The sequence below is a fragment of the Ranitomeya imitator genome, chromosome 2 (genome assembly GCF_032444005.1).
Source record: "Ranitomeya imitator isolate aRanImi1 chromosome 2, aRanImi1.pri, whole genome shotgun sequence".
Classification (NCBI taxonomy): Eukaryota; Metazoa; Chordata; class Amphibia; order Anura; family Dendrobatidae; genus Ranitomeya; species Ranitomeya imitator.
The window spans coordinates 713,778,358-713,850,446 of NC_091283.1; positions in this window are offsets into that span (position 1 = coordinate 713,778,358).

Consider the following 72,089-nt stretch of genomic DNA (forward strand, 5'->3'; position numbering starts at 1 on the left):
ACTTGCAGTAATCACCGATCGACCAAACCACTGAACGACCAGCTCTATCCTTACCTACTGTATCCTCACCCATCCCTTGTAGATTGTGAGCCCTCGCGGTGGGGTCATCTCTCCTCCTGTACCAGTTGTTACTTGTATTGTTCAAGATTATTGTACCTGTTTTCATTATGTATATCCCTACTCACATGTAAAGCGCCATGGAATATATGGCGCTATAATAATAAATAATAATCATCATCATCTACATTGGCAGAAATAAACTCTTGAAATAGATCACTCTATAGTGACTATAGAATACATGAGTTTCACTTTTACATTGAAAAATGGAAATAACTTAACTTTTTGATGACATTCTAATTTTATGAGAAGCACTTGTGTGTCTAGCCGTAACAAGTTTTGTATACAACTGTACATTACCTGTCACACACAGAGTTAATTGATTTATTCAGGTGGATCCCACCTGAGTACTAAGCTCCCATAAAGGTACTGTTACACTAAATGACTTACCAACGATCACGACCAGCGATACGACCAGGCCGTTGTGTGGTCGCTGGGGAGCTGTCACACAGACAGCTCTCTCCAGCGACCAACGATCAGGGGAACGACTTCGGCATCGTTGAAACTGTCTTAAATGATGCCGAGGTCCCCAGGTAACCAGGTTAAACATCGGGTTACTAAGTGCAGGGCCGCACTTAGTAACCCGATATTTATCCTGGTTAATATTGTAAAAGTAAAAAAAAAAAACAGTACATACTTACATTCCGATGTCTGTCACGTCCCCCGCCGTCAGCTTCCCTGCACTGACTGTCAGCGCCAGCCGTAAAGCAGAGCACAGCGGTGACGTCACCGCTGTGCTCTGCTTTACGGCCGGCGCTCACAGTCAGTGCAGGGAAGCTGACAGCGGGGGACGTGACAGACATCGGAATGTGAGTATGTACTGTTTTTTTTTTTTACTTTTACAATGGTAACCAGGATAATTATCGGGTTACTAAGCGCGGCCCTGCACTTATTAACCCGATATTTACCCTGGTTACAAGTGAACACATCGCTGGATCAGCGTCACACATGCCGATCCAGCGATGACAGCGGGTGATCAGGGACCAAAAAAGGTCCTGATCATTCCCCAACGACTAACGATCTCCCAGCAGGGGCCTGATCGTTGGTCGCTGTCACACATAACGAGATCGTTAGCGGGATCGTTGCTATGTCACAAAAAGCGTGACGTTGCAACGATATCGTTAACGAAATCGTTATGTGTGAAGGTACCTTTAGTTAAATGGAATCTGTAACATCCTCAATTAACCTACAGATATGGATTGATCTGCAGATTAAGAACATTAAAAAGCTGTACAGATCCAATACTGAAAGCTTGGCTACCAGGAGAAAATTAACTTTATTCCTTCTGGGAGCCACCGGCAGAGTTGTTCTGACATGGTTACAGTTGCCACTTACTGGTGGCTGTAAGCATGCCTTGTTGCATTGCCTGATAGCCATCTCTGCAGTGTATTAGTGCAGAGACAACTGTCAGTCAATATGTCAGGGTCAGGACATGCTTACAGCAGCCAGTCACTATATAAAGGGCAGTGGCTGAAGACATGTTGGCACACCTTTATGACTGAAAGCTAGTGGCTCCCAGTAGTAGTAACCCCTTAACGACTGCTGATACGCCTTTCAACAACGGCAGTTATAGGTACTTATGCCTCAGTGCCGCTTTTTAATAGCACTGAGAAATAAGTGTATAGTGCCCCTCAGAGTCAGAATTTCTCTGGGGTCTCAGCTGCCGGGGGTAGCTGAGACCCAAGAGAACATGATTTGGGTTGATTTTTACCAATCCCAGTTGTGTGATCACCGTTATTAATGGTAATACGGCGACCACAAAAAAAGTCAGATTTTCCATTTAACTTCAGATTGCACATCACAGGAGAGAGAAATAGGGTCCCCCAATCCCCCCTGGCACTTCCGGAGTCCCTGCTTCGCCCCGTGAAGTCCCCTGGGCCGCCAATGTTTTCTTCTGGGAGAAAATGGCGGTGCATGCGCAGTGCGCCCATGGAGATCTGTCTGCCGGCACTCGGCAAAAATAGGAAATTTTTCCTATTGGTTCATTTTGATCACTGTGATAGACAACTCACACCATCCTTTGTTAAATAAAAATAATAAAATAAAAAAAGTATTTATTTCTATTTTTCCATTAGGGTTAGAGGCGGGCTAAAGCGAGTTGGGCTAAAGTGATTTTGGGTTAGGTTTGGGCTAAAGATAGGGTTAGGGTTGAGCTAAAGTTAGGGTTAGGGTTGAGCTAGGGTCAGGGTTGGAGCAAGGGTTAGGGATGGGCTAGGGTGAGGGTAGGGTAAGAGTTGGGCAAAGGTAAGGGTTGGGGCTAGGGTTGGGGTTGGGCTAAAGTTAGGGTTGGGTTAGGGTTAGGGTTGTGGTTATGGTAGGGATTATGGTTAGAGTTAGGATTAGTGTTAGGGGTGTGTTAAGGTTAAGTTTGTGGTTAGGGTTATGGTTAAGGTTGGGATTAGTGATGAGCGAATATACTCAGTACTCGAGATTTCCCAAGCATGCTTGGGTGTCCTCCAAGTAATTGTATGTACTCGTAGATTTAGTATTCAGTGCCGCAGCTGAATGATTTACATCTGTTAGCCATCATAAGTACATGTGGGGATTCCCTAGCAACCAGGCAACCCCAACATGTACTTATGATGACTAACAGATGTAAATCATTCAGCTGCGGTGCTGAAAACTAAATCTCCGAGTACTTACAAATACTCGGAGGACACCCGAACATGCTTGGGAAATCTCGAGTACCGAGTATATTTGCTCATCACTAGTTGGGATTAGGGTTAGGGGTGTGCTGGGGCTAGGGTTGTGATTAGGATTATGGTTAGGGTTGGGATTAGCATTAGGGGTGTGTTGGGGTTAGGGTTGCAGTTAGAATTGGAGGTTTCCACTGTTTAGGTACTTCACGGGGTCTCCAAACGAGACATATCGGCACTAGTGTTGAGCGATACCTTCGATATCCAAAAGTATCGGTATCGGATTGGATCAGCCAATATTAGTGTTGAGCATTCCGATACCACAAGTATCGGGTATCGGCCAATATTTGCGGTATCGGAATTCCGATATCGAGTTCCGATATTTTTGTGATATCGGGAATCGGTATCGGGATTAAGATTCATGTTTAAAATAAAGAATAAAAATAAAAAATATTGATATACTTACCCTCGGACGCGCCCTGGTTGTCACCGCTGCAACCGCCATGATTCCCTTCCTAAGAATGAGCGCGTTAATGACCTTCGATGACGTCGCGACTTGTGATTGGTGGCGGTAGCATCATGTGACCGCTCACGTGACCAATCACAAGCCGCGACGTCATCGAATGTCATTAACGCGCTCATTCCTAAGAATGAGCGCGTTAAGGACCTTCGATGATGTCGCGGCTTGTGATTGGTCGCGTGAGCGGTCACATGACGCTACCGCGACCAATCACAGGCCGCGACGTCATCGAAGGTTCTTAACGCGCTCATTCTTAGGAAGGGAATCATGGCGGTTGCAGCGGTGACAACCAGGGTGCGTCCGAGGGTAAGTATATCAATATTTTTTATTTTACACATGAATATGGATCCCAGGGCCTGAAGGAGAGTTTCCTCTCCTTCAGACCTTGGGAACCATAGAGGAATACCTTCCGATATTTGTGTCCCATTGACTTGTATTGGTATCGGATATCGATATCAGCGATATCCGATATTTTTCGGATATCGGCCGATACCATCCGATACCAGTACTTTCAAATATCGGACGGTATCGCTCAACACTAGCCAATATTCAAAAAATATCGGATATCGCCAATACTGATACCCGATACCAATGCAAGTCAATGGGACAAAAATATCGGAAATAAAATAAACCCTTTACTTTCCTTGTAGGTTAATTCTACATGAAGGAAAACAACTAAGAATAATGTAGGATGTATTGGGGGAGGTGGAGGAGACATTAAATGCATAGAGGTTTAGCCCAATCAGATAGAATAGCAGGAATTATTATTTTTTTAAGATGTTCGGAGTTATAAAGCTATTGACTATGTTACGATTTTTTATATTTAGTCAGATATTTATGTTTCACTACTTCCATGCTGTTCACCTTCTTTTTAACTTCTCCCACACTTTCTTCTTCATCATCCTCAGCAGCATCATCTTTTCCATCAACTTCTCCTTCACCTTATTCATCTTCTTCTTTTTCACCTTCTTAGTATTATTTATTTTTTACATTCTTCATATTCTTTTTATTCAACTATAATTCTTCTTCATAATCAACTTTTTCTTCATCTTCTTCTTCTTCATCATATTTTTTTGTGACAGCCAGGCCTTCCTGTAGTTGTTATCTATAAAAGTTTGAAGATTACATCTTCTGTTCTGCCTGTCACAAAAGATTTACAACAGGATTTGTCCGCGTTCAGTTTGGCCTGCAGCAGCAGGTTTTTTCCAGGGGCACCACGAGGAGGAACGGACTCACCCCCATACACTGCTTAGTCTTCTTCTGCTTATAATTTAGATAGTATATTTTGCTTTGATTTTTAGTATTATAATTAATGTTCTTCTGCTTTTTGTTCTGCAGCTTCTTGTTCTTCTGCTTCTCGGTCTTCAGGGTGGTTATCTTTAGGGTCTTGAACTTGGAAATGTAGCAGAAGGTACAAGAGCAAAAAATCCCCTGCCGAGAACCAACTGACGGTACTGGAACCCGGATGGCTAGCCGAAGGTACAAGAGCCAATGGAACTACCGAGGACCAGCTGACGGTACTGGAACCCGGTTACTAAGCAGGAGGTACCCTGCCAGAAAGCACTACCAAGGACCACCTGACCTTGGTGGAACTTGGATACCCAGAAGGAGGCACCTAAGCCAAAGGCTCTGCCCGGAACCAGCTGACGGTACTGGAACCAGGAAGGGGAGCAGAAGGTACAAGAGCAAAAGACACTGCCGAGAACCAGCTGACGGTACTGGAACCCGGATGGCTAGCCGAAGGTACAAGAGCCAATGGAACTATTGAGGACCAGCTGACATTACTGGAACCCGGTTACTAAGCAGGAGGTACCTGTACCAGAAAGCACTACCAAGGACCACCTGACGTTGGTGGAACTTGGATACCCAGAAGGAGGCACCTAAGCCAAAGGCTCTGCCTGGAACCAGCTGATGGTACTGGAACCAGGATGGGGAGCAGAAGGTACAAGAGCAAAAGACCCTGCCGAGAATCAGCTGACGGTACTGGAACCCGAATGGCTAGCCGAAGGTACAAGAGCCAATGGAACTGCCGAGGACCAGCTGACAGTACTGGAACCCGGTTACTAAGCAGGAGGTACCCATGCCAGAAAGCACTACCAAGGACCCCTGACATTGGTGAAACTCGGATACCCAGAAGGAGTCACCTAAACCAAAAGCTCTGCCTAGAACCAGCTGACGGTACTGGAACCAGGATGGGGAGCAGAAGGTACAAGAGCGAAAGACCCTGCTGAGAACCAGCTGATGGTACTGGAACCCAGATGGCTAGCCGAAGGTACAAAAGCCAATGGAACTACTGAGGACCGGCTGACGGTACTGGAACCCGGTTACTAAGCAGGAGGTACCCGTGCCAGAAAGCACTACCAAGGACCACCAGACATTGGTGGAACTTGGATACCCAGAAGGTGGCACCTAAGCCAAAGGCTCTGCCCGGAACCAGCTGATGGTACTGGAACCAGGATGGGGAGCAGAAGGTACAAGAGCAAGAGACACTGCCGAGAACCAGCTGACGGTACTGGAGCCCGGATGGCTAGCCGAAGGTACATGAGCCAATGGAACTACTGAGGACCAGCTGATGTTAATGGAACCCGGTTACTAAGCAGGAGGTACCCGTGCCAGAAAGCACTACCATGGACAACCTGACGTTGGTGGAACTCGGATACCCAGAAGGAGGCACCTAAGCCAAAGGCTCTGCCCAGAACCAGTTGAAGGTACTGGAACCAGGAAGGGGAGCAGAAGGTACAAGAGCAAAAGACACTGCCAAGAACCAGCTGATGGTACTGGAACCCGGATGGCTAGCTGAAGGTACAAGAGCCAATGGAACTACCGAGGACCAGCTGACCGTACTGGAACCCGGTTACTAAGCAGGAGGTACCCGTGCCAGAAAGCACTACCAAGGACCACCTGACATTTTTGAAACTCGGATACCCAGAAGGAGGCACCTCAACCAAAAGCTCTGCCTAGAACCAGCTGATGGTACTGGAACCAGGATGGGGAGCAGAAGGTACAAGAGCAAAAGACCCTGCCGAGAACCAGCTGACGGTATTGGAACCCTGATGGCTAGCCGAAGGTACAAGAGCCAATACAACTACCGAGGACCAGCTGACGGTACTGGAACCTGGATGGCTAGCCGAAGGTACAAGAGCCAATGGAACTACCGAGGACCAGCTGACGGTACTGGAACCCGGTTACTAAGCAGGAGGTACCCGTGCAAGAAAGCACTACCAAGGACCACCTGACGTTGGTGGAACTCGGATACCCAGAAGGAGGCACCTAATAAAAAGGCTCTGCCCAGAACCAGCTGACAGTACTGGAACCAGGATGGACAGGAGGGACTACCCGTGACAAAGACACTTCTGAGCAGCTTCTCTTGGAGCCCAGGGAATCCAGGAGAAGCAGAATATAGGCTGAGGCCTAATTGGAGCCAGTTGAAAAGGAACCTTTAACCCCCAAAGGTGTTTGCAACTAAAAGAGCCTCCTTGTGTGGCACTAATGCTGCACAAGGAAAAGGTGCCTCTTTTCATTATGCTCCTTGCACATGCTGAAGTTAACACTTATACAATGTGTCTTCTCATACCCTGAAACCGTCCCGAAGGCTGGATTTTCCTTCTTAATGAGAAGCAGCACAGCTGTCATTCACACCCCCTTTGCACTGTGCGCCGCCTCCTCAGCATTGTTTGAATCTGTCCCGGAGCCTGCACTGTTATGTTATCCCTTGGCCATGCGCAGTTAGCCCTGCCCTTCTTCAGACATCCTTTGTTGTCAGGCTGGCTGAACCTGTGCGACTACCCTGCCAGAGATCCCGCCCCACAGTGTGATTTATTCACACTACGGGCCTGGGATTCATGGGCATCCGCAGTGCATATCTGCGCCTCTCACTCATCTCCTTCCGCCTTCTTCTGACTGTGCCACGTCACTTCTAAAATGTGTCCCCTGATACCGTGAAACCGTCCCAGAGGTGGGACTTTCCTTCGTAATGACACGCAGCACAGCCGTCATTGCCACCCCCTTGGCGCAGGGTGCCGCTTCCTCAGCATTGTTTGAATCTGTCCCGGAACGTGCGCTGTTATGTTAAACCTTGGCCATGCGCAGTTAGCGCTGCCCATCTTCTGACAACATTTGGTGTCAGGTAGACTGTGCCTGTGCGGCCGCACAGCCCGAGATCCCACCTCGCAGTGTCTTCTGATATAATCACACTGCGGGCCTGGGATACATGGGCCTGCGCAGTGCATGATGGAGGAAGAGGCAACAACACGAGCTAAAGAGGTGGTAGGTGCCGCTGTAGGTTGGCCTAGGTCTTCAGTGTGTTTTTGTAACTCCACTGCGTGCTTGGTCCGCACATGTTTCCACATATTTGTGGTATTGAGGTTTCTGACACTTTTCCCTCTATTGACTTTCTGATGACACACCTTGCATTTGACTAAGCAAATGTCATCTGCAACTGTGTCAAAAAAAGGACCAGGCACTGAGAGTCTTAGGAGTGCCCATTTTGGCTTTTGGAAGAGCCATGCTCTGAATGGGTGCCAAAGAGGAGGCTACAGGCACCGCAGTCTTCCCCCTCCCTCTCCCTCTTTGGGCCATTCGGGGAATCTCTTCCTCAGACCTTCTCCCACCACCTTCCTGTACCTCATGCCATGATGGGTCAAGGACCTGATCATCTACACTACCCTCTTCCACCAACTGCTTCTCCTGGGTAGTCTTGGCAGCACAGTACACACCAGAAAGTGGCACCTGAGGCTCATCATCAGATGTGTACTGAGGTGTGCTGACCGGAGGCACTGGCCCACCCGCCTATTTCAGAATCAGAGAGACAAAACTGCTGGGCATCACTGCATACTAGCTCTTCTTTCATTTCTCCAATGCTGCTTGGCTGGCCCCCTCTTTCCAAGCCAAGAGATTCAGAGAACAGAAGTAGAGAAGGCTCCTGTCCTGGGCTCTCTGACTGCATGGGCAATTTGGCAGGTGGTGAAGAGATAGATGGGTGCTCTCCAGTGCTATGTGCCTGAGAGGATGTGGCACTAATTGAAGTCGATGCGTTAGCTGCCATCCATCCGACAACGGCTTCAATTTGTTCTTTCCGCAGCAGCGGGGTACGGAGATCTCCTACAAAGCTGCGCATGAAGGACTGTTCCCTGCTGAAACTGGGTGATGATGAGTCACCGGTGCCCGCAGCAGGCACAGAATCCCCATGTCCTCTCCCTTCTCCACGCCCATGCCCACATGCCTTACTCCCTGCCTTCTTCATCTTGGTAGACTGATAAAGATAGACAGAAAAGTACTAAGGGCTTAGTGTGCTATTCCTGAACAGCTCCTAACAGGTATAAGAAACACTAATTTTTTAAAGTGTGGACTAGACTTTTATATGAGCTAATGTGGCCTACACAACTGTAAAGTGGTGTGTTTGGTGAACTTTATTATTTACTTTTTTTTTTGCAGAACAGACTACAGAGTGAGCTGCACTCACACGCAGACCGTGCAGACAGCCGTGAACGGCGCTGCAAGGCCAAAACAAGCTCCTCTATGTAATCCTATATGGTGATTTTCCACAATCTAGTAGGATACAGAGGGAAAGCCACTAATAGGATAAATTTGAAAAAATGTGCAGCAGGCTGCACTAATTGAGAAACGGACAATGGAACGGTATGAGGCAGTGACGCACCCTGAGCTGACTACAACCAGATGTGGCAGAAGAACAGACTACAGAGCGAGCTGCACTCACACACAGACCGTGCAGACAGCCTTAAACGGCGTTGCAAGGCCAAAATAAGCTCCTCTATGTAATCCTATATAGTGTTTTTCCACAATCTATCAGGATACAGATGGAAGCCACTAAAAGGAAACATTTAAAAAAATGTGCAGAAGGCTGCACTAATTGCAAAAAAGGACAATGGATTGAACAGTATGAGGCAGTGCCGCACACTGAGCTGACTACAACCAGTGGTGGCTGTGGACAGACTACAGAGTGAGCTGCACTCACACACACAGAGATGTTGCAGACAGCTGTGAACAGCGCTGCAAGGTAAAAGCAAGGTTCTCACACAGCGGTTGCTAAATTAGCCTGGGTAAAGCACAATGAAGCAAATCGCTATCTCTAAACTGGCCCTCAGTCAGAACACAGCGTCCTGTCCCTAACTTAATTCACAGCAGAGTGAGCCCAAAATGGCGGCGGCGACTTTTATAGTGCATCATGACATCATTTCAGCAGCCAATCACAGCTATGCCAGCAGTTACATGCCTACCATGCAGAACAGGATGTGCCCACACTTCTAATCATTCCTCATTGGCTGAATTCGGGCTCTTAGAATTATGGGAACTTCTGATTCCGATATCCGATATACTGAAAGTATCGGAACTCGGTATTGGAATTCCGATACTGCAAATATCGACCGATACTCGATACTTGCGGTATCGGAATGTTCAACACTAGTCGCCACCATCCCAGCCAATTTTGCATTCACAAAGTCATATAGTGCTCTCTCCCTTCTGAGCTCTGCCATGCACCCAAACAGTGGCTTTTCCCCACATATGGGCTATTAGCGTACTCAGGAGAAATTGCACAACAAATTTTGAGATCCACTTTCTCTTCTTAACCTTGTGAAAATAGAAAAAATTGGTTCCATAATAAATTTTTTGTGAAAAAAGTAAAATGTTCATTTTTTTCCTTCCACATTGCTCTAGTTCTCGTGATGCACCTGAAAGGTTAATAAACTTATTGAATGTGGTTTTGCACTCCTTGAGGGGTGCAGTTTTAAGAATGCTGTAAATTTTGGATATTTTCTGTTGTATTGACCCCCCAAATTCACTTCAAATGTGAGGTGGACCCTAAAAAAATGGTTTTGTAAATTTTGTTGTAAAAATGGGATATCATTTGTCAAATTTTAACCCTTATAACGTCCTAAAAAAACAAGTTATGTTTCCAAAATTGTCCTGATGTAAAGTAGACATATGGGAAATGTTATTTATTATTATGTGTGGCACTACTCTCTGATTTCATTGTATAAAAATAAAAAAATTAAAAAATTTGAATATTTTCAAAATTTTTGCCAAATTTCAGTTTTTTTCATAAATAATTGAAGGTTATATCGAAGAAATTTTACCACTAACATGATGTACAATATGTCATGAAAAAACATTCTTAGAATCAGTGGGATCCATTGAAGCGTTCCATAGTTCTAACCTCATAAAGTGACAGTGGTCAGAATTGTAAAAATTGGCTTTGTCATTAAGTAACAAATTGGCTGTGTCACTAAGGGGGCAGTGGTAGTGGTAGTCAAGCTTTCAGTACAACAACCACACAGCTTTGAAATGCTGCCAACCTGCAGATTAACTGAATGTCTGCAGGTTACTAGTGTTTAGGGGCATGACAGGTTTCCTTTACCCCAGTCCAGAACCTCTCACCTGCCAAATCAGTTCTCATGCTTCGCATTGACGAGGGCCAACAGCCCGAAACACCGTGTCTGCGAATTGAGATACTGATTTGGCTTTTATCCTAAGTCATATTGCATGACTAGTTAAAGGGTTGATTGTGACCTGTAGGATCGCTACTTCCAACAGGTGGCGCTATAGAGTTTAAGTCCTCTTTTTCTCTGAAGAGGCAATTTGCATATTATAGGTTCCCTTTAAATACATTTCTTGTTTCCTAGTAATAATAATATTTTTAAAGGTTTTCAAGGACATTCACTCGTCTTTCATTTTATTGATATCAAAAGTGAGAATCTCAAGGATGTTAGTTTTGATGGAATTAAAATTGTTGTTTCAGTATGAATGGGTTATGAACTTAGCTTAGAAAATGTTGAATGTGGAATCATCAAGTCTGAACTTTTTGCCCTAAAAAAATTATGTTTCTTTAGTTTAAATTACATTTCCACTGTGATTTATTAACATACTGCATTTATTTCTAACATATTTTTACAATATTTTTAAAATCATATTCGTATTTAATATTTCTCTAAAGACTATCAGCCTTAAGCCGGCGTCACACTCAGCGTAGGGAAATACGGTCAGTATTTTACAGGCGTAATACGCAGAAATGATCCCAAAACAGTGTTCCGTATGTCATCCGTAGGCAGGGTGTGTCTGCGTATTTTACGCATGTTAACCTTCGTATGCAATCCGTATGGCATCCGTACTGCGTTTTTTCATGCAACCTTGCAAAATGGACATTTAACGGTTTTGAGAAAAAAACGTACCGAAAATAATTTAAATCATCAGCATAAACCCTTTTTAAGGCCTCTACAACAGGTGGAACCCTCCCATATGGCCATTTTGTTGCTGTGCTTGTGTAGGTGTTTTGGTGGCACTAGGGCAACATGTGTGACCTCCTGCAACTCACACCAACTCAGCGGGTGTTATTTAATTGGGTCTTGTCACATCGCTTCGGCGAGCCATACCCCGTGATAGTTGATCCGCGAAGGAGGAAAAGAAGAATGTGGGTGCATCCACTTTTGCAGCAACGCCTCACTAAAGGGCATTTTCACCGGCTATATTCATCTCTGCGGACAAATAACTAAAAAAGAATTATCATAAAACAATTCTCATTATAGATTTCTGTAAGTTGGTGGAGGTGATGGTGGAAGCTCAGGGTCCTGGTCAGGTGGCCTTTGTTGTGCCAATTGTCCCTCATCCTGTGTGAATGATGTCTATCCCTGCTCTAAATGATGCCCTTGCTCATTTTGGACAGTTGTGTATTGGCTATAATAAGGGCTATGGCCCTCATGAGGTTGAAAATAAGGCCTTGCATCATAACCCCCCCAATATGGCCATGTCGTCCAAACCCAGGTTGGGACCAGCCTCCAGCACTTGGTCTGGACAAGTGGCCATATTGGGAAGGTTGATGGTATGATGGTATATGGTAATGTGCTGGCCTTGGTGGGTTTTGGGTGGGAACGGGTAGAGGTGTAGGAACACGTGGAGGGGGTGCTTCAAATACTTGCTGAGCATGCACCTGTTGAGATGATGGAAGGCGAATGACGTTACGTGCTGACAGCTGCCACCTCTCAATGAACTCAAATAATTCATAGGGTTTATTTGGTGGGGTGCATGCATCAATAAGTATTTGAAAACACCCTCTCACATGTAGCCTCACCACACGGGGTATGGGACGGAGGTACCCAGCCAGGCTCCTCGAATAGGCCTCCTCACCATCATCTGTGCAGCCCTGACCAAATAAATAAGGACCCCATTGTCCACATTCCTGCGAGTTTCTAGCAGCTCTCTCCTTCTGCGGCCACGGCGGGAAAAGACAGCAGGCTATGGGGATGTCTCCAGTGGAACAGTTGGGCTGCTACTGTTTCCTGTATCATCCTGACTTCCTGGATGTGGTGCTGCTGTGGGTGGTGGTGCAGCTTCTTGTCCAGTTGTTGCCGGATCTTGAGGTGCAACTGAAGATGATGCAGGAGGGATGTCACTGGAAGGATGAGAAGATGGGCCAGCCACCTCTTCTCCTCCCCAACCGGATCTGTCAGGGCCTCCAAGTCTGAGCCGGACTCCCTCTCAGTGAGGTTTGACTGTGCTCTGTTTGTAAAGTATGAGAATAATTATTGATAAATTAAAATTTTACCTTTATTAACCCCTTCCCGACCTGTGACACAGCGTATGCGTCATGAAAGTCGGTGCCAATCCGACCTGTGACGCATATGCTGTGTCACAGAAAGATCGCGTCCCTGCAGGCCGGGTGAAAGGGTTAACTCCCATTTCACCCGATCTGCAGGGACAGGGGGAGTGGTAGTTTAGCCCAGGGGGGGTGGCTTCACCCCCTCGTGGCTACGATCGCTCTGATTGGCTGTTGAAAGTGAAACTGCCAATCAGAGCGATTTGTAATATTTCACCTAAAAAAATGGTGAAATATTACAATCCAGCCATGGCCGATGCTGCAATATCATCGGCCATGGCTGGAAATACTAATGTGCCCCCACCCCACCCCTCCGATCGCCCCCCCAGCCCCCCGATCGGTGGTCCGCTCCCCTCCGTCCTGTGCTCCGCTCCCCCGTCCTCCTGTCCGCTCCCCCGTGCTCCAATCACACCCCCCCGTGCTCCAATCAAACCCCCCCGCACTCCGATCCCCCCCCGTGCTCCGAACCACCCCCCCTGCACACCGATCCCCCCCCCCCTGCACACCGATCCACCCGCCCGCACACCGATCACTCTCCCCCATGCTCCGATCCCTCCCCCCCCGTGCTCCGACGCCCCCCCGTGCCCTGATCTCCCCCCCCTGTGCCCTGATCTCCCCCCCTTATACTTACCGATCCTGGCGAGGTCCGTCAGTCTTCTTCCCCGAGCGCCGCCATGTTCCAAAATGGCGGGCGCATGCGCAGTGCGCCCGCCGAATCTGCCGGCCGGCAGATTCGTTCCAATGTGAATTTTGATCACTGTGATATAATCTATCACAGTGGTCAAAATAAAAAAACAGTAAATGACCCCCCCCATTTGTCCCCCATAGATAGGGACAATAATAAAATAAAGAATTTTTTTTTTTTTTCACTAAGGTTGGAGTTAGAACTAGGGTTAGGGTTAGGGTTAGGGGTAGGGTTAGGGGTAGGGTTAGGGGTAGGGTTAGGGGTAGGGGTAGGGTTAGGGGTAGGGTTAGGGTTAGGGGTAGGGTTAGGGTTAGGGGTAGGGGTAGGGGTAGGGTTAGGGGTAGGGTTAGGGTTAGGGTTTCGGTATGTGCACACGTATTCTGGTCCTCTGCGGATTTTTCTGCAGCGGATTTGATAAATCCGCAGTGCTAAACCGCTGCGGATTTATGGCAGATTTACCGCGGTTTTTCTGCGCATTTCACTGCGGTTTTACAACTGCGATTTTCTATTGGAGCAGTTGTAAAACCGCTGTGGAATCCGCAGAAAGAAGTGACATGCTGCGGAATGTAAACCGCTGCGTTTCCGTGCAGTTTTTCCGCAGCATGTGTACAGCGATTTTTGTTTCCCATAGGTTTACATTGAAATGTAAACTCATGGGAAACTGCTGCGGATCCGCAGCGTTTTCCAAAGCGTGTGCACATACCTTTAGAATTAGGCTATGTGCACACGGTGCGGATTTGGCTGCGGATCCGCAGCGGATTGGCCGCTACGGATCCGCAGCAGTGTTCCATCAGGTTTACAGTACCATGTAAACCTATGGAAAACCAAATCCGCTGTGCCCATGGTGCGGAAAATACCGCACGGAAACGCTGCGTTGTATTTTCCGCAGCATGTCAATTCTTTGTGCGGATTCCGCAGCGTTTTACACCTATTCCTCAATAGGAATCCGCAGGTGAAATCCGCAGTAAATCCGCAGGTAAAACGCAGTGCCTTTTACCCGCGGATTTTTCAAAAATGGTGCGGAAAAATCTCACACGAATCCGCAACGTGGGTACATAGCCTTAGGGTTAGGGTTGGGTTGGAATTAGGGTTGTGGTTAGGGTTAGGGGTGTGTTGGGGTTAGGGTTGTGGTTAGGGGTGTGTTGCGGTTAGGGTTGTGGTTAGGGTTACGGCTACAGTTGGGATAAGGGTTAGGGGTGTGTTGGCGTAAGAATTGAGGGGTTTCCACTGTTTAGGCACATCAGGGGGTCTCCAAACGCAACATGGCGCCACCATTGATTCCAGCCAATCTTTTATTCAAAAAGTCAAATGGTGCTCCTTCCCTTCCGAGCCCCGACGTGTGCCCAAACAGTGGTTTACCCCCACATATGGGGTATCAGTGTACTCAGGACAAACTGGGCAACAATTACTGGGGTCCAATTTCTCCTGTTACCCTTGAGAAAATAAAAAATTGCTTGCTAAAACATCATTTTTGAGGAAAGTAAAATGATTTTTTATTTTCACGGCTCTGCGTTGTAAACGTCTGTGAAGCACTTGGGGGTTCAAAGTGCTCACCACATATCTAGATAAGTTCCTTGGGGGGTCTAGTTTCCAAAATGGGGTCACTTGTGGGGGGTTTCTACTGTTTAGGCACACCAGGGGCTCTGCAAACGCAACGTGACGCCCGCAGACCATTCCATCAAAGTCTGCATTTCAAAACGTCACTACTTGACTTCCGAGCCCCGACATGTGCCCAAACAGTGGTTTACCCCCACATATGGGGTATCAGCGTACTCAGGACAAACTGGGCAACAATTACTGGGGTCCAATTTCTCCTGTTACCCTTGAGAAAATAAAAAATTGCTTGCTAAAACATCATTTTTGAGGAAAGAAAAATGATTTTTTATTTTCACGGCTCTGCGTTGTAAACGTCTGTGAAGCACTTGGGGGTTCAAAGTGCTCACCACATATCTAGATAAGTTCCTTGGGGGGTCTAGTTTCCAAAATGGGGTCACTTGTGGGGGGTTTCTACTGTTTAGGCACACCAGGGGCTCTGCAAACGCAACGTGACGCCCGCAGACCATTCCATCAAAGTCTGCATTTCAAAAGTCACTACTTCCCTTCTGAGCCCCGACGTGTGCCCAAACAGTGGTTTACCCCCACATATGGGGTATCAGCGTACTCAGGAGAAACTGGACAACAACTTTTGGGGTCCAATTTCTCCTGTAACCCTTGGGAAAATAAAAAATTCTGGGCTAAAAAATTATTTTTGAGGAAAGAAAACGTATTTATTATTTTCACTGCTCTGTGTTATAAACTTATGTGAAGCACTTGGGGGTTCAAAGTGCTCACCTCACATCTAGATAAGTTCCTTTCGGGGTCTAGTTTCTAAAATGGGGTCACTTGTGGGGGGTTTCTACTGTTTAGCCACATCAGGGGCTCTGCAAACGCAACGTAACGCCCGCAGAGCATTCCATCAAAGTCTGCATTTCAAAATGTCACTACTTGACTTCCGAGCCCCGACATGTGCCCAAACTGTGGTTTACCCCCACATATGGGGTATCAGCGTACTCAGGAGAAACTGTACAACAACTTTTGGGGTCAAATTTCTCCTGTTACCCTTGGGAAAATAATAAATTGCAGGCTAAAAAATCATTTTAGAGAAAATAAAATTTTTATTTTATTTTCATGGCTCTGCGTTATAAACTTCTGTGAAGCACTTGGAAGTTCAAAGTCCTCACCACACATCTAGATTAGTTCCTTTGGGGGTCTAGTTTCCAAAATGGGGTCATATGTGGGGGATCTCCAATGTTTAGGCACACAGGGGCTCTCCAAACGTGACATGGTGTCCGCTAATGATTGGAGCTAATTTTCCATTTAAAAAGCCAATTGGCGTGCCTTCCCTTCCGAGCCCTGCCGTGCGCCCAAACAGTGGTTTACCCCCACATATGGGGTATCAGCGTACTCAGGACAAACTGGACAACAACATTTGCGGTCCAATTTCTCCTATTACCCTTGGCAAAATAGGAAATTCCAGGCTAAAAATCATTTTTGAGGAAAGAAAAATTATTTTTTATTTTCATGGCTCTGCATTATAAACTTCTGTGAAGCACCTGGGGGTTTAAAGTGCTCAATATGCATCTAGATAAGTTCCTTGGGGGGTCTAGTTTCCAAAATGGGGTCACTTGTGGGGGAGCTCCAATGCATAGGCACACAGGGGCTCTCTAAACGCGACATGGTGTCCGCTAACAATTGGAGCTAATTTTCCATTCAAAAAGTCAAATGGCGCGCCTTCCCTTCCGAGCCCTGCCGTGTGCCCAAACAGTGGTTTACCCCCACATATGAGGTATCGGCGTACTCGGGAGAAATTGCCCAACAAATTTTAGGATTCATTTTATCCTATTGCCCATGTGAAAATGAAAAACTGAGGCGAAAAGAATTTTTTTGTGAAAAAAAAAGTACTTTTTCATTTTTACAGATCAATTTGTGAAGCACCTGAGGGTTTAAAGTGCTCAATATGCATCTAGATAAGTTCCTTGGGGGGTCTAGTTTCCAAAATGGGGTTATTTGTGGGGGAGCTCCAATGTTTAGGCACACGGGGGCTCTCCAAACACGACATGGTGTCCGCTAACAATGGAGATAATTTTTCATTCAAAGAGTCAAATGGCGCTCCTTCCCTTCCGAACCTTACCATGTGCCCAAACAGTGGTTTACCTCCACATGTGAGGTATCGGTGTACTCATGAGAAATTGCCCAACAAATTTTAGGATCCATTTTATCCTGTTGCCCATGTGAAAATGAAAAAAATTGAGGCTAAAAGAATTTTTTTGTGAAAAAAAAGTACTTTTTCATTTTTACGGATCAATTTGTGAAGCCCCCGGGGGTTCAAAGTTCTCACTATGCATCTAGATAAGTTCCTTGGGGCGTCTAGTTTCCAAAATGGGGTCACGTGTGGGGGAGCTCCAATTTTTAGGCACACGGGGGCTCTCCAAACGTGACATGGTGTCCGCTAAAGAGTGGAGCCAATTTTTCATTCAAAAAGTCAAATGGCGCTCCTTCCCTTCCAAGCCCTGCCGTGCGCCCAAACAGTGGTTTACCCCCACATATGAGGTATCAGCGTACTCAGGACAAATTGGACAACAACTTTCGTGGTTCAGTTTCTCCTTGTACCATTGGGAAAATAAAAAAAATGTTGCTAAAAGATAATTTTTGTGACTAAAAAGTTAAATGTTCATTTTTTCCTTCCATGTTGCTTCTGCTGCTGTGAAGCACCTGAAGGGTTAAAAAACTTCTTGAATGTGGTTTTGAGCACCTTGAGGGGTGCATTTTTTAGAATGGTGTCACTTTTGGGTATTTTCATCCATATAGACCCCTCAAACTGACTTCAAATGTGAGGTGGTCCCTAAAAAAAATGGTTTTGTAAATTTCGTTGTAAAAATGAGAAATCGCTGGTCAAATTTTAACTCTTATAACTTCCTAGCAAAAAAAAATGTTGTTTCCAAAATTGTGCTGGTGTAAAGTAGACATGTGGGAAATGTTATTTATTAACTATTTTGTGTCACATAACTCTCTGGTTTAACAGAATAAAAATTCAAAATGTGAAAATTGCGAAATTTTCAAAATTTTCGCCAAATTTCCGTTTTTATCACAAATAAACGCAGAATTTATTGACCTAAATTTACCACTAACATGAAGCCCAATATGTCACGAAAAAACAATCTCAGAACCGCTAGGATCCGTTGAAGCGTTCCTGAGTTATTACCTCATAAAGGGACACTGGTCAGAATTGCAAAAAACGGCCAGGTCATTAAGGTCAAAATAGGCTGGGTCATGAAGGGGTTAAACATGTGTAATTTTGAATTTTGTTTTTACTTTCGGTCTCAGATCCATACTGGGATCTAAAAAGGAGAGTTGGTAATAATACCGTATATACTCGAGTATAAGCCGAGATTTTCAGCCCAAATTTTTGGGCTGAAAGTGCCCCCCTCGGCTTATACTCGAGTCACGGTAGTGGTGGGGTCGGCGGGTGAGGGGAAGAGGGCGCTGAGGTATACTTACATAGTCCCAGCGATCCTCGCGCTGTCCCTGCCTTCCTCCCCGTCTTCTGTGCTGCAGCGTCTTCCCCTCTTCAGCGGTCACGTGGGACCGCTCATTAGAGATATGAATAAGCGGCTCCACCTCCCATAGGGGCGGAGCCGCCTATTCATTTCTCTAATCAGCGGTGCCGGTGACCGCTGACAGGAAGATGCTGCAGCACAGAAGACGGGGAGGAAGGCAGGGACAGCGCGAGGATCGCTGGGACTAGGTAAGTATGTTATATTCACCTGTCCGCGTTCCAGCCGCCGGGCGTCGCTCCATCTTCCCGGCGCCTCCATCTTCCCGGCGTCTGCGCTCTGACTGTTCAGGCAGAGGGCGCGATGACGCATATAGTGTGCGCGGCGCCCTCTGCCTGATCAGTCAGAGCAGAGACGCCGGGAAGATGGAGGCGCCGGGACCGGACGCTGGGAGCTACAATCAAGGGAGGTGAGTATGTGTTTTTTTTTTTTTTATTACAGCAGCAGCGGCAGCACAGATTTATGTGCAGCATCTATGGGGGCAGTATGAACGGCACACAGCACTATATGGGGGCAGTATGAACAGCACACAGCACTATATGGGGGCAGTATGAACGGCACACAGCACTATATGGGGGCAGTATGAACGGCACACAGCACTATATGGGGGCAGTATGAACGGCACACAGCACTATATGGGGGCAGTATGAACGGCACACAGCACTATATGGGGGCAGTATGAACGGCACACAGCACTATATGGGGGCAGTATGAACGGCACAGAGCACTATATGGGGGCAGTATGAACGGCACACAGCACTATATGGGGGCAGTATGAACGGCACACAGCACTATATGGGGGCAGTATGAACGGCACACAGCACTATATGGGGGCAGTATGAACGGCACACAGCACTATATGGGGGCAGTATGAACGGCACACGGCGCTATATGGGGGCAGTATGAACGGCACACAGCACTATATGGGGGCAGTATGAACGGCACACAGCACTATATGGGGGCAGTATGAACGGCACACAGCACTATATGAGGCATCTGTGCAGCATCTATGGGGGCAGTATGAACGGCACACAGCACTATATGGGGGCAGTATGAACGGCACACAGCACTATATGGGGCATCTGTGCAGCATCTATGGGGGCAGTATGAACGGCACACAGCACTAAATGGGGCATCTGTGCAGCATCTATGGGGCAATATGAACGGTGCAGAGCACTATATGGCACAGCTATGGGGAAATAATGATCTATTTTTATTTTTGAAATTCACCGGTAAATGCTACATTTCCACCCTAGGCTTATACTCGAGTCAATAAGTTTTCCCAGTTTTTTGTGGCAAAATTAGGGGGGTCGGCTTATACTCGGGTCGGCTTATACTCGAGTATATACGGTAAATATTTTTCCTTTTTTTTAAGGCGCTGCTGTCCCACTTCTTGCCCGCTGCTACCTTTCTCGCCTATATTGGTCGCGTATGCTGCGCCATCGTCTCATAACATCTTCCACTGCAATGATAGGGAAAAAATAATGTATAAGGCCATTGTGCACAGTGGTACCATAATGTGTCAGTGATATATCAGATTTTAATGTAACCTAGTAACCTGCATTTCTTAAAAAATATCATCAACATAAAGATTGTAAACACAAACAGCACAATACAAAATAATGGAAAATACATAGAATTTCAGGCCATAAGGACAGGGTCCTCTCCCCTCTGTAGCAGTATGTCATTGTAAATTTTTATAATGTAAACGACATCTATAAAACTCTGTACGTAACCCCTTTCTCATGTCCAGCACCATGTAATTAATGGTGCTATGTAAATAAATGAGATTAATGTTAATGAACATATAATAAGGCCAAAATTCATGTAGGTAATGCAGTTTGCAATATTATTCATAGAGAAGAGTGAGTGTACTTACTTATCTGTTGTGGATTCTGTTTTTGGGCTCCCTCTGGTGGTTACAGATGGTACTGGGTGACTTGTGTTTTCTGCAGTCTCTGGTGTCCACCTGTTCTATCAGGATATGGGAGTTTCCTATTTAACCTGGCTTTCTTGTCATTTCCTCGCCGGCTATCAATGTAATCAGTGTGTCTTGTTACCTCTGCTTCCCGCTTCTGTAATCTTCAGGACAAGCTAAGTTTTTGATTTTCCTGTTCCACGTTTTGCTTAATTTTTGTCTTAGTCCAGCTTGCAGATATGTGATTCCTTTTTGCTGGTTGCTCTAGTGGGCTGATATTACTCCTCATGTTCCATGAGTTGGCACATGAGTTCAAGTAATTTCAGGATGGTTTTTTGTAGGGTTTTCGCTGACCGCGCAGTTCACTTTTGTATCCTCTGCTATCTAGCTTTAGCGGGCCTCATTTTGCTGAATCTGTTTTCATAACTACGTATGTGCTTTCCTCTCATTTCACCGTCATTACATGTGGGGGGCTGCTATTTCTGTGGGGTGTTTCTCTGGAGGCAAGAGAGGTCTGTGTTTCTTCTAATAGGGGAAGTTAGTCCTTCGGCTGGCGCGAGACGTCTAGGAATCATCGTAGGCATGTTCCCCGGCTACAGCTAGTTGTGTGTTTAGGTTCAGGATCGCGGTAAGCTCAGTTTCCATCACCCTAGAGCTTGTTTTGTTTTTTGTGCTTGTCCTTTTGTGATCCCCTCCAATTGGGATCATGACAGTATAGCCGGCCAAAAGTGGTAATCGTATTGGCTGAAGTAGGAGGAAAAGTAGTCTGAGGAAGTTTTTTTTTTTTTCTCCCCTCAGAGTTTGCTGCCTAGCCTTAATTGCAGCCTGGCTGCGTCTTACCTCCTCTTAATCCTTGAATGGCTCTGACCTCAGCTGTTTATCATGGACGTCCAGAGTTTGGCTTCCAGCCTGAATAATCTTGCTGCTAAGGTTCAAAATATACAAGATTTTGTTGTACATGCTCCTATGTCTGAACCTAGAATTCCTATCCCAGAGTTTTTTTCTTGAGATAGATCTAGTTTTCTGAATTTTAGGAACAATTGCAAGTTGTTTCTTTCTTTGAAATCTCGCTCCTCTGGAGACCCTGCTCAGCAAGTCAAAATTGCTATATCTTTCCTGCGGGGTGACCCTCAGAATTGGGCATTTGCATTGGCACCAGGGGATCCTGCGTTGCTCAATGTGGATGCGCTTTTTCTGGCATTGGGTTTGCTCTATGAGGAACCTAGAATAGAGATTCAGGCTGAAAAAGCTTTATTGGCTCTCTCTCAGGGGCAAGATGAAGCAGAAATATATTGTCAGAAATTTCGGAAATGGTCGGTGCTTACTCAGTGGAATGAGTGCGCCCTGGCTGCAAGATTCAGAGATGGCCTTTCTGAGGCCATTAAAGATGTTATGGTGGGGTTCCCTGCGCCTACAGGTCTGAATGAGTCTATGACTATGGCTATTCAGATTGATCGGCGTTTACGGGAGCGCAAACCTGTGCACCATTTGGCGGTGTCTTCTGAACAGGCACCTGAGACCATGCAATGTGATAGAATTCAGTCCAGAAGTGAACGGCAAAACTATAGGCGGAAAAATGGGTTGTGTTTTTATTGTGGTGATTCAGCTCATGTTATATCAGCATGCTCTAAACGCACAAAAAAGGTTGATAAGTCTGTTGCCATTAGTACTTTACAGTCTAAGTTCATTCTGTCTGTGACTCTGATTTGTTCATTATCAGCCATTTCCGTCGATGCCTATGTGGATTCAGGCGCTGCCCTGAGTCTTATGGATTGGTCATTTGCCAACCGCTGTGGGTTTAGTCTGGAGCCTCTGGAAGTCCCTATTCCTTTGAAAGGAATTGACTCTACACCTTTGGCTATGAGCAAACCTCAGTACTGGACAAAGTGACCATGCGTATGACTCCCGTTCATCAGGAGGTGATTCGCTTCCTGGTACTGTATAATTTACATGATGTCTTAGTGCTTGGTCTGCCATGGTTACAAACTCATAACCCAGTCTTGGACTGGAAAACGATGTCTGTGTTAAGCTGGGGATGTCAGGGGGTTCATGATGATGCACCTCCGATTTCTATCGCTTCATCTACTCCTTCTGAGGTTCCTGTATTTTTGTCTGATTATCGGGATGTTTTTGAGGAGCCTAAGCTCAATTCGCTTCCTCCTCACAGGGATTGCGATTGTGCTATAGATTTGATTCCTGGCAGTAAATTTCCTAAAGGACGTTTGTTCAATCTGTCAGTGCCAGAGCATACTGCTATGCGGGATTATGTTAAGGAGTCCTTGGAAAAGGGACATATCCGTCCATCTTCGTCCCCTTTGGGAGCAGGTTTTTTTTTCGTGGCCAAAAAAGATGGTTCCTTGAGGCCTTGTATAGATTACCGTCTTTTGAATAAGATTACAGTCAAATATCAGTATCCTTTGCCATTGTTGACTGATTTGTTCGCTCGCATTAAGGGGGCTAAATGGTTCACTAAGATTGATCTTCGGGGTGCGTATAATCTTGTGCGGATAAAGCAGGGTGATGAGTGGAAAACCGCATTTAATACGCCTGAGGGCCATTTTGAGAATTTGGTGATGCCTTTTGGACTTTCTAATGCTCCTTCTGTCTTCCAGTCCTTTATGCACGATATTTTCCGTGAATATCTGGATAAATTTATGATTGCGTATTTGGATGATGTTTTGTTTTTTTCTGATGACTGGGAGTCCCATGTTCAGCAGGTCAGGAAGGTGTTTCAGGTCCTGCGGGCCAATTCTTTGTTTGTAAAAGGGTCAAAGTGTCTCTTTGGAGTCCAGAAGATTTCTTTTTTGGGGTATATTTTTTCCCCTTCTACTATTGAGATGGATCCCGTCAAGGTTCAGGCTATTTGTGACTGGACGCAGCCTACATCTCTTAAGAGTCTACAGAAGTTCTTGGGCTTTGCTAATTTTTATCGTCGTTTCATAACCAATTTTTCTAGTGTTGTTAAGCCTTTGACGGATTTGACTAAGAAGGGTGCTGATGTTGCTGATTGGTCTCCTGCGGCTGTGGAGGCCTTTCAGGAACTTAAGCGCCGGTTTTCTTCTGCTCCTGTGTTGCGTCAGCCAGATGTTTCGCTTCCTTTTCAGGTTGAGGTTGATGCTTCCGAGATTGGAGCGGGGGCGGTTTTGTCACACAGAAGCTCCGATTGCTCAGTGATGAAGCCATGTGCGTTCTTTTCTAGAAAGTTTTCGCCCACTGAGCGGAATTATGATGTTGGTAATCGGGAGCTTTTGGCCATGAAGTGGGCATTTGAGGAGTGGCGTCATTGGCTTTAGGGTGCTAGACATCGTGTGGTGGTCTTGACTGATCACAAAAATCTGATTTACCTTGAGTCTGCCAAGCGTCTGAATCCTAGACAGGCTCGTTGGTCACTGTTTTTCTCCCGTTTCGATTTTGTGATTTCATACCTGCCAGGTTCAAAGAATGTGAAGGCGGATGCTCTTTCTAGGAGTTTTGTGCCTGACTCCCCTGGAAATTCTGAGCCCACTGGTATCCTTAGGGATGGGGTGATTTTGTCGGCTGTCTCCCCAGACTTGCGACGTGCTTTGCAGGAGTTTCAGGCGGATAAACCTGATCGTTGTCCGCCTGAAAGACTGTTTGTTCCGGATAATTGGACCAGTAGAGTCATCTCCGAGGTCCATTCTTCTGCGTTGGCAGGTCATCCTGGAATATTTGGTACTAGAGACTTGGTGGCCAGGTCTTTTTGGTGGCCTTCCTTGTCGAGGGATGTGCGTTCTTTTGTGCAGTCTTGTGAAGTTTGCGCTCGGGCTAAGCCTTGCTGTTCTCGGGCCAGTGGATTGTTGTCACCTTTGCCTATCCCGAAGAGGCCTTGGACGCACATTTCCATGGACTTTATTTCGGATCTCCCTGTCTCTCAAAAAATGTCCGTCATCTGGGTTGTGTGTGACTGCTTTTCTAAGATGGTTCATCTGGTACCCTTGCCTAAGTTACCTTCCTCCTCTGAGTTGGTCCCTCTGTTTTTTCAGAACGTGGTTCGTTTGCATGGGATTCCGGAGAACATCGTTTCTGACAGGGGATCCCAGTTTGTGTCTAGATTTTGGCGGACGTTCTGTGCTAAGATGGGCATTGATTTGTCCTTTTCGTCTGCATTCCATCCTCAGACGAATGGCCAGACGGAACGAACTAATCAGACCTTGGAAACTTATTTAAAGTGTTTTGTTTCTGCTGATCAAGATGACTGGGTTACCTTTTTGCCGCTTGCCGAATTTGCCCTTAATAATCGGGCTAGTTCTGCTACCTTGGTTTCTCCTTTCTTTTGTAATTCGGGGTTTCATCCTCATTTTTCCTCTGGTCAGGTGGAGCCTTCTGATTGTCCTGGAGTGGACATGGTGGTGGATAGGTTGCATCAGATTTGGAGTCATGTGTTGGACAATTTGAAGTTGTCCCAGGAGAGGGCTCAGCAGTTTGCTAATCGCCGTCGCCGCGTGGGTCCTCGACTTCGTGTTGGGGACTTGGTGTGGTTGTCTTCTCGTTTTGTTCCTATGAAGGTCTCTTCTCCTAAGTTCAAGCCTCGGTTCATCGGTCCCTATAGGATCTTGGAAATTCTTAACCCTGTGTCGTTTCGTTTGGATCTCCCGGCATCGTTTGCTATTCATAATGTGTTCCATCGGTCGTTGTTGCGGAAGTATGAGGTACCTGTTGTTCCTTCGCTTTAACCTCCTGCTCCGGTGCTGGTGGAGGGAGAATTGGAGTATGTTGTGGAGAAGATCTTGGATTCTCGTGTTTCCAGACGGAAACTCCAATATTTGGTCAAGTGGAAGGGTTATGGTCAGGAGGATAATTCTTGGGTGGTTGCCTCTGATGTTCATGCTGCTTGTTTGGTCCGTGCATTTCATAGGGCTCATCCTGGTCGCCCTGGTGGTTCTCGTGAGGGTTCGGTGACCCCTCCTCAAGGGGGGGGTACTGTTGTGGATTCTGTTTTTGGGCTCCCTCTGGTGGTTACAGATGGTACTGGGTGACTTGTGTTTTCTGCGGTCTCTGGTGTCCACCTGTTCTATCAGGATATGGGCGTTTCCTATTTAACCTGGCTTTCTTGTCATTTCCTCGCCGGCTATCAATGTAATCAGTGTGTCTTGTTACCTCTGCTTCCCGCTTCTGTAATCTTCAGGACAAGCTAAGTTTTTGATTTTCCTGTTCCACGTTTTGCTTAATTTTTGTCTTAGTCCAGCTTGCAGATATGTGATTCCTTTTTGCTGGTTGCTCTAGTGGGCTGATATTACTCCTCATGTTCCATGAGTTGGCACATGAGTTCAAGTAATTTCAGGATGGTTTTTTGTAGGGTTTTTCGCTGACCGCGCAGTTCACTTTTGTATCCTCTGCTATCTAGCTTTAGCGGGCCTCATTTTGCTGAATCTGTTTTCATAACTACGTATGTGCTTTCCTCTCATTTCACCGTCATTACATGTGGGGGGCTGCTATTTCTGTGGGGTGTTTCTCTGGAGGCAAGAGAGGTCTGTGTTTCTTCTAATAGGGGAAGTTAGTCCTTCGGCTGGCGCGAGACGTCTAGGAATCATCGTAGGCACGTTCCCCGGCTACAGCTAGTTGTGTGTTTAGGTTCAGGATCGCGGTCAGCTCAGTTTCCATCACCCTAAAGCTTGTTTTGTTTTTTGTGCTTGTCCTTTTGTGATCCCCTGCCATTGGGATCATGACACTTATCTGCCTCTGGACCTCATATGGCCGCTGCTCATATTCTGGGAAAAGGATCCCACATATGCTTCTCCATGCCGCCTCTTTTCTGGCCCGGTTGGAATAATGAACATCTCGCTGATCCTATATTTCTGGCCTCTCTTGCATCAGGACCAGCAGTATTTCGACATTAATAATATTGGCCATGATGCAGGAGACTCCGTGGAGGCGTGCGGCAGACTTCCGGGATGTCTGTCTAGCTTTTTCAGCTAATTAGCATGTCTAAGCTTCCTGATTGAGGGCTTGGCACATTTCCTGTCACCTGCTGAACTTTTGAGCATTTTGCGCTAGTCACACTGTTTGTCCGTGTGTAATCTGTATTTTTTGCGCACCATAGACTTTCATTGGCGGACATTTTACGCAATACGCTCACAAACACAGCAAGCTGCAATTTTCTACACCCGTAAAATACGGATGCGTAATATTATAAATAGGAGCTGCCCCATAGAGATTTATTGGTCCATGTGCAAGGCGTTGTTTTTGCGCCTCTCATACGTCCGTAAAACTCTCTAGTGTGATGCCGGCCTTAGTGTGATTATATAAAGAGAAAGAGACTGGATAAAAAAAATAATTTCAAAACTTTTTCCAACTTTGTCACTCATACTCTGCACAATCCATTAACCCCTTTCACATCACAGCTCTTTTTGTTTTTTGAGTTTCTGTTTTCTGCTTCCCATCTTCACAGAGCCATAACTTTTTTTATTTTTCTGACAATATGGCCATATGATGGCTTGGTTACAGCAAGATGACCTGTACTTTTGAATGACACCATTGGTTTTTCCATATCCTGCACTGGAAAACAGGAAAAAAATTCCAAGTGTGGTGAAATTGCAAAAAAGAGCAATTCACAACAGTTTATTTGGATTTTTTTTCACCATGTTCAACAAAAAAAGTGTCATTTTCTGAAACCCGTAGCATCTCCATTTTTCGTGATGAGGGGCATGGTTAGGGTTTATTTTTTGCACACCGAGCTGACGTTTTTAATAATACTATTTTGGTGTGGACACAATCTTTTGATTGCCCATTACTGCATTTTAATTCAATGCTGCAGCGACAAAAAAAACATAATTCAAGCATTTTGACTTTTTTTTGCCCTACGCCGTTTACAGATCAGGGATATTCATTTTTATGTATTGATAGATAGGGCGATTCTTAATGAAGTGATACCAAATATGTGCAATTTTTTTATTACTATTGTTTTATTTTGAATGAGGCGAATGGGGGGTGACTTAAACTTTTATATTTTTTTAATATTTTTAAAAAGATTTTTTTAATTTTTCACTTGCTTCAATAGTTTCCATGGGAGACTAGATGCTGCGATAACCCGATCGCCTCTGTAAGGGCTCTTTTCCATTTGCGATAAACACGTCCGTGTCTCGCATGTGAAAACCAAGCTCTGGCGCCGGCACTTGGGAGCGAAGCGTGCGGCTCCATGTATTGCTATGCGGCCGCACGCTCCGCTCTGGAGTGCCGGCGCCAAAGCTTGGTTTTCACATGCAAGACACGGACGTGTTTCTCGCAAGTGGAAACAAGCCCTAACACACAGGCGATGATCAGATCACTGGCTATGAGTGCTGACCGCTCGGCAGCACGCATAGTAATCTGGCAATGACAACCACAGAGGTCTCCTGCCCCCTTCCCATTACTGTATACATGGCCTCATTATCCCATCCTGATATGCATGGCCCCCTCATCCCCATCATGGTATGCATGGCCCCCTCATCACCATCCTGGTATGCATGACCCCCTCATCCTCATCCTGGAATGTATGTATTAGTATACATGGCCCACCATCAAAAAATATTAAAAAAAAAACATTCAACTCCGGTGGGCCAGTTCGACCCTGCTGCCACCATAAAGTATCACTCTATTGTGCACTCCACTCTATTGTGTAGATTTACTCAACATAACTGTATGTGACTCCTTGCTGCCCTACAGTTCATTGACCCAGCAAGTGTCAGTTCATGTATCATTAATGACTACAGGAAAGTGTCAAGATAGCACATATTAGGTGATTTAGGGGGAATGCTAGGAAGAACAAACTGTGTGTGCAGCAATTTATCCTTGTTAAGATTGTATAGGAATGTTTAGAAGGTGATCTGAAGGTGGAGCGGGTGAGCACAGAGGGTGAGGGTGTGTGAGCTGTGGGACAGGTACAACTCTACTGCTTAGAAAATGTAGTCTAGAGGCATAAAATAAAAGCTATCTGGAGAATCAGGATGTACCCAATAACAAATCATAAGGATAAGGGCAGAAGCCTGAAGGCAGGGTAAAAAAATTGAAAATAAATGTAACAATGGTGTTAGGCACTCATTACAGGGATTTTTTGTGCCCAGAAAACCCCTTTAAGAAAATCAGTCCACAGCATTTCAGTCTATCATCACGTGGACTGCTATGAAAAATCATTTGTACTGTTGACATTAGGGTTGAGCGACCTTGACTTTTTTAGAGTCGAGTCGAGTTTCGCAAAACCCGACTATCTCAAAAGTCGGGTCGAGTGAAATCGGCCGATTATGTCGTAAAGTCGGGATCGACCGAAACACGAAACCCAATGCAAGTCAATGGGGCAGCATAGTCGGCAGTGAGTGGAGGCCAGGAAAACACCTAGAGTGCCCATTTTAATGGCAAAAACATCCATTCTTCTTAATGAAGCGTGTCAATCTTAATTTCCCTTACAATAATAGTTAGGCATTGGAAATTGGGGGTCATTTGGCTAAAGTTGTGGGGGGTAGGGCTGGTTCAAGTATTTTGTGGGCCCAGGAAATCTGGACCACGTCACGGCAGTGGAGCAGGGCGAGGTAAGTATTTAAACTTTGCAAGTGCTGTGATCCTGAGCAAGCGGGGGGGGGCCCACTCGTTGGAATTGGCACTGGCACAGGGCCCCTCAAAGTACGGCGGTGTGTTTGCACGGCGGGGGCGCCTCCCACCGGCAGCGACACTTTTGCGTACTATGAGGGGCCCTGTGCCAGTGACGTCACCAACGAGTATGCCCCCCCACCTGATGATGGAACTTGCACTTTCTTCTTCACCTTCCTCTTTGTCCCCTTGTAAGGTGGTATACTATGTGGGAAGGGGAACCTGAATTTCAGCAGGGTCAGATTCTGGCTGTGTAGCGTGCAAGGGGAATGTAGTGGTCTGGGGCAATGTACCAGCAGACTCATCTATCACTGGCTGGGCAATGGGCAGGATGAGGAGGAAACGCAGATATAGGCCCAAAGAATAAAGTGGGCTAAATGCAGTTCAAAATTGGTAACAGGACTAACCAGGGGGCATTGCTTTGTTCAGTGGAGGACAACTGTAATGAGAGGCTGACACAGAGAGTAGGCCCAAATCAGTAAGTAGTCTAAATGCAGTTCAAAATTGGCAACAGTAGTAAACAGGCGGCACTGGTTTGTTCAGTGGAGGAGAACAGCAAGGAGCGGCAGACACCAATAGTAGGCCCCAACCCAACTAGTAGGCCAAATGCAGTCTAACATTAACAACAACTTAACGAGAGCCTGAAAATGGAAGTTCAGGACAGGAAACCAGGAGAACAGCAAGGAGCGGCAGACACTGTTAGTAGGTCCCAACCCAACTAGTAGGCCAAATGCAGTTGTTCCATTTAACAACTATTTAACAAGAGCCTGAAGATAGAAGCTCAGGAAAGGCAACCAGGAGAACACCTTGGAGCGGCAGACACTGTTAGTAGGCCCCAACCAAACTAGTAGGCCCACTGCAGTTTTAAAATTCCGATAGGCTGAAAACGAGATAATTGCAGGTCATTTTTTGTAAAGAGGACAGATGTATTGAGTGGCGCAGCCAGACACTACAAGTAGGCATTACACCACAAAGTTGGCTCGACGCAGGTTTAAAAAAGGTTACATGGGTACACAGTCTGCATTGGTGTGCTCAGTGGAGGACAATTGGAAGGAGGGACCGCAGAAAGACTTAGTAGGCCTAAAATAACAAAATAGGCTCTATGCAGCTTCGATTATGTGGCAACCTGGAGAACACCTTGGAGCAGCAGACACCGTCTCTACGACCCAGACCCATCTTGTAGGCCTAATGCAGTGTTGTTTCAACAACTACTTAACGAGAGCATGAAGATTGAAGCTATGGAGAGGCAACCTGGAGAACACCTTGGAGCGGCAGACACCATCTCTACGACCCAGACCCAACTTGTAGGCCTAATGCAGTGTTGTTTCAACAACTACTTAACGAGAGCATGAAGATTAAAGCTATGGAGAAGCAACCTGGAGAACACCTTGGAGCGGCAGACACCGTCTCTACGACCCAGAAACAACTTGTAGGCCTAATGCAGTGTTGTTTCAACTACTACTTAACGAGAGCATGAAGATTGACGCTATGGAGAGGCAACCTGGAGAACACCTTGGAGCGGCAGACACCGTTAGTAGGCCCTACCGAAGTAGTAGCCCCAATGCAGTTTTCAAATTCCTATAGGCTGAAAACCAGACAATTAACGCTCAGCTTTTTTCAGAGGAGGACAGCTGTATTGAGTGGCGCAGACAGACACAGGTAGTAGGCCTTAAACCAAAAATTTAGCTCAATGCAGTTTAAAAAAGGTTACAGGGTTACACAGGCAGCATTGGTGTGGTCAGTGGAGGACAATTTGAATTAGGGACTGCAGACAGACTTAGTAGGCTGTGCCCTGTGGACCATGCATCCACCACATTAACCCAGTGTGCCGTAATGGACACGTAACCTTCTGTGGACATGCCTACTGGTCCATGCGTCTGTTGTCAGGTGCACCTTTCTACTCTTAGATTGCCTGAGTGCATGGACAATGCGGACTTTTTCATGCTGGTGGAGGACTGTGATGGCTTTTCTCGCAAAGGAAGTGTCAACTGGGTAGCCCGAACCGTGGTACAGCGTAGTTCATCTGGGCTTTATAAATATAAAATAAAGAAAAAAGTAGGCTCTATGCACCTTCAGCTAGGTTCCAGGGGTACACGGCCAGCATTGGTATGATCAGTGGAGGACAATTTCAATTATGGACCACAGACAGACTTAGTACGCCTACAATTAAAAAAAGGATGCTCTATGCAATATAAAATAGGTTCCAGGGGTACACGGCCAGCATTGGTCTGGTCAGTGGAGGACTATTGGAAGGAGGGACCGCAGATAGGCTTAGTAGGCTGTAGGCACTTTAAAATAGGTTCCAGGGGTACACGGCCAGCATTGGTCTGGTCAGTGGAGGACTATTGGAAGGAGGGACCGCAGACAGGCTTTGTAGGCCTAACATAAGAAAAGTAGGCTGTAGGCACTTTAAAATAGGTTCCATGGGTACACGATCAGCAGTGGTGTGGTCAGTGAAGGACAATTTCAATTATGGACCGCAGACAGACTTAGTACACCTACAATTAAAAAAGGATGCTCTATGCAATTTAAAATAGGTTCCAGGGGTACACGGCCAGCATTGGTCTGGTCAGTAGAGGACTATTGGAAGGAGAGACCGCAGACAGGCTTAGTAGGCCTAACATAAGAAAAGTAGGCTGTAGGCACTTTAAAATAGGTTCCAGGGGTACACGGCCAGCATTGGTCTGGTCAGTGGAGGACTATTGGAAGGAGGGACCGCAGACAGGCTTAGTAGGCCTAACATAAGAAAAGTAGGCTGTAGGCACTTTAAAATAGGTTCCAAGGGGTACACGGCCAGCATTGGTCTGGTCAGTGGAGGACTATTGGAAGGAGGGACCGCAGACAGGCTTAGTAGGCCTAACATAAGAAAAGTAGGCTGTAGGCACTTTAAAATAGGTTCCAGGGGTACACGGCCAACATTGGTCTGGTCAGTGGAGGACTATTGGAAGGAGGGACCGCAGACAGGCTTAGTAGGCCTAACATAAGAAAAGTAGGCTGTAGGTACTTTAAAATAGGTTCCAGGGGTACACGGTCAGCATTGGTCTGGTCAGTGGAGGACTATTGGAAGGAGGGACCGCAGACAGGCTTAGTAGGCCTAACATAAGAAAAGTAGGCTGTAGGCACTTTAAAATAGGTTCCAGGGGTACACGGCCAGCATTGGTCTGGTCAGTGGAGGACTATTGGAAGGAGGGACCGCAGACAGGCTTAGTAGGCCTAACATAAGAAAAGTAGGCTGTATGCACTTTAAAATAGGTTCCAGGGGTACACGGCCAGCATTGGTCTGGTCAGTGGAGGACTATTGGAAGGAGGGACCGCAGACAGGCTTAGTAGGCCTAACATAAGAAAAGTAGGCTGTAGGCACTTTAAAATACGTTCCAGGGGTACACGGCCAGCATTGGTCTGGTCAGTGGAGGACTATTGGAAGGAGGGAACGCAGACAGGCTTAGTAGGCCTAACATAAGAAAAATAGGCTGTAGGCACTTTAAAATAGGTTCCAGGGGTACACGGCCAGCATTGGTCTGGTCAGTGGAGGACTATTGGAAGGAGAGACCGCAGACAGGCTTAGTAGGCCTAACATAAGAAAAGTAGGCTGTAGGCACTTTAAAATAGGTTCCAGGGGTACATGGCCAGCATTGGTCTGGTCAGTGGAGGACTATTGGAAGGAGGGACCGCAGACAGGCTTAGTAGGCCTAACATAAGAAAAGTAGGCTGTAGGCACTTTAAAATAGGTTCCATGGGTACACGGCCAGCATTGGTCTGGTCAGTGGAGGACTATTGGAAGGAGGGACCGAAGACAGGCTTAGTAGGCCTAACATAAGAAAAGTAGGCTGTAGGCACTTTAAAATAGGTTCCAGGGGTACACGGCCAGCATTGGTCTGGTCAGTGGAGGACTATTGGAAGGAGGGACCGCAGACAGGCTTAGTAGGCCTAACATAAGAAAAGTAGGCTGTAGGCACTTTAAAATAGGTTCCAGGGGTACACGGCCAACATTGGTCTGGTCAGCGGAGGACTATTGGAAGGAGGGACCGCAGACAGGCTTAGTAGGCCTAACATAAGAAAAGTAGGCTGTAGGCACTTTAAAATAGGTTCCAGGGGTACAAGGCCAGCATTGGTCTGGTCAGTGGAGGACTATTGGAAGGAGGGACCGCAGACAGGCTTAGTAGGCCTAACATAAGAAAAGTAGGCTGTAGGCACTTTAAAATAGGTTCCAGGGGTACACGGTCAGCATTGGTCTGGTCAGTGGAGGACTATTGGAAGGAGGGACCGCAGACAGGCTTAGTAGGCCTAACATAAGAAAAGTAGGCTGTAGGCACTTTAAAATAGGTTCCAAGGGGTACACGGCCAGCATTGGTCTGGTCAGTGGAGGACTATTGGAAGGAGGGACCGCAGACAGGCTTAGTAGGCCTAACATAAGAAAAGTAGGCTGTAGGCACTTTAAAATAGGTTCCAGGGGTACACGGCCAACATTGGTCTGGTCAGTGGAGGACTATTGGAAGGAGGGACCGCAGACAGGCTTAGTAGGCCTAACATAAGAAAAGTAGGCTGTAGGTACTTTAAAATAGGTTCCAGGGGTACACGGTCAGCATTGGTCTGGTCAGTGGAGGACTATTGGAAGGAGGGACCGCAGACAGGCTTAGTAGGCCTAACATAAGAAAAGTAGGCTGTAGGCACTTTAAAATAGGTTCCAGGGGTACACGGCCAGCATTGGTCTGGTCAGTGGAGGACTATTGGAAGGAGGGACCGCAGACAGGCTTAGTAGGCCTAACATAAGAAAAGTAGGCTGTATGCACTTTAAAATAGGTTCCAGGGGTACACGGCCAGCATTGGTCTGGTCAGTGGAGGACTATTGGAAGGAGGGACCGCAGACAGGCTTAGTAGGCCTAACATAAGAAAAGTAGGCTGTAGGCACTTTAAAATACGTTCCAGGGGTACACGGCCAGCATTGGTCTGGTCAGTGGAGGACTATTGGAAGGAGGGAACGCAGACAGGCTTAGTAGGCCTAACATAAGAAAAATAGGCTGTAGGCACTTTAAAATAGGTTCCAGGGGTACACGGCCAGCATTGGTCTGGTCAGTGGAGGACTATTGGAAGGAGAGACCGCAGACAGGCTTAGTAGGCCTAACATAAGAAAAGTAGGCTGTAGGCACTTTAAAATAGGTTCCAGGGGTACATGGCCAGCATTGGTCTGGTCAGTGGAGGACTATTGGAAGGAGGGACCGCAGACAGGCTTAGTAGGCCTAACATAAGAAAAGTAGGCTGTAGGCACTTTAAAATAGGTTCCATGGGTACACGGCCAGCATTGGTCTGGTCAGTGGAGGACTATTGGAAGGAGGGACCGAAGACAGGCTTAGTAGGCCTAACATAAGAAAAGTAGGCTGTAGGCACTTTAAAATAGGTTCCAGGGGTACACGGCCAGCATTGGTCTGGTCAGTGGAGGACTATTGGAAGGAGGGACCGCAGACAGGCTTAGTAGGCCTAACATAAGAAAAGTAGGCTGTAGGCACTTTAAAATAGGTTCCAGGGGTACACGGCCAACATTGGTCTGGTCAGCGGAGGACTATTGGAAGGAGGGACCGCAGACAGGCTTAGTAGGCCTAACATAAGAAAAGTAGGCTGTAGGCACTTTAAAATAGGTTCCAGGGGTACAAGGCCAGCATTGGTCTGGTCAGTGGAGGACTATTGGAAGGAGGGACCGCAGACAGGCTTAGTAGGCCTAACATAAGAAAAGTAGGCTGTAGGCACTTTAAAATAGGTTCCAGGGGTACACGGCCAGCATTGGTCTGGTCAGTGGAGGACTATTGGAAGGAGGGACCGCAGACAGGCTTAGTAGGCCTAACATAAGAAAAGTAGGCTGTAGGCACTTTAACCCTCCGTCACATACAACTGATCTGACAGGCGCTTCTCTTTTACTTTCATTTCTCCTTCCTCACCAGATTGTGAGGAAACCCCTCCCTCCAGGTAGTCTCCTGTCTCTTGAAGGTCTGTGAAACCTGATATCACAGTTGGATTTCAGAGCTTCAGGGGAGAGGATATAGCTGCACAGATCTCTCAGGCTCATTGTATGTGAATACGTCACATTCAGTAAGGTTGGTATTTTATGTTTTTATTCATCACAATAGTTTATTTAGCTTGTTTTATGAATGTATAGCACAAAATGTGAGGATATTTCATAGAAATAAGGGAGATTTTATAAAAGAAAGTGTGCTGCTCAGGCATATACAGTAGTTCCCTAACATATTCCTTCTCTTGCTTCAGATTATCTGCTGAAATGGAGAGGAAAATGTACAATTTATCCAAACAACTTGATGTTGAGGAAGTAACAAACATGCTGTTAGATGATAGAGACCTCACACTGAATGAGGATTTAGGAGAGGAAAGTGGTTTACAAGTTGTGATCTGATTGATTATCTGAAAATTCAGAAGCTGTCATATGTGGGAACTGTAAGAAAAAACAAAAGGGAATTGCCGCCACAGTTTGTAAGTGTGAAAGAGAGACAACAGTACAGCAGTATGTTTGCATTCCATAATGGAAAGGCTTTAGTTTCCTATGTACCACATGCCAAAAAAATCGTACTTCTTCTATCAACACTTCATGATGATGCTGCCATCGATCCTGGGACTGGGGCAGAAAAAAAACCTGAGATAATTACATTTTACAATGCCACCAAAGGGGGTGTGGATACAGCAGATCAGATGTGCTCCACTTTCAACGTCAGCAGAAACATCAAACGCTGGCCAATGGTCATATTTTTTGCTATGTTGAATTTGGGTGGTATAAATTCACAAGTAATTTATCTTGAAAACAAGCTTGAACCACTCCGTAGACGATTGTATCTGAAAAAATTGGCCCATGAACTAGTACTTGGAGAGCTACGCAGGAGAAGCGTGAAAACAATCGGTATCCCCTCTCGCCTTCAAGTTCAGCTCAAAAGGTTCCGCCCAGAAGATGATGGTGAAAAGTCACCATCTGCACCACCTCACAAAAGAAGGAGATGCACCACCTGCCAAACGGAAAGCGGAACCAGAAGGCTTTCAAATTATGAATGTCTCAAATGTCATAAAGCAATTTGCCTGACACATGCAAAAATGGTGTGTAATTCTTGCTATTTGCTCTGCAAGTGTGACTTTTCTGGGGAAACCTCAGCATCTACTTCTGATTGAATATGTTTTTAATAGTACTTAAGGTACCTTAAAATTAAGTTTGTGTTCAAAAATTTTCTTTGTACATTTTTTTGAGAGAGTCGAACTGGGGACTATTTGGCGGGAGTTTTGAAAAGCTTGTATTTCATAGTTATTAGTTTTATGTTAAGTAAATGGTTTTTTTTGCAACTGATTATGTGTAGTCCCTTTTATTAAATCCCTATGAAGGTCACTGATCACTTTTAGAGCACTGAAATTGCAAACATTAGATATTATAGGTATTTTTCCAGCAGGCGCCTGACAGGCACATTGTATGTGAACTCGTTAGTCCGAATATTGTATGTGACGGAGGTTTAAAATACGTTCCAGGGGTACACGGCCAGCATTGGTCTGGTCAGTGGAGGACTATTGGAAGGAGGGAACGCAGACAGGCTTAGTAGGCCTAACATAAGAAAAATAGGCTGTAGGCACTTTAAAATAGGTTCCAGGGGTACACCGCCAGCATTGGTCTGGTCAGTGGAGGACTATTGGAAGGAGAGACCGCAGACAGGCTTAGTAGGCCTAACATAAGAAAAGTAGGCTGTAGGCACTTTAAAATAGGTTCCAGGGGTACATGGCCAGCATTGGTCTGGTCAGTGGAGGACTATTGGAAGGAGGGACCGCAGACAGGCTTAGTAGGCCTAACATAAGAAAAGTAGGCTGTAGGCACTTTAAAATAGGTTCCAGGGGTACACCGCCAGCATTAGTCTGGTCAGTGGAGGACTATTGGAAGGAGGGAACGCAGAAAGGCATAGTAGGCCTAACATAAGAAAAGTAGGCTGTAGGCACTTTAAAATAGGTTCCAGGGGTACACCGCCAGCATTGGTCTGGTCAGTGGAGGACTATTGGAAGGAGAGACCGCAGACAGGCTTAGTAGGCCTAACACAAGAAAAGTAGGCTGTAGGCACTTTAAAATAGGTTCCAGGGGTACACGGCCAGCATTGGTCTGGTCAGTGGAGGACTATTGGAAGGAGAAACCGCAGACAGGCTTAGTAGGCCTAACATAAGAAAAGTAGGCTGTAGGCACTTTAAAATAGGTTCCAGGGGTACACGGCCAGCATTGGTCTGGTCAGTGGAGGACTATTGGAAGGAGGGACCGCAGACAGGCTTAGTAGGCCTAACATAAGAAAAGTGGGCTGTAGGCACTTTAAAATACGTTCCAGGGGTACACGGCCAGCATTGGTCTGGTCAGTGGAGGACTATTGGAAGGAGGGACCGCAGACAGGCTTAGTAGGCTTAACATAAGAAAAGTAGGCTGTAGGCACTTTAAAATAGGTTCCAGGGGTACACCGCCAGCATTGGTCTGGTCAGTGGAGGACTATTGGAAGGAGGGAACGCAGACAGGCTTAGTAGGCCTAACATAAGAAAAGTAGGCTGTAGGCACTTTAAAATAGGTTCCAGGGGTACACGGCCAGCATTGGTCTGGTCAGTGGAGGACTATTGGAAGGAGAGACCACAGACAGGCTTAGTAGGCCTAACATAAGAAAAGTAGGCTGTAGGCACTTTAAAATAGGTTCCAGGGGTACATGGCCAGCATTGGTCTGGTCAGTGGAGGACTATTGGAAGGAGGAACCGCAGACAGGCTTAGTAGGCCTAACATAAGAAAAGTAGGCTGTAGGCACTTTAAAATAGGTTCCAGGGGTACACCGCCAGCATTGGTCTGGTCAGTGGAGGACTATTGGAAGGAGGGAACGCAGAAAGGCTTAGTAGGCCTAACATAAGAAAAGTAGGCTGTAGGCACTTTAAAATAGGTTCCAGGGGTACACGGCCAGCATTGGTCTGGTCAGTGGAGGACTATTGGAAGGAGATACCGCAGACAGGCTTAGTACGCCTAACATAAGAAAAGTAGGCTGTAGGCACTTTAAAATAGGTTCCAGGGGTACACGGCCAGCATTGGTCTGGTCAGTGGAGGACTATTGGAAGGAGGGACCGCAGACAGGCTTAGTAGGCCTAACATAAGAAAAGTAGGCTGTAGGCACTTTAAAATAGGTTCCAGGGGTACACGGCCAGCATTGCTCTGCTCAGTGGAGGACTATTGGAAGGAGGGACCGCAGACAGGCTTAGTAGGCCTAACATAAGAAAAGTAGGCTGTAGGCACTTTAAAATAGGTTCCAGGGCTACACGGCGAGCATTGGTCTGGTCAGTGGAGGACTATTGGAAGGAGGGACCGCAGACAGGCTTAGTAGGCCTAACATAAGAAAAGTAGGCTGTAGGCACTTTAAAATAGGTTCCAGGGGTACACGGCGAGCATTGGTCTGGTCAGTGTAGGACTATTGGAAGGAGGGACCGCAGACAGGCTTAGTAGGCCTAACATAAGAAAAGTAGGCTGTAGGCACTTTAAAATAGGTTCCAGGGGTACAAGGGCAGCAGTGGTGTGGTCAGTGAAGGACAATTTCTATTATGGACCGCAGACAGACTTAGTAGGCCTAACATAACAAAAGTAGGCTCTATGCACTTGGAATTATCATGCAGGGGTACACAGGCAGCATTGGTGTTGTCAGCGGAGGCCGATTGTAAGGAGTGTCTGACAGTTAGTACTCCCAAAAAATAAATAGATGTTAATGTCTCGCAATACAACAAAACCAAAAAACAAAAGGGTGGCATACTTAGGTACAGGGGTAGGCTCCTCTGCTGAGTTTCAGACCTAGTAATTTGGCGCTAAGTATTTACTGGTATAAATATAGGACACTGCCCCTGACTATTTTAAGTAGCATCATACATGTCAACACATTGGTATTGTCAGTGCCAGGCATTGAAGGATGTCAGCGTATAGACTAAACATTGGTGGAGCTGTGAGAGATAATTTTGCAAATCGTAGAGCACTGTTTGAGCTGGGGGGGACTGTATTGTGGCCGGCGGTACAGGCCCAGGGCCCCTCATGTTACAACGGTGTGTCTGACGTTGGTTGTGCGCCACCACCGCCAGAGACACTTTATTGTACTATGAGGGACCCAGTGGCAGTGCCGTCGGCCAAAAGCGAGCACACCCACCTCTTCAAACAAACGGCACTCTCACGGGTGCTTGCGCCAAGTGGTGAGACCACGGCCCTGTGAGGGGAGTTTGCCCATTTAGGGAGGTGTAAACATGTTGTATGCTGGACAAACAGCTGCTGCAAATTACGAGATTGGAAAACTCAGTCAGACCAGTCCACAAGCAAGACCTTTTCATAGGAAAGCTAGGTGTCAGCTGGGAAAGGTGGGGCAAAATAATTCGAAATCCAGGAGTTGTTCATTTTAATGAAGGTTAGATCATCAACATTTTGGGTAGCCAGACGAGTCCTTTTTTAGGTTAATATTGAACTAGCAGCACTGAATAGTCTTTCTGATAGCACACTAGCTGCTGGGCAAGCAAGCTCCTGCAATGCATATTCTGCCAATTCTAGCCAGGTGTCTAATTTGGATGCCCAGTAATCAAATGGGAATGACGGTTGAGGGAGAACATCGATAAGGGATGAAAAATAGTTAGTATCCATACTGGACAAATGTTGTCTCCTGTCACTTTGAATCGAGTACCTGTCCTGTCTGCGGTCATAGGAAAATCACTCCACAACCTGGTCAGAAAATCCCTCTGTCCAACACCACTTCTGATTTGTGCACCTCTAACACCTCTGGTCTGCTGACCCCTGCAGCTTATGTGAGAACCACTACCGGCACTGTGTGCTGGGAATGCCTGAATCAAATGGTCAACAAGAGTTGATTGTTTGGTTGCTAATATAAAGGTTCTCATGTGGCATAATATTTTGCAATTTGCCTTTATAGCGAGGATCAAGGAGGCAGGCCAACCAGTAATCGTAATAGGTCATCATTTTAATAATGCGTGGGTCCCTTTTGAGGATACGTAAGGCACAATCCACCATGTGGGCCAAAGTTCCAGTTGTCAAATCTGCGGTTGTGCTGGGTTGAGGGGCAGTTACAGGCAAATCTACGTCACTTGTGTCCCTCAAAAAACCTGAACCCAGCCTTGCCACGCCACCAATTTCCATTGGCCCCGGAGAAGCTTCCTCATTAAAAAAATACTTATCCCCATCATCCTCCTCTTCCTCCTCCTCCTGTTCGCCCGCTACCTCGTCCTGTACACTGCCCTGACCAGACAATGGCTGACTGTCATCAAGGCTTTCCTCTTCCTCTGCTGCAGACGCCTGCTCCTTTATGTGCGTCAAACTTTGCATCAGCAGACGCATTAGGGGGATGCTCATGCTTATTATGGCGTTGTCTGCACTAACCAGCCGTGTGCATTCCTCAAAACACTGAAGGACTTGACACATGTCTTGTACCTTCGACCACTGCACACCTGACAACTCCATGTCTGCCATCCAACTGCCTGCCCGTGTATGTGTATCCTCCCACAAATACATAACAGCACGCCTCTATTCTCACAGTCTCTGAAGCATGTGCAGTGTTGAGTTCCACCTTGTTGCAACGTCGATGATTAGGCGATGCTGGGGAAGGTTCAAAGACCGCTGATAGTTCTGCATACGGCTGGAGTGTACGGGCGAACGGCGGATATGCGAGCAAAGTCTGTGCACTTTGAGGAGCAGGTCGGATAACCCCAGATAACTTTTCAGGAAGCACTGCACCACCAGGTTTAAGGTGTGAGCCAGGCAAGGAATGTGTTTCAGTTGGAAAAGGGCGATGGCAGCCATGAAATTCCTTCCGTTATCACTCACTACTTTGCCTGCCTCAAGATCTACAGTGCCCAGCCATGACTGCGTTTCTTTCTGCAAGAACTCAGACAGAACTTCCGCGGTGTGTCTGTTGTCGCCCAAACACTTCATTGCCAATACAGCCTGCTGACGCTTGCCAGTAGCTGCCCCATAATGGGACACCTGGTGTGCAACAGTGGCAGCTGCGGATGGAGTGGTAGTGCGACTGCGGTCTGTGGACGAGCTCTCGCTTCAGCAGGAGGACGAGGAGGAGGAGGAGGGGGGGCGAACGGCTACAGCCAACTGTTTCCTAGACCGTGGGCTAGGCAGAACTGTCCCATTATTGCTGTCCCCTGTGGACCCTGCATCCACCGCATTCACCCAGTGTGCCGTGATGGACACGTAACATCCCTGACCATGCCTACTGGTCCATGCATCTGTTGTCAGGTGCACCTTTGTACTCACAGATTGCCTGAGTGCATGGACGATGCGCTCTTTAACATGCTGGTGGAGGGCTGGGATGGCTTTTCTCGAAAAGAAGTGTCGACTGGGTAGCTCGTAGCATGGTACAGCGTAGTCCATCAGGGCTTTGAAAGCTTTGCTTTCAACTAACCGGTAGGGCATCATCTCTAACGAGATTAGTCTAGCAATGTGGGCATTCAAACCCTGTGTACGCGGATGCGAGTACTTCCTTTGTCTAACGAGAGTCTCATGTAGGGTGAGCTGGACTGGAGAGCTGGAGATCGTGGAACTAGCGGGGGTGCCGGTGAACATGACAGACTGAGAGACGGTTGGAGACGGTATTCTTGCCGGTGCCCTACATGCAGTGTTTTCTACTACGAAACTGGTGATTCCCTGACCCTGACTGCTTTGGCCTGGCAACGAAACCTGCACAGATACTGCAGGTGGTGCAGAGAAATGGTGGCCTTACAGTGACGGAAGGGATGTAGCATTGCTGACTAGCTTCATTGGCCGAGGGTGCTACAACCTTAAGGGATGTTTGGTAGTTAGTCCAGGCTTGCAAATGCATGGTGGTTAAATGTCTGTGCATGCAACTTGTATTTAGACTTTTCAGATTCTGACCTCTGCTTAAGGTAGTTGAACATTTTTGACAGATGACTTTGCGCTGATCATTTGGTTGTTGTTTAAAAAAATGCCAGACTGCACTCTTTCTACCATCAGATACCTTTTCAGGCATTGCAGACTGAGCTTCTTTAACTGGATGGCCATGCTGTCCTCCAACTGGTTTTGGCTTTGCCACGCGTTGATGCCTGCTGCGGCCCCTCCTCCTCCGCTTCAGAACTACTGCCACCTGCACCCTGTTCCCCCAATGGCTGCCAATCGGGGGCAACAACTGGGTCATCTATGACCTCCTCTTCTATCTCGTGTGCAACTTCGTCTGTGTCACCGTGTAAGCCGGTGGTATAGCGTTCGTGACGGGGCACCATAGTCTCATCAGGGTCTGATTCTGGATCAGAACACTGCGAGGGCAATGTTGTGGTCTGAGTCAAAGGAACAGCATAGTAATCTGGCTGTGGCTGTGCATCTGTGCACTCCATGTCCGATTCAACTTGTAATGGGAATGGCCTGTTAACTGTTTCACTTTCTAACCCAGGAACGGTATGTGTAAAGAGCTCCATGGAGTAACCCATTGTGTCGCCTGACGCATCCTTCTCTGTTGTTGTTTTTGCTGAAGAGGACAAGGAAGCGACTTGTCTCTGACCGTAAACATCCACTAACGATGCGCTGCTTTTACATTTACCAGTTTCAGAAGAGGAGTCAAAAGAGCTAGAGGCTGAGTCAGCAAGGAAAGCCAAAACTTGCTCTTGCTGCTCCGGCTTTAAAAGGGGTTTTCCTACTCCAAGAAAAGGGAGCGTTCAAGGCCTTGTGTAGCCAGACGACAAACCTGGCTCCACAACTCGAGACTTAGGTGCTATATTGCTTTTCCCACGACCACCTGATGCTCCACCACCACTACCATCATTACCAGCTGGCAATGACCGCCCACGGCCACGACCTCTTCCACCAGACTTCCTCATTGTTTGCAAAACAAAACCAAAGTAACGGTATTTGTTACTGTAAAACAATTTACAAGGTGAACTCAAACTTCTGTAGGATTTAGATATCCCTTTATAGGTGGGTGAGACTTCAAGGAAAATCTGGCACAATGTTACACACTAGGCTTTCTGTGGCACAAAATGAGAGAGATGCCACACATGCAGGACTGTCACTCAAGCACAAATGCCAATATTAATCTCCCACTAATTTTTTTTTTTCAGGGAGAATTTAAAAACAAAAAACAAAAACAGTATTAGACACTAGGCTTTCTGTGCCCTACAATTTGAGAGAGATGGCACACACGACTGGCACTGAAGCACAAATGCCAATATTAATCTCCCACTATTTATTTTTTTTCAGGGAGAATTTAAAAACAAAAAAAAACAGTATTAGACACTAGGCTTTCTGTGCCCCACAATTTGAGAGAGATGGCACACACGACTGGCACTCAAGCACAAATGCCAATATTAATCTCCCACTATTTATTTTTTTTCAGGGAGAATTAAAAAAAAAAAAAAAAAACAGTATTAGACACTAGGCTTTCTGTGCCCCACAATTTGAGAGAGATGGCACACACGACTGGCACTGAAGCACAAATGCCAATATTAATCTCCCACTATTTATTTTTTTCAGGGAGAATTTAAAAACAAAAAAAAAACAGTATTAGACACTAGGCTTTCTGTGTCCCACAATTTGAGAGAGATGGCACACACGGCTGGCACTGAAGCACAAATGCCAATATTAATCTCCCACTATTTATTTTTTTTCAGGGAGAATTTAAAAACAAAAAAAAAACAGTATTAGACACTAGGCTTTCTGTGCCCCACAATTTGAGAGAGATGGCACACACGACTGACACTCAAGCACAAATGCCAATATTAATCTCCCACTATTTATTTTTTTTCAGGGAGAATTTAAAAACAAAAAAAAACAGTATTAGACACTAGGCTTTCTGTGCCCCACAATTTGAGAGAGATGGCACACACGACTGGCACTCAAGCACAAATGCCAATATTAATCTCCCACTTTTTTTTTTTTCAGGGAGAATTTAAAAACAAAACAAAAAAACAGTATTAGACACTAGGCTTTCTGTGCCCCACAATTTGAGAGAGATGGCACACACGACTGGCACTCAAGCACAAATGCCAATATTAATCTCTCACTATTTATTTTTTTTCAGGGAGAATTTAAAAACGAAAAAAAAAATAGTATTAGACACTAGGCTTTCTGTGCCCCACAATTTGAGAGAGATGGCGCACACGACTGGCACTCAAGCACAAATGCCAATATTAATCTCCCACTATTTATTTTTTTTCTGGGAAAATTTAAAAAAAAAAAAAAACAGTATTAGACACTAGGCTTTCTGTGCCCCACAATTTGAGAGAGATGGCACACACGACTGGCACTGAAGCACAAATGCCAATATTAATCTCCCACTATTTATTTTTTTTCAGGGAGAATTTAAAAACAAAAAAAAAACAGTATTAGACACTAGGCTTTCTGTGTCCCACAATTTGAGAGAGATGGCACACACGGCTGGCACTGAAGCACAAATGCCAATATTAATCTCCCACTATTTATTTTTTTTCAGGGAGAATTTAAAAACGAAAAAAAAAATAGTATTAGACACTAGGCTTTCTGTGCCCCACAATTTGAGAGAGATGGCGCACACGACTGGCACTCAAGCACAAATGCCAATATTAATCTCCCACTATTTATTTTTTTTCTGGGAAAATTTAAAAACAAAAAAAAAAACAGTATTAGACACTAGGCTTTCTGTGCCTCACAATTTGAGAGAGATGGCACACACGACTGGCACTCAAGCACAAATGCCAATATTAATCTCTCACTATTTATTTTTTTTCAGGGAGAATTTAAAAACGAAAAAAAAAAATAGTATTAGACACTAGGCTTTCTGTGCCCCACAATTTGAGAGAGATGGCGCACACGACTGGCACTCAAGCACAAATGCCAATATTAATCTCCCACTATTTATTTTTTTTCTGGGAAAATTTAAAAACAAAAAAAAAACAGTATTAGACACTAGGCTTTCTGTGCCCCACACTTTGAGAGAGATGGCACACACGACTGGCACTGAAGCACAAATGCCAATATTAATCTCCCACTATTTATTTTTTTTCAGGGAGAATTTAAAAACAAAAAAAAAACAGTATTAGACACTAGGCTTTCTGTGTCCCACAATTTGAGAGAGATGGCACACACGGCTGGCACTGAAGCACAAATGCCAATATTAATCTCCCACTATTTATTTTTTTTCAGGAAGAATTTAAAAACAAAAAAAAAAACAGTATTAGACACTAGGCTTTCTGTGCCTCACAATTTGAGAGAGATGGCACACACGACTGGCACTCAAGCACAAATGCCAATATTAATCTCCCACTATTTATTTTTTTTCAGGGAGAATTTAAAAACCAAAAGAAAAACAGTATTAGACACTAGGCTTTCTGTGCCCCACAATTTGAGAGAGATGGCGCACACGACTGGCACTCAAGCACAAATGCCAATATTAATCTCCCACTATTTATTTTTTTTCTGAGAAAATTTAAAAACCAAAAAAAAACAGTATTAGACACTAGGCTTTCTGTGCCCCACAATTTGAGAGAGATGGCACACACGACTGGCACTGAAGCACAAATGCCAATATTAATCTCCCACTATTTATTTTTTTTCAGGGAGAATTTAAAAACAAAAAAAAAACAGTATTAGACACTAGGCTTTCTGTGTCCCACAATTTGAGAGAGATGGCACACACGGCTGGCACTGAAGCACAAATGCCAATATTAATCTCCCACTATTTATTTTTTTTCAGGGAGAATTTAAAAACAAAAAAAAAACAGTATTAGACACTAGGCTTTCTGTGCCTCACAATTTGAGAGAGATGGCACACACGACTGGCACTCAAGCACAAATGCCAATATTAATCTCCCACTATTTATTTTTTTTCAGGGAGAATTTAAAAAAAAAAAAACAGTATTAGACACTAGGCTTTCTGTGCCCCACAATTTGAGAGAGATGGCACACACGGCTGGCACTGAAGCACAAATTCCAATATTAATCTCCCACTATTTATTTTTTTTCAGGGAGAATTTAAAAACAAAGAAAAACAGTATTAGACACTAGGCTTTCTGTGCCCCACAATTTGAGAGAGATGGCACACACGACTGGCACTCAAGCACAAATGCCAATATTAATCTCCCACTATTTATTTTTTTTCAGGGAGAATTTAAAAAAAATAAAAAAAAAACAGTATCAGACACTAGGCTTTCTGTGCCCCACAATTTGAGAGAGATGACACACATGACTGGCACTCAAGCACAAATGCCAATATTAATCTCCCACTATTTATTTTTTTTCAGGGAGAATTTAAAAACCAAAAGAAAAACAGTATTAGACACTAGGCTTTCTGTGCCCCACAATTTGAGAGAGATGGCACACACGACTGGCACTCAAGCACAAATGCCAATATTAATCTCCCACTATTTATTTTTTTTCAGGGAGAATTTAAAAACAAAAAAAAAACAGTATTAGACACTAGGCTTTTTGTGTCCCACAATTTGAGAGCGATGGCACACACAACTGGCACTGAAGCACAAATGCCAATATTAATCTCCCACTATTTATTTTTTTTCAGGGAGAATTTAAAAACAAAAAAAAAACAGTATTAGACACTAGGCTTTCTGTGCCTCACAATTTGAGAGAGATGGCACACACGACTGGCACTCAAGCACAAATGCCAATATTAATCTCCCACTATTTATTTTTTTTCTGGGAAAATTTATAAAAAAAAAAAAACAGTATTAGACACTAGGCTTTCTGTGCCCCACAATTTGAGAGAGATGGCACACACGACTGGCACTCAAGCACAAATGCCAATATTAATCTCCCACTATTTATTTTTTTTCAGGGAGAATTAAAAAAAAAAAAAAAAAACAGTATCAGACACTAGGCTTTCTGTGCCCCACAATTTGAGAGAGATGACACACACGACTGGCACTCAAGCACAAATGCCAATATTAATCTCCCATTTTTTTTTTTTTAGGGAGAATTAAAAACCAAAAGAAAAACAGTATTAGACACTAGGCTTTCTGTGCCCCATAATTTGAGAGAGATGGCACACACGACTGGCACTGAAGCACAAATGCCAATATTAATCTCCCACTATTTTTTTATTTTTTTTTCTGGGAGAATTGGCAAGAAATCAGGCCCACTGTTAGACTGTATGTTTTCTGTGCCAGAAAATGACACACAGATGCCACACACAGGACTGCCACTGATGCAGATTTGCCAATTTTAATCTGCACCCTTTTTTTTTTATTATTCAAGGAGACTAGTGAATAAATGTGGGCCACTCTATAAGAGTATATTTTCTGTGGCAGAAAGTGGCTTGAAGAGATGTAACGAGAAAAAAAAAAGGGACTGTCCTACAATTACTATCTCCCTGCAGTTATCTCAGCAATGTATGGCAGGCAGCAATAGCAAGGAGTGGACTGCTGCACAAATTAAATCAAAAGTGTGGACAAACAAACAAGATAGCTGTGCAGAAAGGAAGGAACAACAGGATTTGTGCTTTGAAAAAAGCAGTTGGTTTGCACAGCGGCGTACACACAGCAATGCAGCTATCAGGGAGCCATCTAGGGCAGCCCAATAAGCTACAGCGCTGAGGAAAAAAAATGTAGCCTCCACTGTCCCTGCTAACAATAGGTGGTGTTGGACAGTGGAAATCGCTACAGCACAAGCGGTTTGGGGGTTAATGGACCCTGCCTAACGCTATCCCTGCTTCTGACGAAGCAGCAGCAACCTCTCCCTATGCTCAGATCAGCAGCAGTAATATGGCGGTCGGCGGGAACGCTCCTTTATAGTCCCTGTGACGCCGCAGACAGCAAGCCAATCACTGCAATGCCGTTCTCTAAGATGGTGGGGACTGAGACCTATGTCATCACTCTGCCCACACTCTGCGTCCACCTTCATTGGCTGAGAAATGGCGCTTTTCACGTCATTGAAACGCGACTTTGGCGCGAAAGTCGCGTACCGCATGGCCGAACCCACACAGGGATCGGGTCGTGTTTCATGAAACCCGACTTTGCCAAAAGTCGGCGACTTATGAAAATGAACGATCTGTTTCGCTCAACCCTAGTGATGAGTTTTATTAGACTGACTGTCATTTGCACCGACCATTTAGGAAAATCCGAGAAAAATGTCATTTGCATAATAATTTGGAACATGGTGTATTTGTCAGAAAAGAGAATAAACTAAAATATAACTTTTAATAATAATTATAAAAAAAACTACTTATAGGAAAATGTGATATAGTGCATATTAAAATCTCACTAATTAGCTTACAGTCCTAATGAACCAAATACAGGGATATCTACATGCAAATCACAGAGATTCCCTAACTATTAGTGCATACAACTGATCCCAATTCTGATCATCATGCAAACTGAATGCAAATTCATGTAATAAATGACTGTGATCATAATACAATGTTCCCAAAATAATCCAAGATATCCAGCCTCTCCTCCTATTATTGAAAACAGAAGCAAGTGTCACAGTCTATATGTGAACATACATCACTGGGTGCACTTATTAAATACAAGACAATCAGGGAATTCAAATGCAGGATTGGCGAACATATTGGAGATATTATCCATAAGAGAGAGACCCCCATCGCACGACACATAAATATCTGTCAAGGGGGCAATACTGAATCCATCAAGTTTTTGGGCATTGAAAAAGTAGCCAAACCCCTAAGAGGTGGCAATTGGGACAAAATAATATTACCAAAAGAAACGAGATGGATATTTAATTTGAATACGGTGGCCCAGCAGGGCTTAACGAACAATTGAATTACAGTTGTTTCATTTAAGATACTCTAAAATTATTTGTCTGCTTCAATGGTATCCTATTTAGCTAATAGACTTAATACCTTATCTACTATATAATTGTCTAAGGGGTACTTCCTTCTGTCCTTCTGTCTGTCTGTCTGTCACGGATATTCATTGGTCGTGGCCTCTGTCTTTCATGGAAATCCAAGTCGCTGATTGGTTGCCGCAAAACAGCCATGGCCAATCAGCGATGGCCACATTCCGGAAGAAAATGGCCGGTCCTTACTCCCCGCAGTCAGTGGCCGGCACCCGCTCCATACTCCTCACTCCCCACAGTGTCCCCGGCGCCCTCTCCATACTCCCCGCAGTGTCCCCGGTGCCTGCTCCATACTCCTCTTCGGTCACCACTAACACAGGGTTAATGCCGGCAGTAACGGACCGCGTTATGCCACGGGTAACGCACTCCGTTACCGCCGCTATTAACCCTGTGTGTCCCCTACCTTTTACTATTGATGCTGCCAAGGCGGCATCAATAGTAAAAAAAAGTAATGTTAAAAAAACAAAAAAACTGCTATACTCACCCTCCATTGTCCGCTGAGGTGCTCGCGCCTGCCGCCATCTTCCTTTCCCAGCGATGCTTTGTGAAATTACCCAGAAGACCTAGCGGTCTCGCGAGACCGCTAAGTCATCTGGGTAATTTCGCAAAGCATCCTGAGAACGGAAGATGGCGGCAGCCGCACGCCCATCGACACAGCACTGTTGGATCCCAGGAGGCCGAGAGACAGGATGCTGAGGAGCAGCGACCAGAATGGTGAGTACGTTAGAACTACAAAGGGCCCTCGGATCGTTAGGTGAGTATGTTTATTTTTTATTTTTTAACATGTGACATACGTGGCTGGGCAATATACTACGTCACCGGGCAATATACTACGTGGTTCTATGCAATATACTACATGGCACTGGTGTATACTACGTCACTGGGCAATATATTACGTGGCTCTGTGCTGTATACTACGTCACTGGGCAATGTACTATGTGGCTCTGTGCTGTATACTATGTAGCTGGGCAATATACTTCGTGGCTCTGTGCTGTATACTACGTCACTGGGCAATATACTACGTGATTGGCAAAATACTACATAGCTGGGTAATATACTACGTGGCTCTGTGCTGTATACTACATCACTGGGCAATATACTATGTGGCTTTGTGCTGTATACGATGTCGCTGTGCAATATACTATGTGGCTCTGTGCTGTATACTATGTAACTGGACAATATACTACATCACTGGGCAATATACTATGTGGCTGGGCAATATACTACGTAGCTCTGTGCTGTATACTATGTAACTGGGCAACATACTACATCACTGGGCAATATACTATGTCACTGGGCAATATACTATGTGGCTGTGCAATATACTACGTGGCTGGGCAATATACTATGTGGCTGGGCAATATACTACTTGGCTGGGCAATATACTACGTGGCTGGGCAATATACTACGTGGCTGGGCAATATACTACATGGCTGGGCAATATACTACGTGGCTAAGCAATATACTACGTGGCTGGGCAATATACTACGTGGCTAGGCAATATACTATGTGGCTGGGCAATATACTACGTGGCTGGGCAATATACTACATGGCTGGGCAATATACTATGTGGCTGGGCAATATACTACGTGGGCTGAGCAATATACTACATGGCCATGCATATTCTAGAATACCCGATGAGTTAGAATCGGGCCACCATCTAGTTCTATAATATTTAGCTACCTGGCATTTCCAATTTCTGAATTATATGCACCCATCCTTATATTATTTAATAATAATAATAATAATAATAATAATAATGAATTAGTGAAAAATAGCACCAGTATTAATGATTTGTAGCCCCAATATTTTTTTTAATTTAGAATGAATATTCTCTTTTGTTTGAACTGGAACCATTGTTATTGCCTTAAAATCCAGAGGGACATTTTACAGGTGAGTGAAGCATTCTTCCCACAGGACACCAGAACTCTGTATGGCAATATTGAGTATGCGTTCCAAGGATTTCTTCTGGGGTAAGGTACCGGTAGTTAAATGGTCGCTAGCACTACTGTTTATATGCAGCTATAAAAGTCTTGTGGATAGGGACCATTAAAATCCCCCTCTTTTTCATACATTCTGGAACAACTTTATAGTTTGAAAATATGTCAAGAACTATATATACTTGAATATAGTGAAGTATACATCACTTCCTTTTGGTTAAACCGGAACTCTCAATTGGAATGCATTTATGCGTTCCAACGGTCTATTCCAGAATAATGAACTGGAACTTCAGCGGCCATCTTTGAAATACGTGCTGTAATAGACTATTGAGACTCCGGCGTGCGTTCCAGCATAGATAGGTGAGTCATTTTGATTGGACAAATTTATAATGTGTTTTTTCTGACCAATTTAAAAATGGCCTATAAAGGCAATCACACCTGGCATAGTGACATGACTATAGAAAGCCGGGGAGCAACAACCCCCCCTTTTCTCTTGCAATAGCAATGTACCAAAGTAGGGCACAGAGGTCCCCTGAGGATTCATAGTGGGGATGAAACGCGTCGGAACACGCAGGGACCACTAGGGCTATTATTGTAAGGGTCAGTTGTGGACTGCCCTTGCTAGCGCGGGAGTTTTTGGGGTTAGGGCCATGATAGCTTTTACAGGGCTTAATAGGACAAGATTACCCCACTCATTTCTAAGGATTTCGGCTGTCCTGAAATGAAAGATCGATGGTCGGTGCCATTTCTTCATATAAGCAAGATCATTCCATGTATTCATTATAAAACTGAATGGATTTAATAAGTGCACCCAGTGATGTATGTTCACATATAGACTTTGACACTTGCTTCTGTTTCTAATAATTTGAGGAGAGGCTGGATATCTTGGATTATTTTGAGAACATTGTATTATGATCACAGTCATTTATTACCTGAATTTGTATTCAGTTTGAATGATGATCAGAATTGGGATCAGTCGTATGCACTAATAGTTAGGGAATCTCTGTGATTTGCATGTAGATATCCCTGTATTTGGTTCATTAGGACTGTAAGCTAATTAGTGAGATTTTAATATGCACAATATCACTTTTTCCTATAGGTAGTTTTTTATAATTATCATTAAAATTTATATTTTAGTTTATTCTCTTTGCTAACACGTGTCAAAAGTGAAAGATTTGTGGGTTTGACCCTTCCTTTGCTGGTTTCTTGTACTTGTTTGGTATGGCTTTCTTGTCAACAAGTCTAAACACGGATCAATAGCTAGTTGAGGCTAAAGAAGTTTTTTCAGAACAGACTTTTACACAAAAAAAGTATCTTCCTAAGTACAATTCAGCTTTTAAAGAACTGACTAAGGTCTATAGAGATCAAATAACATCATGGTGGGAGGTGCAGAGCCTAGAAAATTATCTAAAGGCGGGTATCATCCCACGAGGATTGAGAATTAATTTCTCTGCTGGAACTAGAAACAAAAACCCTAACTTTATAGCGAGATGGGAAAAAGAAACGACAAGTAGTTCCCTTATGCAGCTCATCCTTGAAGAGGAGGAAAAAACCCTCAATACACTGTATGATCAGTTAAAGAACAAATTGAAGTAACAAAAATGTTTTCCAATGAGACAGTTTTTTCCGTTAAAGAAAGTAAATTGCAAGGAAATCTTGAACATTTTCAGTATCATCTCAAGGAGCGGAAACACTGCCAATATCTGACAAATACGCAAAATTTCAAAGATAAAGCATATATAGTTATTGGTCCTAGGGCAAATAATCTGGAAATAGAAACGGATATATCGTCCACTGATACGGATTATTCTGACACTGAGGGCAAAATAAGATCTTCAAGAGGAAGAAGTAGAGGAAGGGGAGAGGTCGAGGGAATCAAGGGCCATTAGATAGAACTGAAAGTATTCAAGGTGTGCAGTTTTTAGATCAAAGCTACCCTCTCAGGAATCGGTTATATCAAAACCGGAAATAATCCGCCCTCTCCTAAAACCTAACTCTATCCAGAAAGCATCATCCAGTACTGATCACCCCACTGGTTATGTGTCTCAACAAAGAGATATACAGGTTGTCAACCTCTCTGAGAGAGTACTCAGCAATGAGGAAATAAATGTTCTAAAAAAGGGCCTTACCTTTGTCCACAGCACTACCTTTCATTTATTTAGTTCAGTTAAAGAGCTTAACTTATTTTTTTGTATGATACATTGGAGAAAATTCTTCCAGAAACAAGATAGTCATACTTGCTGCAGTATGGGGATACCTGTTGATTTATTACCTGATGTTAGATTGCTTAAAAGCATTGCGGAAGTGAATCCCAACACTTCGGGAAAAGGCCCCTTTACTGATCTAAAAAATATGAGCACTAAGATGCCTCCCCAGACAGGGGATGTCTCTGCTATAGATTTTTTTGAAAATCTAGTTGTACAAGATCTAAAGTCTCTACAAGAGAAGAAGATATTTAAAAAGTACAACTGTACCAAAACAGAGATGACGGTGATTCAACAACTTGAACAGGACAGCCACATTGTCATTAAGCCTTCTGACAATGTTGGCAATGTGGTGGTCCTGGGTACAGGAAAATATCAGATAATGTGTGAGACTCTTTTCAGTGATCGAGATAACTATGAAATATTGACTAATAATCTAACAACAGAATATATTGCTGAATTGAAAGATGTTCTTGATCAGGGCCTTTCTGCTGGGGTCGTTGATAAGGTTGAATATGATTTTTTGATGTCCAAAGATGCAGTTGTGGCTACATTTTATTGCCTGCTGAAAATACACAAGGGTCTCTCCCCTCTCAAAGGGAGACCTATTTCGTCGGATATAGGCAATATTAGCCAAAACGTGGGAATTTATTTGCACAGAGTATTAAAACCCTTTCTTTCTTCTCTCCAATCTTTTGTACAAGACACACCCGTTCTTCTTCATAGATTAGAGTGTTTAACTGTGGAACCTAAGGTACATCTGGGAAGTATAGATGTTGAGGCCCTCTACACCTCTATACCCCATGATAAGGGCCTGGAAGCGGTTCAATACCTCTTAAGCACTAGGGGTTGTCAATATAGTACCCATAATGAATTTGTGTTAAGGCTACTACGTTTTTGCTTTACCAAGAACTTTTTCTTATTTGATCAGAAGAAATACCACCAGCTCAGGGGCACAACTATGGGGTGCCTATGTGCACCCCATATGCACATTATGCTAATGTGTTCCTGGGCTGGTGGGAGGAGACCCGGGTTTTCGGGAGCGATATGGAAAATATTGGATGTATTGACTCCTGGATTCGTTATATCAGCGACATCCTTGTGATATGGGGGCACTCTGTTGAGAGTTTTACATCATTCGTATGTGCCCTCAATCATAATGACTGTAGTTTATTCTTTACATCCGTTATGGATTCTTCTTCGCTGCCATTCCTCGATATTCAGATCAGAAAGAGTGAAGATGGTGCATTAACTACATGCACATATAAAAAACCCACCGTAACTAATGCACTACTCAAGTGGGAAATAGCCATCCAACACACTTGAAAAAGAAGCATAACTAAAAGCCAGTACCTTAGGATCCGCAGAAATTGCTCTACAGAAGAATCGTTTGAAAATCAAGCACAGGAATTTCGTGATAGATTCCTGGAGAGAGGGTATCCTCCTGTTGTCCTTAAATGGGCTTATAAGGAGGACAGATGAGGCTAATCACTACGTTTGATAATGGAGCACAAGAAGTAAGTAACGTCTTGACTAAACACTGGTCCTTTCTCTTAATGGATCCAGATATTGGAAAAGATCTTACGGAGTGACCACTGATTACTTATAGAAAAGGTTGTTCATTGAGAGACAGATTTGTCAAGAGTCATTTTAAAAGTCCCACTGTTAAAACATGGCTAGCGAGTGACCCAAATGGGTATTTCCGATGTTGTCACTGCACGGCCTGTTCTCACATCAATACAGGGGATAGATTTACCAGTAATGTCACTGGAAAACAATATACTATCAGAGAATTCATCAATTGTAGTAGTAAAGGCATAATCTATAGGGCTTTGCAAGGCCGGCGTCAGCACCCGACGCACCCGGGCAAGTGCCGGGGCCCTGAGCAGACAGGGGGCTCACTCGCCGTCGGGGACACTGGCGCGCTATAGTGCTGGCCCCCGCGAGTGGACCTCCCACCTGCTCCGGGCACCGGCACTTGCGATACTTACCTCTCCTGATTCCAGTCCTGCAGCGTCTTCCATCCTCTGACTGTGACGTTCAGGTCAGAGGGTGCGATGACGTCACCAGTGCTCACCCTCTGCCTGAGCAGTCGCTGCACAGAGAGCAGGAAGATGCCTACACTGAAGAGTCCAGAGCAAAGCAGCGTCAAGCAATGAGAGGTGAGTATTTCATTTTTTTATATTTGGAGCAATATATGAGGACCATCAGAAGGGGCCCATATATGGAGCATTATATGGGGCTAATTCTATATGGAGTATCTTATGGGGCCAATAATATAGGGAGCATCTTATGGGGCTAATTCTTTAGGGAGCATTATATGGGGCCAATTCAATATGGAGCAGTATATGGGGCCAATTTAATATGGAGCAGTATATGGGGCCAATAATATATGAAGCATCTTAAGGGACTAATTATATATGGAGCATTTTATATGGCCAATTATATATGGAGCATTATATGCGGCCTATTATACATGGAGCATCTTATGGGGCCAAAAATTTTTTTGGAGCATTATATGGTACCCATTCTGTAAGGAGTATTATATGGGGCCCATTCTGTATGGAGCATCATATGGGGCCCATTCTGTATGGAGCAATATATGGGACTCAGTATACTGTATGGGGCCGATCATCTACTGTATGGAGCATTATATGAGGCCCATTATATATGGAGCAATAGATGGGGACCATCATATACTGTATGGAGGATGATATGGGGTAAATTCCGTGTGGAGCAATATATGAGGCTCATTCTGTATGGAGCACTCTGTGGTGCCCATTATACTGTATGGAGCATTATATGAGGCTCATTATTCTGTATGGAGCATAATATTGGGCTCATTATTCTGCTTGGAGCAATATGGGGCTCATTATTCTGTATAGAGGACTATGTGGTGCCAATTATACTGTATGGAGCACTATATGGGGCCATTTTACTGTATGGGGCAATATATGGGGCTTATTATTCTGTTTGGAGTAATATATGGGGCTCATTATTCTGGATAGATGACTATACTGTCCGGTTTCTGAGCTAATGTAGAATGCACCATAGATATCACTCATGTAATGTAAGAAGTAAGTGAAATCTTTGGCATTGTACTATACCTATATTTCTCTGCTGTATCTGTGCATTATGAATTGTGGTATGTGTTAAAGAGGCCCACCGGGATTCTTTCACCCAGGGCCCATGAAAACCTGGGGCCACGTGTATATATGGGAAAGAATACGTGGGCAAAACAATCAGAAAATTCAAACTCAGGATTGGCGAACATATTGGAGATATTATCCATAAGAGAGATACCCGATCGTACGACACATAAATATCTGCAAGGGGGCAATACTGACTCCATCAAATTTATGGGCATTGAAAAAGTAACCAAACCCCTAAGAGGTGGCAATTGGGACAAAATAATATTACAAAAAGAAATGAGATGGATATTTCATTTGAATACGGTGGCCCCAGCAGGGCTTAAAGAACAATTGAATTACCGTACAGTTGTCTCATTTAAGATACTCTAAAATGAATTGTCTGCTTTGATAGTGTCCTATTTAGCTAATAAACTGTTAATACCTTATTCTATAATATATAGCTACCTGGCAGTTCCAATCTCTGAATTATATGCACCCATTATTATATTGTTTAATAATAATTCTAATGAAATAGTGAAAAATAGCATCAGTATTAATGATTTGTAGCCACAATTTTTTAATTTAGAATGAACATTCTTTTTTGTTTGAACTGGAACCATTGTTATTGCCTTAAAATCCAGAGGGACAATTTACAGGTGAGTGAAACATTCTTCACAAAGGATATGAGATAACTGGAACTCTCTAAGGCAATATTGAGTATGTGTTAAGTGGTGGCTAGCAATACTGTTTATATGCCGCTATAAAAGTCTTGTGGATAGGGACCTTTAAAATCCCCCTCTTTTTCATACATTCCGGAACAACTTTATAGTTTGAAAATCTGTTCTAACCTAAAAAAATTATCCAAATCCCCCTTGCATTGATCCAGATTCTATAAACTCTTTTCTATCTAGTATTAGCTTACCTAAGATTACGCCATCTTACTTCGAGTCCATCAACTGCCCATTTAAAGAAAAATAAATTATCGATACTATCAATAAACTAAAATCCCCCAAAACTCCTGGCCCAGTGTTATGAACTGGTGATTCAGAACCACAATGGACCTAGTGGTTAGTGACCTGATAGTTACTAATAACATAGGACGAGCTCTGAGACGTGGGAACTCTGCTGACCGCAATCCCTAATCCTATCATACCACACTATAGGTAGCCGTGGAGCGCTCCTGACCAGACCTAGGCGCCTCGGGCACAGCCTGAGAAACTAGCTAGCCCTGAAGATAGAAAAATAAGCCTACCTTGCCTCAGAGAAATTCCCCAAAGGAAAAGGCAGCCCCCCACATATAATGACTGTGAGTAAAGATGAAAATACAAACATAGAGATGAAATAGATTTTAGCAAAGTGAGGCCCGACTTACTGAATAGACCGAGGATAGGAAAGATAGCTTTGCGGTCAACACAAAAACCTACAAACAACCACGCAGAGGGCGCAAAAAGACCCTCCGCACCGACTAACGGTACGGAGGTGCTCCCTCTGCGTCTCAGAGCTTCCAGCAAGCAAGAAAAACCAATATAGCAAGCTGGACAGAAAATATAGCAAACAAAAGTAACACAAGCAAAACTTAGCTTATGCAGGGCAGACAGGCCACAAGAACGATCCAGGAGAGAGCAAGACCAATACTGGAACATTGACTGGAGGCCAGGTACAAAGAACTAGGTGGAGTTAAATAGAGCAGCACCTAACGACTTAACCTCGTCACCTGAGGAAGGAAACTCAGAAGCCGCAGCCCCACTCACATCCACCAAAGGAAGCTCATGGACAGAACCAGCCGAAGTACCACTCATGACCACAGGAGGGAGCTTGACCACAGAATTCACAACAGTACCCCCCCTTGAGGAGGGGTCACCGAACCCTCACCAGAGCCCCCAGGCCGACCAGGATGAGCCAAATGAAAGGCACGAACCAGATCGGCAGCATGAACATCAGAGGCAAAGACCCAGGAATTATTTTCCTGACCATAACCCTTTCACTTAACCAGGTACTGGAGTTTCCGTCTCGAAATACGAGAATCCAAAATCTTCTCAACTATATACTCCAACTCCCCCTCAACCAAAACCGGGACAGGAGGATCAACGGATGGAACCACACCGCAACAATGACCTATTGAATTCGTCATTCGTCAAACGAAAAGACACAGGATTAAGAACCTCAGAAATCCTATACGGACCAATGAAACGAGGCTTAAACTTAGGAGAGGAAACTTTCATAGGAATATAACGAGATGACAACCAAACCAAATCCCCAACACGACTCACACAGCGCCTGCGGTTAGCGAAACGTTGAGCCTTCTCCTGAGACAATGTCAAATTGTCCACTACATGAGTCCAAATCTGCTGCAACCTATCCACCACAGTATCCACACAAGGACAGTCAGAAGACTCAACCTGCCCTGAAGAGAAACGAGGATGGAAACCAGAATTGCAGAAAAATGGCGAAACCAAAGTAGCCGAGCTGGCCCGATTATTAAGGGCGAACTCAGCCAAAGGCAAAAAGGACACCCAATCATCCTGATCAGCAGAAACAAAACATCTCAGATATGTTTCCAAGGTCTGATTGGTTCGCTCAGTCTGGCCATTTGTCTGAGGATGGAAAGCTGAGAAAAAAGACAAATCAATGCCCATCCTAGCACAAAAGGCTCGCCAAAACCTCGAAACAAACTGGGAACCTCTGTCAGAAACTATGTTCTCCGGAGTGCCATGTAAACGAACCACATGCTGGAAGAACAATGGCACCAAATCAGAGGAGGAAGGCAATTTAGACAAGGGTACCAAATGGACCATCTTAGAGAAGCGATCACAAACCACCCAAATGACCGACATTTTTTGAGAGACGGGGAGATCCGAAATAAAATCCATAGAGATATGTGTCCAGGGCCTCATCGGGACTGGCAAGGGCAAAAGCAACCCACTGGCACGAGAACAGCAGGGCTTAGCCCGAGCACAAATCCCACAGGACTGCACAAACGAACGCACATCCCGCAACAGAGACGGCCACCAAAAGGATCTAGCCACCAAATCTCTGGTACCAAAGATTCCAGGATGACCAGCCAACACCGAACAATGAACCTCAGAGATAACTCTACTCGTCCATTTATCAGGGACAAACAGTTTCTCCGCTGGGCAACGGTCAGGTCTATCAGCCTGAAATTTTTGCAGCACCCGCCGCAAATCAGGGGAGATGGCAGACAAAATTACCCCCTCTTTGAGAATACCCGCCGGCTCAGGCAAACCCGGAGAGTCGGGCACAAAACTCCTAGACAGGGCATCCGCCTTCACATTCTTAGAGCCCGGAAGGTACGAAACCACAAAGTCAAAACGGGAGAAAAACAGCGACCAACGAGCCTGTCTAGGATTCAACCGTTTGGCAGACTCGAGATAAGTCAAGTTCTTGTGATCAGTCAAGACCACCACGCGATGCTTAGCTCCTTCTTGCCAATGACGCCACTCCTCGAATGCCCACTTCATGGCCAGCAACTCTCGATTGCCAACATTATAATTACGCTCAGCAGGCGAAAACTTCCTGGAAAAGAAGGCGCATGGTTTCATCACCGAGCCATCAGAACTTCTTTGCGACAAAACAGCCCCTGCTCCAATCTCAGAAGCATCAACCTCGACCTGGAATGGGAGCGAAACATCTGGTTGGCACAACACAGGGGCAGAAGAAAAACGATGCTTCAACTCTTGAAAAGCTTCCACAGCAGCAGAAGACCAATTGACCACATCAGCACCCTTCTTGGTTAAATCAGTCAACGGTTTAGCAATACTAGAAAAATTATTGATGAAGCGACGATAAAAATTAGCAAAGCCCAGGAACTTTTGCAGACTCTTCAGAGATGTCGGCTGAGTCCAATCATAAATGGCCTGAACTTTAACAGGGTCCATCTCGATAGTGGAAGGGGAAAAAATGAAACCCAAAAATGAAACCTTCTGAACACCAAAGAGACACTTTGACCCCTTCACAAACAAAGAATTCGCACGCAGGACCTGGAACACCATTCTGACCTGCTTCACGTGAGATTCCCAATCATCCGAGAAGACCAAAATATCATCCAAGTATACAATCAGGAATTTATCCAGGTACTCTCGGAAGATGTCATGCATAAAGGACTGAAACACTGATGGAGCATTAGAAAGCCCGAATGGCATAACCAGGTACTCAAAATGGCCCTCGGGCGTATTAAATGCTGTTTTCCATTCATCGCCCTGTTTAATACGCACAAGATTATACGCACCACGAAGATCTATCTTGGTGAACCAACTAGCCCCCTTAATCCGAGCAAACAAATCAGACAGCAGCAGCAAGGGGTACTGAAATTTGACTGTGATTTTATTTAGAAGGCGGTAATCAATACAAGGTCTCAGCGAACCATCCTTCTTGGCCACAAAAAAGAACCCTGCTCCCAATGGTGACGACGACGGGCGAATATGACCCTTCTCCAAGGATTCCTTTACGTAACTCCGCATAGCGGCGTGCTCAGGCACAGACAATTTAAACAGTCGACCTTTAGGAAACTTACTACCAGGAATCAAATCGATAGCACAATCGCAATCCCTATGCGGAGGTAGGGCACTGGACTTGGGCTCATCAAATACATCCCGGTAATCCGACAAGAACTCTGGGACCTCAGAAGGGGTGGATGATGAAATAGACAGAAATGGAACATCACCATGTACCCCCTGACAACCCCAGCTGGACACAGACATTGATTTCCAATCCAATACTGGGTTATGGACTTGTAGCCCCAGCACGACCACATCATGCAGATTATGCAACACCAAAAAGCGAATATCCTCCTGATGCGCAGGAGCCATGCACATGGTCAGCTGGGTCCAGTACTGAGGCTTATTCTTGGCCAAAGGCGTAGCATCAATTCCTCTCAATGGAATAGGATACTGCAAGGGCTCCAAGAAAAACCCACAGCGCCTAGCAAACTCCAAGTCCATCAAATTCAGGGCAGCGCCTGAATCCACAAATGCCATGACAGAATAGGATGACAAAGAGCAGATCAAAGTAACGGACAAAAGAAATTTCGACTGTACCGTACAAATGGTGGCAGACCTAGCGAACCGCTTAGTGCGCTTAGGACAATCGGAGATAGCATGAGTGGAATCACCACAGTAAAAACACAGCCCATTCTGACGTCTGTATTCTTGCCGTTCAGCTCTGGTCAAAGTCATATCACACTGCATAGACTCAGGTTTATGCTCAGATAATACCGCCAAATGGTGCACAGTTTTACACTCACGCAAGCGTCGACCGATCTGAATGGCCAAAGACATAGACTCATTCAGACCAGCAGGCATAGGAAATCCCACCATGACATCCTTAAGGGCTTCAGAGAGACCCTTTCTGAAAATTGCTGCCAGCGCACATTCATTCCATTGAGTGAGCACAGACCACTTCCTAAACTTCTGACAATATATCTCGACCTCATCCTGACCCTGACACAGAGCCAGCAAATTTTTCTCTGCCTGATCCACTGAATTAGGTTCATCATAAAGCAATCCGAGTGCCAGAAAAAACGCATCAATATTACATAATGCAGGATCTCCTGGCGCAAGGGAAAATGCCCAGTCTTGAGGGTCGCCACATAATAAAGAAATAATGATCTTAACTTGTTGAACTGGGTCACCAGAGGAGCGGGGTTTCAAAGCCAGAAACAGTTTACAATTATTTTTAAAACTCAGAAACTTAGCTCTATCTCCAGAAAACAAATCAGGAATAGGAATTCTTGGTTCTAACATAGAATTCTGAACCACAAAGTCTTGAATATTTTGTACTCTTGCAGTGAGCTGATCCACACATGAAGACAGACCTTTAATGTCCATCACTACACCTGTGTCCTGAACCACCCAAATGTCTAGGGGAAAAGAAAGACAAAACACAGTACAGAGAAAAAAAAATGGTCTCAGAACTTCTCTTTACCCTCTATTGAGAAGCATTAGTACTTTGGGCCTCCAGTACTGTTATGAACTGGTGATTCAGAACCACAATGGACCTAGTGGTTAAGAGCACACAGAGTGACCTGATAGTTACTAATAACATAGGACGAGCTCTGAGACGTGGGAACTCTGCTGACCGCAATCCCTAATCCTATCATACGACACTAGAGGTAGGCGTGGAGCGCTCCTGACCAGAACTAGGCGCCTCGGGCACAGCCTGAGAAACTAGCTAGCCCTGAAGCCGCGACGTCATTCTCAGGTCCTAAATTCCTAGAATGAGGAGTTTAGGACCTGAGAATGACGTCGCGGCTTCTGATTGGTCGCGTGGCGGTCACATGAGCGGCACGCGACCAATCAGAAGCCGTGACGTCATGGAATTCCCTAAACGCGCTCATTTTAAACAAAGAAGGCTGCCGGTTACTAGCGGTGATGTCCAGGGGCCTCCGGAGAGGTGAGCATATCAATATTTTTTATTTTAATTCTTTATTTTACACATTAATATGGATCCGATACCGATTCCCGATACCACAAAAGTATCGGAACTCGGTATCGGAATTCCGATACCGCAAGTATCGGCCGATACCCGATACTTGCGGTATCGGAATGCTCAACACTACTAGTAGACGATCAGATTGGGTTCACCGAGGGTCGCCAGGCCTCGGACGGGACCAGAAGAGTAATCAACTTAATGAATATTATCAACAGTATGAACTCACAAGCTGTTTTTCTGGCAATGGATGCTGAGAAAGCCTTTGATAGGCTAAACTGGTCTTACCTGAAAGCAACTCTTGAAAAGTTTGGATTTGATTCCAGATTCGTGTCTACTGTATTTTCTCTATACTTGGCACCCAGTGCCAGGATATACTCTAATAATTTTTTGTCTGACCCATTTACCATCTCCAATGGTACGCGACAGGGGTGTCCTCTGTCCCCTCTGTTGTTCGTCCTCGCAATGGAGCCTTTTGCAGAAAAAATAAGATCAAATATGAATATTTTGGGAGTCAACCTGAAGTCTCGTCATTTTAAAATAGGGTTATTTGCCGACGACTTATTTTTCACGCTTCTGGACCCTATAACCTCGATTAAAGCTTTATCTTTGGAACTTGAGGCTTTTGCTGATATATCTTACTTTAAGATTAATCCCCAGAAATCAAAATATCTTACCTTCAATATGAAGGACTCTGATATAAGGAAATTAACAGAACAGACAAACTTCGCTAGGGGAAATACAATATTTAGGAATAACTATTTCTAATAAGCTACAAAATATAATTAAAGTCAACCTAGAAAAACTCTAAAATCGATCACTAGTGACATTACACATTTTGCTCATTCTAAACTGTCCTTATTTGGGAGAATAATGACTATTAAAACTTTTGTTTTGCCCAAGGTTTTGTATCTTTTCAGGACCCTCCCTCTTACCTTTTCATATCAATCTATTTATAAATTCCAAAACTTGGTACATTCATTTTTATGGGGCAGGAAAAAGGCTAGAATCTCTTTAGATATTCTATGTAAGCATAAACGCAATGGTGGGGCTGGGTTACCAAATTTCTATACTTATTATTTAGCCTCATTAGTTAAACAAACTTGGTATTGGTTTGAAGGCAGATCTTAACCAGCATGGTTTCAAATTGAAAATGAAATGAAAAGCCCCCAGTCTATTCAACACATCTTTTTCAGCTTCTTATTTCACAGGCAGCAGAGGGAATCCTCTCATCCTATTTTTAGAGCTGTTATTCAGGCTTGGAGGTTATTGCTCAAACCTTCAAGGAAGAACTTTAACAGAACTGAACAAATCTTGAAGTTTCCTATTCAACTATTATCCACGATTTATAATTTTTCACTATCCGATTCCTGGAGTAAGTCAGGAATTAAAAAGATTGGTAATATATATGATGGAATTAAATTCCTCACTTTTAGTGATTTAAAAATAAAATTTAATCTTCCCTCTTCTGAATTAATCCCTTATATAATTTTAAAAGAAGGTGTTCAGAAACTACTAGGTAGCAAACCTCTTAACCTAGTTATTTTCGTTTTACTACTGTGCAATATTAAAAATAAAAATATATGGAGCCTAAACAACCTCTGCAGAATTTTCAATAAAGATGGTGTTGGTTTCAAAAATGTTTACTTGAAGACGTGGGAATCTGACCTCAATAAATCCTTTCGGGCTGAGAGCTGGGACAATGCTATTAAGACCACTTACAAATCCACCATTTCGTTAGCTTTACATGAGTCCTATTTTAAGGTAATTACTAGGTGGTATTATACCCCAATTAGATTAGCACACATAATTCCGGATTATTCACCAACTTGCTGGCGGAAATGTGGCCACCAAGGTAATTTATATAATCTTTTATGGAGTTGCCCGAAGGTAAAACTTCTATGGTCAAAAGTTTCTAATTATATTAATTCACTCACTGATAATTTTGTGCTTACACCACAACGAGCTCTCTTTTCCCTGGACAAGGAAATAGTTGACCCTCAGGTTAAATTCATTATCATTCATATATTTCTTGTTGTCAAATATATGTTAGCGCTCTGGTGGAATAAGCCAGATCTCCCTAAATTTGAAGACTTTATAGATCAAATTCACCAACACAATTTTTTGGAGTGGAGATTCGCTGTAAATAATAGTGGTATTAAAAATTTCTTGAAAAAATGGAAGATTTGGATTGATAAATTCTATACTCCTTAACCTCCTAATAGATTTTCAAATAAAACAAATAATTGTAATTTACGTGTCCTTCCAAAATATCGCACTCATTTAAATGTATTTATGCGTTTTGTTGCTGTTGAACTATTGTATTACATTTGGTTCTCTAGTTTTTTTTTTCTTTAATTGTATCCCTTTCCATTCCCTCTCCCTATTCTGCACTGTTATATTTTCCCTCCCCTATTCCCAATTCCTGGTTTTTATTCAAAAAATTAAAAAAAAATATTTAAAAAGAAAATCTGTTCTGAACTATAAATACTTGAATATAAAGAAGCATACGTCACTTCCTGTTGGTTAAACCGGAACTCTCAATTGGAATGCATTTATGCGTTCCAAGGGTCTCTCCCGGAATGATGAACCGGAACTTCAGCGGCCATCTTTGAATCACTTGCTGTAATAGGCTATTGAGACTCCGGCGTGCGTTCCAGCATAGATGGGTGAGTCATTTTGATTGGACAAATTTATAATGTGTTTTTTTCTGACCAATTAAGAAATGGCCTATAAAGGCAATCACAACGGGCGCGGTGATATGACCATAAAAAGTCTGGGAGCAACAACCCCCCTTTACTCTTGCATTAGCAATGTACCCAAGTAGGGGGCAGAGGTCCCCTGAGGATTCATAGTGGTGATGAAACGCGTCGGGACGCACAGGGACGACTAGGGCTATTATTGTAGCGGTCAGTTGTGGACTGCCCTTTTTAGGGCGGAAATTTTGGGGGTTAGGGCCATGATAGCCTTTACAGGGCTTAATAGGACTAGATTACCTCTCTCCTTTCTATGGATTTCGGCTATCCTGAAATGAAAGATTGATGGTCGGTGCCATTTCCTCATATCGGTGACATCATTTCATGTATTCATTATAAAACTGGATGAATGTAACATGTGCACCCAGTGATGTATGTTCACTTATAGACTGTGACACTTGCTTCTGTTTCCAATAATAGGAGGAGAGGCTGGATATCTTGGATTATTTTGGGAACATTGTATTATGATCACAGTCATTTATTACATGAATTTGTATTCAGTTTGAATGATGATCAGAATTGGGATCAGTCGTATGCACTAATAATTAGGGAATCTCCGTGATTGGCATGTAGATATCCCTGTGTTTGGTTCATAAGGAGTGTAAGCTAATTAGTGAGATTTTAATATGCACTATATCACTTTTTTTATGGGTAGTTTTTATAATTATCATTAAAAGTTATATTTTAGTTTATTCTCTTTGCTGACATCTGTCAAAAGTGAGAGATTTGTTTGTTTTGACCCTTACCTTTGCTGGTTTCTTGGACTAAAGGACTATAATACTCCAGGACATGGCTGACACTCTACTTGATAAATGACAACAAGTGAGCAAAGCGCATCCTCGCGGTTACGTTTTTAATGCTGGAACTGACGGAGCCCAATCATGTGTATGTTATATTACATTATATATCTGGGATCTGTATCATCTGATATTTACTTCATCAATTGTCTATAGAACTGTTGGAAATAGCTAAGCGAAGCCCACAGCAGCTCTACAGATAATGAATAGAGCAAGAGGCAAAGTATGCACAATTCTGCTCCATTCTGGATGAGACTGCAGAACCACCTCCATAGTTATGTCCTGAATATTTTAATTTATGTAGCAATAGTAATACTATTAATAATACCATGACAGCAAATTTTATCTAAATTGTTTGTACTTTTATTTCTCATAATTTATTACAATGTTGAAATTATACATTTTATGCCAAAAAATGTTTAACACTAACAAAGAACACAGTAGAAGAGCATATTCTACTGCATTATACACAATTCTAGCATTACATATAACATATGCACTTGAAGCGCACAAAGAGAACATAAAATCAGTCGCTTACGTTTCTTCACTAGGCACTTAGTACATGAATGATTGTGTGAATTGAAGGTTTGAAGCTCAACATCTCAGTATGACAGCATGTTAATGATATCATCTGATCTTTCAGTCTCATTTGACTTCCATTTTCTCAAGTCATAGCAAACAAATAAGACTGATTATTTCTGAGGTGCATGTGCTATGATGAAGGTCAAAATAGCACTTTTTGCATTATCACCCTCTCTTCCCTACACACAACCCTGCAGAGTAGATTTTAAATGTCTCTCTGTTGTTAGCCTGAAAATGTCAGGAAGAAAATGGAAACTGCCACATATTTCTTTGTGCTCCAGTGCCGGGTCCTCTTTTAAGTTTAAAATTATCCTCTTTGTTTCCTGATGTTAAAGCATTCTGTTTCTTAATATAACAGAATTAAGGCACCACTCCATCAATTTGTTTATTGCAGTTCTGGAGTGGTTCCCTCCACCTAATTTCATACTCACCAACTTCGGCCTTCACCAGCTATCCTTTAAACCTTTAAAAATTAATGCTATTAACCTGCAGATATGAGGTTAATATTATTCTGAAACAGAAAGCCCCACTGTATGAAATTAAATTTGTTCCCGTCAGCTTGGGACTTTCAGTCATAAGGGTTGGCTGATGAGGTTTTAGTCACTGCTCAGTTCATAGTGACCTGCAGCTGTAACCATGCCCATGTATTGACTGATAGCTGACTCAGAATTTTAGTCAGCTGTCAGTTAGTGCTGGGGCCTGGTTACAGCAGCTGCTTACTACACATTCAGCGGTGATTGAAGCTGTGCCTCTATAATTGAAAGCAAAAGGCTGCTAGGAGGAGCAAAGTTCATTCATTTTCAGAATTATATTGACATGCAGATTAACCACATATCTGCAGGTTAGTAGCATTTTTTTTGCATGACAGGTTCCCTTAGCAGACAAGCACTTTCAGGTGATTTATCAAAGCTGGACTATATTCTGTCAAATCATATTCACTTCTCTTTTGCTTTTCCTAATTTCGCCTCTGCACTTCCATACACCACCCTCTCTCAGCACTGCAGCCAGGCCTCAGTTGTAGTCACATAAAAGAATATTTCCTCCTACACTTGCCAAAGTTTAGAGCTTGAACTCTACTATCCCCAATCCGTTGACCACAGAAATGCTGCCTTTCTGCCTGGTGGATACAGACGGTTTCAGAAAGTTGATGGCATCGCAGTCTCCCAGTACCAATTGCTCAGTCGCCAATACTTCTCTAAGAAAGCGTGCTTGTACTATGCCAGCATGTCACTGACAACATCACCCACTCCCTGAAAAAATCTACGTCTGTCAGGGTGCATTTCCCCACTAACACATAATTTCATCACTAACATTATTACATCTCGCTGACAGGACACGGGGTGACTCTGGTAGCTGTGGAGGCAGGTGACCAAGGGGCTGTTCCACAAGTTTTTGAATCCCCCAGCTTGCGGTACAAACGTCTGTATCTAACAGTTACTACATTGCTTCTGGCTCATCCACCTCCTCTAGAGCCTGTACCTCTGCCCTCAAACTCTTCCTTAATCAAAAACTAATTCCAACAGTAGAATCCCCCATCTCTGTACTGCGCAACCATGGCCCACCGCAATCAGGCAGTGTTCAAATTAATATGCCTCTGAGATCACAGTCACACAGCTCAAGAGTTGTCGACAGCTATCCAGGCCAAGTTAGAGAAATAGTTGTCTCCTATAAACTAAATCTGGAGCAAGGGAAGGCCATGTGCGATAATAGTGCAAACTTTGTGCTGGTCCTATACTGGGGAAAGCTCACACATGTTCCTTGCATAAAATAATCATGGAAGAGATGTCACTCATGCACTGCTGATGATGAATCCACAATTGCTTCCAATGGATAAAATTTATAATATTTATTGTACAGGTTTATAGGGTGAATGCATTTCGAGTTCACGCAGGACCTCTTCATCAGGACAGAAACCTGGTTTGACTGTCCATTTATACTGTATTATTTTGAAAAAGCCTGCCAAACCAGGCACATGACTGTGTCAACGTTCCGCAGTGTCACGGGATGAATGTTAATTACAAATCTAAAATAAAACACTTAATGATTTATTACACAATATAACCTATATTACACACCTGAATAAAATAAAAAGTCATTGGTAAAATGTATTAAAACAAAATTAAAAACATTGGAATCTATGGGCTGTGGACTTAAATGTGTCTATATGACAAGGGGGATCAGAACTCATAAAACAGCATGTGCAGGCTGTAGAGACCGAATCACGACATGGACCACTGTGTTATTACAGGCAAAATCACATAATTAACAGTGACAACTAGGGTTGAGCGAAATGGGTCGGTCATTTTCATAAGTTGCCGACTTTTGGCAAAGTCGGGTCTCATGAAACCCGACCCGATCCCTCTGTGGGGTCGGCCATGCGGTACGCGACTTTCGCTCCAAAGTCGCGTTTCAATGACGCGAAAAGCGCCATTTCTGAGCCAATGAAGATGGACGCAGAGTGTGGGCAGAGTGATAACATAGGTCTCAGTCCCCACCATCTTAGAGAAGGGCATTGCAGTGATTGGCTTGCTTTCTGCGGCGTCACAGGGGCTATAAAGGGGCGTTCCCGCCGACCGCCATCTTACTGCTGCTGATCTGAGCATAGGGAGAGGTTGCTGCCGCTTCATCAGAAGCAGGGATAGCGTTAGGCAGGGTACATTAACCCCCAAACAGCTTGTGCTGTAGCGATTTCCACTGTCCAACACCACCTTTTGTTTGCAGGGACAGTGGAGGCTACATTTTTTTTCCTCAGCGCTGTAGCTCATTGGGCTGCCCTAGAAGGCTCCCTGATAGCTGCATTGCTGTTTGTACACCGCTGTGCAAACCAACTGCTTTTTTCAAAGCACAAATCCTGTTGCTCCTTCCTTTCTGCACAGCTATCTTGTTTGTTTGTGCACACTTTTGACTTTTTTGTGCAGCAGTCCACTCCTTGTTATTGCTGCCTGGCGTACTTTGCTGAGTTTATTGCATGGAGATAGTAATTGTAGGACAGTCCCTTTTTTTATTTTTTTTGTTTCATTATATCTCTTCAAGCCACTTTCTGCCACAGAAAATATACTCTAATACAATGGCCCAGAATTATTCACTAGTCTCCCTGAAGAAAAAAAAAAGGTGCAGATTAAAATTGGCAAATCTGTATCAGTGGCAGTCCTGTGTGTGGCATCTGTGTCTCATTTTCTGGCACAGAAAACATACAGTCTAACAGTGGGCCTGATTTCTTGCCAATTCTCCCATAAATAAAAAAAAATAGTGGGAGATTAAGATTGGCAATTTTGCCTCAGTGCCAGTGCTGTGTGTGGCATCTGTCTCTAATTTTGTGCCACATTAAACCCAGTGTGTAATACTGGGCCAGATTTCTTTTCAATTCTCCCTGAAAAAATAAAAATAGTGGGAGATTAAGATTGGCATTTCTGCTTCAGTGCCACTCCTGTGTGTGCCACCTGTCTCAAATTTTGTGCCACATTAAACCTAGTGTGTAATACTGGGCCAGATTTCTTTTAAATTCTCCCTGAAAAAAAAATAGTGGGAGATTAAGATTGGCAATTCTGCCTCATTGCCAGTGCTGTGTGTGGCATCTGTCCCTAATTTTGTGCCACAGAACATATACTGTATAAGAGTGGGCCACATTTCTTCAATATTCTCCCAGAAAAAATAAAAAGGGGGAGATTTTTATTGGTAGTGTCTGCATCAGCGTCAGTCCTGTTAGTGGCATATCTGTCTGCCACTGAAGCTGTGTACTGTTATACATTGGGCCTGATTTTCCCTGCAGTCTCACCCACCTATAAAGGGATATATAAATCCAACAGAAGTTTGAGTTCACCTTGTAACTGGTTTTACAGTAACAAATACCGTTAGTTTGGTTACGTTTTTCAAACAATGAGGAAGTCTGGCGGAAGAGGTCGTGGCCGTGGGCGGTCATTGCCAGCTGGTAATGATGGTAGTGGTGGTGGAGCATCAGGTGGTTGTGGGAAAAGCAATATGGCACCTAAGTCTCGAGTTATTGAGCCAGGTTCGTCGTCTGGCTACACAAGGCCTCGAACGCTCCCTTTTCTGGGAGTAGGAAAACCGCTTTTAAAGCCGGAGCAGCAAGAACAAGTTTTGGCTTTCCTTGCTGACTCAGCCTCTAGCTCTTTCACCTCCTCTTCTGAAACTGCTAAATGTAAAAGCAGCGTGTCGTTAGTGGATGTTCACAGTCAGGGACAAGTCGCTTCTTTGTCTTCTTCACCAAGAACAACAGAGAAGGATGCGTCAGGCGACACAACGGGTTACTCCATGGAGCTATCCAGAACAAGAAAAGTAACAGCGCACTCACCGGTGTTAAGCAAAAAGCGATTTATTCACATGAAATCATGCGGTGCAGGGAGGGTGGTGAAACACATACGGATGACAGCTGTTTCGTGCTGCAAGCACTTCAACAGATCCAGTGACGAATGGAGGGAGGCCTTTTGGCTGCAGAGCCCCAGAGCCCTTCCCTCTTCCTCCCACGTCATAATGGACAAGTGGCCACTATCCGGAGAACAACAGTTGAGACAATTTAAAAGACAAATAAAAACAATAACATATAGCAAACAATATCACTATAGGAGGAATGAATCATAATTATATTTACACAGGATTTTTTACAAAAAAACGGACATGTCTATTTTTTCGTTGAACCCTATTGGTCCAGACGCGTTCGCCTTTATAATCCACTTCGCTTCATTACGTAACAGCATACAATTTAAATTACCTCCGTCCTGTGGCAGGGAGATTTTTTCTATTCCCGCAAATCGGAGTATTTGAGCATCACCCCCATGTCGTTCATTTATATGTTTTATTAGGCGGGGAACTCCTTTTCCTGTTCGTATTGAATTTAAATGTTCTCTGAAACGTAAAACATAGGGCAAATTGTTTTTTTGATATAGAAGAAGCCGCAAGGACAGTATAGAATATAAACTACATGAGTTGTTCTACACGAAATAAAATCGCGTATTACGTGCGTTATTGAGCCGATTTTTAATGAAGCACCTGTTAGATGGTAACTACAATAATTACAATGCCCACATACGAACAGGAAAAGGAGTTCCCCGCCTAATAAAACATATAAATGAACGACATGGGGGTGATGCTCAAATACTCCAATTTGCGGGAATAGAAAAAATCTCCCTGCCACAGGACGTTACGTGTCCATCATGGCACACTGGGTTAATGTGGTGGATGCAGGGTCCACAGGGGACAGCAATATTGGGACAGTTCTGCTTAGCCCACGGTCTAGGAA